Here is a 72,089-nt window from a genome sequence, read left to right on the forward strand (position 1 = left end):
TTACGCTAATTCAAGTACTTTGACCGCACCGATGAGTGATGAGCCGTAATGGTCTACTGATAAGAGATACTTTTCCGAGGCATTTTAGCTTAGTCCTCAGGGGTAGTGGCGCATCTGTGGCCGACTTCAGGTAAGCCAATCTGGTCTTATCTGGGTTGGTTGCAGATGTCGATGGGCGGCAGTAGCTACTTAACATCATGTGGACTGCATGCTCGTCTGCTACTCCTATATACTATAAAAATAGCCTTTTTTGATTAACATCTCAAAATCGTATCATAATCATACATTGAAATTCTGATGTATTAGGACGATCCGTACGAACGCAATCGACTTTTCCTTACATTTGCACAATATAATATGAAGTATACCATTTGATTTTGACACTATTCTTCATATAACTTCAGATAAAACTACATATGTATTTCGATTAAAAAGTATGTATCTCTGTTCCTTCATATATTTCTAGTAAGAACTCTAATATGTATGACATTTGGATATAATCCACTAATTTAATAAATAATATGTATTGGTAATGTTGTCTTTCAATGACTGTCCCTTATTACCTCTTTAAGACACACCTTAATAACATTTGTAATAAGATTAACACGTTTGAGTCTATACTCAACGCTTTTCTGAAAAACTTATCTATATAAGATACATTAGAAAATAAGAAGTAGAGTCAAGTAACACTTTGAGTAAATATTAAAGATTAAAATATCACACATTAGAAAATCAGAAGTAATAATGAATCTATTGATATCGCTCAAATACATCTTGATACTATGAATTACACATGAAACACATTTTTCTGATAGCCTGCACTTGCAGTACAGAAAGATAAAAAAAGCCCAAAAAACCACAAATTATGCTGTATGCATAATGCTTATATTATGTTCTATGGGCTCTTAAAATATTGTTTAATAATAATTTTTCTGAAAATGGTAAACTGGCAATCCTAAAACACTGTAAAATATACGTTTTTATAAGAATGAGGTACTAGACTTTCTCCGCTTCATAGTAAATGGCCTCTGCCACCCATGGACTGTAATCCAATCTATATCGAACGGGGATCATAGATGTGCTGCCACTCATAAACCAGGATCCTCGCCCTCCCACTGAAACACACCTGATTCATGTCAGAAATACTCACAACGAGTCCTATTCAGACTCGATAGGAATAGATAAGTCTTAAATTTACCTTAGAAGCACAATACACAGTACCTACTGTATACCCAGACCTAGACTATAAGTAAAAAATCTTCCTTCCATGACTTCGATATACCCTCCTACGGGCATACAGATTAATTAATAAGCTTAAAGCATTGCTGTCACCAACATTAGGCTAAGTGCACATACACACATAACTGCAATCACATCACAATGCAATTATATGAGCGGGCGGAGATTTGTGAAGACGACATAGTTTTATTCACGAATGGTCCGTGCAGTTTACCTTATATATTAACAGTGGTCAGTGTGCACTACACTGACCACATCGCAAATAGAACACAGCGAGACCACGTATGAGAGGCCGGCGAACTTTATCGCAGACATATATCTGTAGCAAGCACAACAAAAAATTGCATTTCACATGTAGCAGCTTGTTGACATTTTGTCGCTGCAGTACTAATATTATAGTATGGTTGTGGTACTTGTGAATAGATACTTAGAAAAATACACACGCATAAATATACATAGTTGATTAGTAGATTAATAATTTGACGACACGCGTGGCGGAACGGTCACGGTCTGACGCGCAGTGAGTCCCGGGTTCGATCCCAGATCAGACTGATATCTAAATGATTAATTTAGGTGTCTATTACTGGGTCCGGGTGTTGTGCATTTGTCTGTGTGTCCATAACACCCACGACACAGGGAATCCTAGTGTGGGCTGTGAGTGTAGAAAGCTTTTTTAATCCTTTATAGAGTGCTACGGGCCTTCAACGGTAATTTCCACGGGATAGCTGCATTGGAGAGCCTGCAACCACTAATACGTATTTACAAGAAGAAAATTAATTTACATGAGTATAATCTTATCTATATTCTGATCCAATACATGCAGGGTGGAGGGTTAAATAAATGATATATTCAAGCTCATGACAGTTATTGATGTTCTAAATTAAGTAATAGATCATAATAAAAATTCCAATCAGAAATCCTAATTAAGATAGACATCATCCTTTTGTTTGTAGCTCACGAACAAAATTGTTAAGTAGACATATTTTGTAATTACATCAATGAAATACCTGATACAACACTTTGGACACGAATACAATTCTACATTTAATTAAATATACAAAATAAATTAAAACACTACTAAACATTAATTATATTAGCAAATTCTCAATAAGAGTCATTGGAGCTTTCAAAGCAATATTAAATGAACATTCGTGTATCCAGTGCAATTACACCACATAACAGTGTTCTCGAAATCAGGAAATGGGAGAATGTGCTTCAAAATTGTTCGACACGAGCGGAATATAAACACTTAACAGGGTTTGTGGTACGTAATAGCGCATTTGAGACAATTTCAGTGTAATTACGTTACTGTAGACGTGACTGTACAGTCAGCTTCAGAAGTAGATAAGCAGATGAAGACTTCAAAAATACTTTTACACCCAAGCTTTCATAAGTAGCTTAACGCCACTATAACCATAATTAGATGAACACTAACGCGTCAAGAGTAGCCGAACACCGATATGTACAAAATAGTTAATGTAATGACATATCATATTAGTGATATAACGGCACTAATATGATATGTCATTGTTGAGCTACTTTTGACACTGTGGTGTTCATCTACTTCTGAAACTTTATGACGATCATCTTATTATGGTTCTAGTTGTGTTCAGATATTTATGAACGTTTGGATGTATCGATATTTTGAAATATTTTTTTTAAATATATCTTATTTAATTGCACGGTTTGCACGGACGTTCTTGCCACGGACGTGCAAGATGTGGAATAAACTTCCTTCTGAGGTATTCCCGGAGCACTATGACATGGGGCTCTTCAAAAAAGGTGCAAAAAGAGCTCTCCTTCAAAGCCGGCGATGCATTGGCGACTCCTCTGGTGTTGCAAATGTCCATATGCGACGTTAACTACTTTCCATCAGGTAGCACGTCATCTTTATCGTCAGGTTCAAATATAAAAAAAAAATAAAAAACAATAAAAATATTATGTTTATTTACTTTTGGAGCTGGTTGTACGTACGAAATGTAATATTAACGAAACCAAATTCATAATGAAACACCGTTATTGTGAAGTTGTGTCATTTTTTTTATAGATTTTCCTTTTAATAGGCTGTCCCTTTATAATCTAATTTTTTTATGACTCAAACTTTTCCTCAAAGATGTCAATTTCAATGCAGGAAATAATTATTATACAGCAAACCATTTCTAATCCACTACGAACTGAAAAAGGTCCAAAGGCATACCTATACTAGGTATTATTTATTACATTACAATAAATACATTGGCGATTTTATTATTCTCATATATTTGGACATCAGTAAGGAGCTTAAAATAGAACAGGTCTTCCTAACACCAATAACATGCCGCCCCTGGTGAATAAGATGTTCATCATATTTAAGTCAGAATTTCGTAAGTTAAAAGTGGTCGAAATCTTTTATATTTAACACTCATACAACGGATACTGTGTTCATTATTACCTGTAGTATCAGTATTGTGTATGAAATACTCTCCTACCCACGCTTTTCTGAAAAACTACTGTCACAAACAGGAAAGACAAGTGAGTAAATTTATAACGTTACTTTATCCTTTTAGGGAAGGAACTAAAGAAAATAAATACCATCCAGCTGAAACGCTTAGTGAAAATATCAGGACTTGTTGGAATCGTGAGCGCGCGACATCACCCTTATTCGTGAGCTCCGAAGATCCAAACTTAATCCAACCCCGCGCCATCATCAGTTGCAACAACTCTATAGCCACTTGGCGCGATCTTGCCTTATCATCAACTTTGACTTGATTCATTATTACTTTACTTTTAAACAATGAACGGACGTTGCTTTCCCCTCGTTTTGTAAATAAAGGTAACTTGTATCTTGACGAGAAGTGGATTCATTTGAATGAGAATCAAGGAAAAGTTTTGAATAAGTGATCCTTACAGAGGACTTCTTAAATGAAAGAATAAAGGAAAAGTTAGGATAACTTGCTTAATAGGACGTGTTTGTTTTCTTTTGTTTGTAGCTCACGAACAAAATTGTTAAGTAGACATATTCTGTAATTACATCAATGAAATAAATCGTAGGTACTGATATTATACTAAGGTGTTGAGCGCTCCTTCAGTTGCTTGGGGTCGATATATTAAAAATTCAATAATATTGGCTAGAATCAAGTATAGGTATCATCTATATTTTTATAAAGATCGAACCGTCACTGATATCATTATATTATTACTAAAATATATATATATATATATATATATATATATATATATATATATATATATATATATATATATATATTATATATATATAATCCTGTAAGGAATGGCATGCGTTCTCCATGTTGCCGTCTAGGAGCGACTTTGTTGTCTATGGCGGGTTTTCTCCTCTCCCCCCCGAGGCAAAGGGAAAAATATGAGATGCCATAGATTCAAGATGGCGGCCGATTTAAAATTTTTAACTTTTTCATTTATTGACTTTATGCTGATGTTTGTTTCTTTTTCGAATAATATTCAGGTGGGTGTTACGATGAAATTGGAAAAAAATGAAAACCCAAGATGGCCGCCGAGATATTTGAGTTTGAAATTTTTCAATTTTCGAGGTGTTTTTCGGAGGTCGTATCTCTTGGGATTTTTAATATTTTGTTGCCATTTTTTTAAATTTTCTCGGATATATCCTCAATTTTGCCAAATCGGATTTATTTTTTTTTTCAACAAGATGGCGGGTCGTCTGTTAGGTGATTTGTAAAATGTATGAAAAAAACAGATTTTTTGAAGTAAAATATTCGGAGGTTGGCAACGTTTGAGCGATTTGCTTTGTTCGGGGCGGTCGTGGGGCTCGGTCCGAGGTGTTGCCAGGTTTGAGTTTTTTTCTCCCCACTCTTACAATTTTTCAAACTTTTCATTCAAAAATATGAAAAGTAGAAGGAGAAATATTTTTGATGAAAATTTTTCACTGGAATATTTTTTTTGGCTGTCGTAATGACATTTGACCATTTTCGTCGATGTCGACTGGCAACACTGGCCGCAGGAATTTTTTTTCAGTTTTACGAAAAATCGACTTCCTCGACCTGAAGGAGTGGTGGGGGGTGGGTTTGATGTATGAGTGGAATTTTTTATTTGCCTCCGTGTCTATGGGAAAAATCTGAAACTTTCAAAATTCAAGATGGCGGCCGAGCTGGATTGGGCAACTTTTTTTTTATTTTGCACCTATCCAAGATCGGTATCGTTTCCGGCTAACTTGAGGGCGACTGATACGATGAAATTAGAAAAAGTTGAAAAAACAAGATGGCCGCCGAGATACTTGAGTTTGAAATTTTTCATTTTTCGAGGTGTGTTCGCGGGGTGGCACTGATGTGTTTTTTTAAATATTTTTTTTATTTTTTTCGTTTTTTTTCTCGGATATATGCTCAATTTTACCAAATTGGATTTATTTAATTTTTTAACCAGATGGCGGATCGTTCGTCAGGCAATTTGTAAAATGTATGAAAAATCGCATTTTTTGAAGTGAAATATTTTGAGGTTGGCAACATTTTAGCGAATCGCCTTGTATGGGGCGGTTGTGGAGCGTGACTTGAAGTGTTGCCAGGTTTAGGTTTTTTTTTCTTCGTTAATACTTTTTTTGGAACTTTCCATTCAAAAATGTAAAAAGTAGAAGGAGAAACATTTTTAATGAAAATATTTTACATGGGTATTTGTCAGGGGGGTCGTAATGACATTTGACCATTTTCATCCAAATTAACTGGCAACACTGGGAGTTAGATTTTTTTTTTCACTTTTTTGACATTTCGAGTAGCCCAGCCTAAACTATTGGTGGGGGGTAGTAATAATGTATGAGATATTTTTTCGGTATATTATGGTGGTTATAGGAAAAATGGGAAACATGCAAAATTCAAGATGGCGGCCCTCCTGCGATTTTCAACTTTTTTTTTATTCTGCGCGCCTATCTGAGATTGGTGTCATTTTCGACTAATTGTGGGACGACTGTTACGATAAAATTAGAAAAAAATGGAAAAACAAGATGGCCGCCGAGATATTTGACTTTGAAATCTTTCATTTTTCGAGGTGTGTTTGTGGGGTCGTAGCGCGGTGGTTTTATTAATATTTTTTCGATATTTTTGATTTATTGGCCGAATTGTATCCTCAATTTCATCATATGGCAATATATTTTTTTTTAATCAGATGGCGCACCTTGTGTCAGCCATTTTGTAAAATGTACGAAAAAATGCATTTTTCGAAGTGAATTATTTTGAGGTTGGCAACATTTGAGCGAGTCGCTTTGTATTGAGCGGTTATGGAGCTCGGCTCGAAGTGTTGCCAGGTAAAGTTTTTTTTTTCACCTTTCATACATTTTTTGGAACTTTTCATTCAAAAATGTGAAAAGTAGAAGGAGAAATATTTTTAATTGAATTTTTTCACAGGACTATTTTTTATGGGTGCCGTAACGACATTTGACCATTTTCGTCATAATCGACTGGCAACACTGGGATACAGAATTTTTTTTCACGATTTTCACTTTTTGAGTACTTGGGCGGAAACCGTAGACAGAGCATATAAGTAATGTATGGGCGATATTTTTTATTTCAAATGAACCCTATGTAAAAAATCGAAAATCCAATGTTGCCATATACAAAAAAAATGTTTTCATACAAATGCATTTTCTACAGGATTATCGAAGATTTCAGGCTGTTGCCACCATTTGACGTCATTTTTTTGTATGAGGCGCTTAATAACACTTATTGACTGTACCAATGTGTAAAAAAATATTTCAGTGTTGCCATACAAAAAATAATAATTTTCATACATGTGCATTTTTGTATGTCACATTTCAAGCTGTTGTAAATTTTTGACAACGTTATAATGTATGACGCGTTTGTATGTACTAATAGACTGCACATTTTGGTAAAAAAATATTTTAGTGTTGCCATACAAAAAATATTAATTTTCATACATATGTATTTTTGTATGTAATATTTCAAGCTGTTGTCTTGTATTGGTAACATTAGAATGTATGAGGCGTTTGTACGTACTAATATTGCGCACATTTTGATTAAAAAATATTTTAGTGTTGCCATACAAAAAATAATAATTTTCATACATTTGTATTTTTGTATGTGGTGTTTCGGGCTGTTGTCTCCCTTTAAAGACCACCACCACCATGCCCAACATCACTAAACGTCAGTTTTCTGTATGAGGCGTTTAATGGTACTTATAGACTGTGTAAATTGGTGGAAAAATATTTCAGTGTTGCCATATAAAAAATAATAATTTTCATACAAGTGCATTTTTGTATGCCATATTTCAAGCGGTTGTTTCCTTTTGATGTCATTTTAATGTATGAGGCGTTTGTAGGTACTAATATTCTACATATTTTGATAAAAAATATTTCAGTGTTACCATATAAAAAATAATAATTTTCATACATGTTCATTTTTGTATGTCACATTTCAAGCTGGTGTTTCCTTTTGATATCATTCCAATGTATGAGACGTTTGTCGATACTAGCAGTTTTAACATTTGGGTAAAAGAATATTTCAGTGTTCCCATACAAAAAATAATAATTTTCATACATATGCATTTTTGTATGTAATATTTCAAGCTGTTGTATATTTTTGACTGCCTTATAATGTATGACGCGATTGTAGGTACTAATAGACTTCACATTTTCTTGAAAAAATATTTTAGTGCTGCCATACAAAAAATAATAATTTTCATACATTTGTATTTTTGTATGTGGTGTTGCGGGCTGTTGTCTCCTTTTAAAGACCACTACCACCATGCCCAGCATCACTAAATGTCAGTTTTCTGTATGAGGCGTTTAATGGTACTTATAGACTGTACAAATTTGTGAAAAAATATTTCAGTGTTACCATATAAAAAATAATAATTTTCATACATGTTCATTTTTGTATGTCACATTTCAAGCTGGTGTTTCCTTTTGATTGATCCGGGGGGTATTCACTCCCTTGAGAATTTGCCCGGGCAAAGAGGGTACCCTCGAGACCCGAATAATCCCTACCCACCCCCCCTATTGCAAACGCAGACGCGGCATATGAGAGACCGGTGGGTACGAAGTCCCATCTTGTTGTTGTGTTCCTTTTGATGTCATTCCAATATATGAGACGTTTGTCGATACTAGCAGTTTTAACATTTGGGTAAAAGAATATTTCAGTGTTCCCATACAAAAAATAATAATTTTCATACATATGCATTTTTGTATGTAATATTTCAAGCTGCTGTCTCCTTCTGACGTCATTCTAATTAATGAGGTGTTTGTCGATTTTAACAGTTTGAATATTATGGTGAAAAATTATATCAGTGTTGTCATACAAAAGTTCATATGCATGTATTTTTGTATGTAATATTTCAAACTTGTATTCTTTTGATATCATTACAAAGTATGAGGTGTTTGTAGGTATTTATAGTCTGAAAAAAATCATTTTGTTAAAAAAATATATCAAAATTGTCAAACAAAAAAATATTTTTTCATACATATGCATTTTTGTATGCAATGTTTCAGGCTCTTCTCTCACTTTAATGACCACCACCACGATGACCGGCACCATTTTACATTTTTCTTAGTATTTATTGTAAGGTCACATTTATTATTATACCTTACTGCGTTAGTTCAACATTATAAAAATAAATTAAATTAAAATAAGTTTAAAACCTTTCACTCGAAAAATAATGCTGGCCACATATTTAATTGGCTGTAACGCTGTACTCGTGATTTAAAAAAAAAAAAAGGGTATTATGGCGGGAAACGGCAGATGTCAAGGACGATGTTTGTGGAGGTCTTGGAATTAAATAAAAATAACTAGCTTGATTCAAGCCTTTCATTGGAGACACCCCCAACAATTTAGCCAGTGGGATCGCCTGCGTAAAACTGCGTAAGTTTATTTATTGGATATATTTAAATACAACAAATTAAGAATCGATACAAATGTTGGTTGGTACAGATTGTCTTAAGTTTGCTATCTGAGTTTATATGTAGTAGCCTAGCCGGCCGTTTTACAGGAATTTGATTGGGTCAAATATTTATGTTTTCATTTTACCTTATTTTGATAAAAATCACAATTTAATTTTTAAATAATAATCATATTAGAAGTTCTTACTTACACAGTCGAGATATAAAATGGCAGTACCGTTGTTATGAGCAAATGTTATATTTGTTTAGAAGAACTATAATGTTATAAGGGAACTTTTGCAAGCTTCAAATTATTAATATTTTGTCATACATTTAACACTTAACGTTTCGGAGTTTGTGTTAAATATTTATACGTATATTACGAATAATTATAACAGTCCTATATTAGTACTAGGGCTTATTGTGCTGATAATATTCGAAAGTAATATTGATTTTTAAAGTTATCGATGTTATATTGTTTAACATTATATTATCCGTATAATAATAATAAAGGGATTAGGTTATTGAATTTTTGTTCTATTTGCGTTATTCCTAAGTATCCATTACGTTACTAACAATTGGAAAAGTATGGTTACAACTTGTACTTATTTAGTTACATTTTTAAATAGAATTAATTGCAAGTTTTATTTTTGTTTTCATGTTTATATTGGATCAAACAATGGAGAATACCTGTGGTCTTTGGAATGTAATTTGGAATGTAATTGTTTGTGGCTTACGTTACTTATATGAATTTAACTCGTGATTATTCTTTTTGGAGTGTTGCCCTACCATGCACATAGTGGGAAGGGACGTAAGATGTTAGGTTCTCTTCTTACGTAATAATTTATAATTATTTATTAACAGACACAGAGAAACAGATTTTGTGGATGTCGTATGTACTCAAGTAAAGGATATAAAATGTAATAATCTTCTACATTTTTGTGAGTTATTAAAGAGGGTTGAAATATAAAATTTACTAAAGAAGGGCCATAATCTATGATGTATATTTGGACATTTTCATGATGCCGTAATGACATTTGACCATTTTCGTGTTAATCTAGTGGCAACACTGGCATACAGATATTTTTTCATGATTTTCACTTTTTGAATAGTTGAGGGAGAACCGTTGACAGAGGATAAACTTTTTACTCAAAATGATCGTTACGTAAAAATACAATATCCAATGTTGTCATAATCAAAAGAAATGTTTTCATACAAATGCATTTTCAACAGGATTATCGAATGTTTCAGACTGTTGTGTTTATTTTTTTTTACGCGAAAAAAATGCTATAAGTTGTGGCATAAACAAAATTAATATTAAAATAAAAAGACGTATTTAGAGATCTGGTCTAAAACTAAAACACTTTAAAATCCTACTTTATTTTTTATTGCAGGTAATGAAAATGTAATTCTTTAACGTTTTAAACATAATTGAAATGACTTAAGAAAAATATCGTACATTATACGTAATACGTAATTTTAAATCATTTTCACTTAAACGTTATAATTAAACTTTTCTGATTTTTAACGCCTCAACTCAACTCATAAAACCTTTCATCTCATCATTGATTAATTTGTCTCTTACGTTATCACTCTTCTTATACATCAACATCTTCCTTGTCTGTTTCTTCTAAACAATATTTTTACTTTAGTACAAGGCTTTATCAGTCCTCCTGATGGTAAGTGGCTACTGTCTGGACTGTATGTTCGTCTGCTACTCCTATATTACATAAAAAGGTACCTATAATACTTCCCTCAAGATCAACCTTTTTTTTGTTGACAAGAGGGGAAACCTTCAAAAGGTACCCTATGCCGTGGGAGCGACACGGGGTTATGTGGGATTCTTACCGCACTAAAACCCCCCCGGTAGTTATCCTCGGCGCTGCATAGAGGACTTCGGGATCTCCAAAGGAACGCAACCGGAGTCTTCTTAGCGGGTTGCCCCGTCGGGCACTGCCCAGGTGAGCATGACGCTCACCACTCGGTGTGGCGTGCACGACGGTATGCGACCACACATACTGCCGTCCTTCCCTGGGTAGTTGACCGGGTGGTTCCAGCTTTCACTTTTGCCACCCGCAATCCCGGAAGCCCCTTTTAGTCGCCCCTTAAGACAGGCAGAGGATACCCTATTATGGTCCCAGAACTACGGGACCAGATGGGCGTTATCTACGCCCACGGCGACTCCTCCTCCGAGCTGTGCACTCCCTAGCTCGCTCGGCTTCTTCCTTCGTGGACTTGACAATGTGATCAGGTGATCATGCTATATCTTGGAGCTATCCAACAATGGCGCTGGAGACAGGTCCGGTCCCACTTTTGACACGAGGATCCGCCGCTGAGACCCCCACGCTGAGACTCCCAAGAGCCAAACCCGAAAGTTCAGTACGATAGCATTGACCCGTTAGCGTATGTTACGTGGCCCAAATAGCCGATGATACTAGCAACCTCCAGATACACCTATACAAGGTGAATTTTTCAAATAGGCCTTCAGGGCTAAATCCGAAACTATAAGGATTTGCGAAAAATGCTGAAAAGAGTTACGAGGCCGACTTTGATAAAAACTAAAACTGCATCATTCGGTTTTTAAAATATCTTCTTCCTTAGCCGAGAATAGAACGAGTTCATTTTAGAAAATAATAAATTTATATATTATTTCACTATCTGATAGTTTCGCTTATAAGGACCAAATTCTGGGAAGTAATGTTATGTGCCAAATTAAAGGAAAAGGAAAATTTTGAATAATATACATATGTTTTTCGTATATTGGCATACTAATCCTTAAAGATTATACATAACATATGACTTATGTATAATTCTTAGAAGTATACATAAGTCATAACATTGAATAATTTGTTGGTTAATAAACTAATTCTTCGATGTTATGACCGTGACATACGGCTTAGTATGACTAACTAATAGGTTGGCAACTAAGTTTATTTTAGGATTTATATTTTAAATAAAAATAGATAATTTATTAATACGTAATTTTTTATTTTTTATTTATATTACAACTTCGTTTCAACGTTACATATGATTTTCTATATCTTTTTGTTAAGTAATCACTAGGATTTTACTTGAAAAAGTAATTCTCCCAAATTGTCAATTTTACATTTGTATTAAACGAAACTCCGCGCAGAGCAAGTTGAAATTCTATTACAATGGTCCTAAAAATAACCTTAACTAAGTCAAACATAAAAATATAAATTCTAGAAGAACAAAACGTCCGCTTCTGAATGTTTTGAAATATTAGACCAAAAACATTGTTAATACGCGAGATGCTTAAATTAATGAATGACGGGAACTTAACTGCCAAATTAATATGAAAAAATATGTATATTCTTAAAATTTACGCTTTTCCTTTAGATTGTCATTTATCATTACTTCCCAGAATTTGATATTCCAGAATTCCCAGAATAGAATTTGACGTGAAGTTCAAAATACAGTCTAGATTCTTACAGGTTATATAGATTCGATGGTCCGATATAATAACGAAAGTCAAATAGGTAAAGTAAATCCTTTAGTTCATATAAGAAAAACAGCGGTTGTGGATATCCAATAACATTAAAACTGTTAATTTTTAAAACAATATTTTTTGAGGTTTTCAACAGACTTATATGTTAACATCTGGAACCAGCAGCTGAAAGTAAATTCAAAAGCACGAAAACGTTTGAGGAGACAAATAACATTACGTGGCGGTCACCCATCCATGTACTGACCACAAATTTAACCTACTCAACCCTGTTAATATACAATTATTTTCAACTTAATAAAGGTAAATTATTTGTGCTTGCGCATATATTCAATATTAAACTCCTTAATCCTGATAATACAGGGATACCACCTGTCTATTCGGCCATTTAGCGCTCACTTTTTTACACTTCACAATATGGGACTAACAGACGAGCATGCAGTCCACCTGATGGTGGGTGGCTATTACCTATGGACGTCTGTAATCAACCTCAGATAGGATTATATATTCCTACCTGGAATCGGTCACAGATGCGCCGCTACCCCTGAGGACTAAGCTGGAACGTCTTGGAAACATATGTCTCCCTTACCTACACCCTTCAAACCAGAACACAGCAGCGCTTAACACTGCTGTTATGAGGTTGAACCACAAAATGCTCTACCGCCTTCATTCACTATATATATTTGAATCATGATAAAAAATAGTCTTTTACTTTTGTAACATTAGTACAGAAAATTATAGTAGGTATGTAGAATTTGTAAGGTTAGGTTAGGTTAGAACATGAAAGAAAATATAAAACAAGTCATTTATATAAAAAATCAAAAACCCGACTGCACTAAAAAGGCTATTTTATCCTCGTAGTGCTCATTTAGTACGCTATATAAAGAACCTATGAGTAAAATTCACTCTAAAGTTCAGCGGTTTCCTTTGCGTAGAACTCTGGCACAGTAACACTACTCATTTAGTCAGACTGTACTGTCATAATGTACGTGTAATCTCCTTTATATTTCCTTTATTTTGATACACTACTCGAAAGGTTTGGTTAAATTTTATTTGACACGTGTTACTATTTCGCGAAAAAGAATCACCATTTATGCTCTATAAAATATATAACTTCAGTAATTCAAAGTTCCAGACATTATTGTACCTCTTTAGGGGTAGAATTTTTTATTTTTATCCAGCAAGCCAGATACAAAATTTCATAGTGTTCGCTTCAAAATTGACGGTTGTTCAAATGAACTTTCAACCCCTATTTTACCCTCTACAGGGTTGATTTTTAGGGAGGGGATAAATGGGTATGTCCTTGTTCCTATCCAGGAAGTCATATACTAAATTGTATAGTAGTTGCTTCAAAATTAAAGGATTTAAAAAAACTGACATTGCCTATTTTACCCTCTTAGGGGTAGAATTTTCAAAAGGCCTTTCTTAGTACTTATTTACGCTACGTAGAGAACCTATATAGGTGGCGATACCTAAGTAGGTGAAGTCCCTGGCGAAGAATACAGTTACCCGGGGTGAGGATATGTTGGCGGTATTACTTGATATGTCCAACATGTTCCCCTCGGAGAAGATTGTCGGGGACTACTTATTTAGGCGTATGGTCGAATACCCTGGCCAAGACCGGTGGTGTCGGCGGGAAATGTCGTGCGGAGTTCCACAGGTTTTGATGCTGAGTCCTCTCTTGTGGAATATCGGCTAAAACTGAGTGCTGCAAAGAGCTCCCCTTCCCTAATGATTGCCTGTAGCGGAAACCTTGGGGATGCTTTCCTGCGCGTCACCGCCAGTATGGTATTCATAGTGGGCCGTATACGGCGGTTGTGTTTAAAAATCTTGAAAAATCCGAGGCTGTGCTTCATAGCGATCATGGCGATGCTTCATGGCCCTCGAAAGGCTCGCCGCCCCAGGATGCTCATATCGTCGTCTCCGGAGTTCGTATCGACGTGAGGCCGTTGCGGACGTATCTGAGATTCATCCTGTATAGCCGGCGAAATGTCAGACCCCGTTTTGGATTGACCCCTCAGCGCCTACGGTCGGCGGCGACCTTGGGTAGATTTTCATGTGAGGCAGCCTACGTGTTGGCGGGAAGTTTGCCCTGGGATTTGGGAGCGATGACCTTTGCGTCGCTACGTTAGTAGCGCGAGGAAGCACACCGATACTGGCTGCCCGCCAGTGCGACAGGAACTGCAGAGACACAGAGCTGAGCTGCGCCAATGGGTTACCGAGACGTGGAACTCAAGGTTGGTGCGTCCTAGCGCCATCCTGAGGACTATTGAGGCAATTCGTCCGTTATTGAAGTAGTGCTTAGGTAAGCGCGAGGGCGTCCTGTCTTTCCGTCGGACACACGTACTTTAGGTATATGGTTGTTTCTGGAATTATCTGTGCCGGATCGGGCGAGTGTCGATGGCCAGGTGCCATCACTGTGACAATTGCCTCGAAGAGACGGCCCGGCTAACGTTTTCTCGTGACTCGCCTCTGAACGTCCAGAGGAACGCCGCGGAGTTTTAGTTGGTAAGAGTCTGACGTACCCCTTCTGTTCCCCCGATCTTCTGATCTAATATGTAAGAATCCTCATGGATGCTCTTCTGGATTTCCCCGCGTTAAAAAAATGGGTAGAAACAATAATTTTAAGTATACCTAGCGCTTTTTCCCTTTAATCACGTAATTTTTTACAATTTATTTATATTCTAAAAAAAGACTGTAATTATAATATTCAATTTATACCTAAAATACTACTTCTGTAACTGAGCAGGGACTAAAATTCTCGGACCGCGACAACGCTGTAACCCGTGCTGTGTTTAAATGTTCTGATAATGAAATCAGTGTAATAGGCGCAGTACAATAAAACGAAGGATTTTTACAGGGTTACTGCATTTTAAGGTCGAAAAAAAACATTTCCTTAAAATTTTCTACGCTGTAAATGAATTTAAAATGCTCTTAGAGCTACGAGTGTTAGATCATTCAACACAGAAAAAAAAATCTGATTCCAAATATGTATATAACGTATTTCCAGATTTTTTGGAGTAACGACAATAACGCATTCCTGGGTCGATATGAACTATTTTATGTAATATTTCAAGTTGCTGTATATTTTTGAACGCCTTATAATGTATGACGCGTTTGTATGTACTAATAGACTACACATTTTGGTAAAAAAATATTTTAGTGTTGCCATGCAAAAAATAACAAGTTTTATAAATAGGTATTTTTGTATGTAATATTTCAAGCTATTGTCTCCTTATTATGTTTTTAAAATGTATGGCTTATAGACAAAAAAATCAGGACCCAAATTCTTGGTATTTTGCAAATATTTACTCATATCCTTTACAAACGGCCCCGAAAATTAACAAATGTTCAATAAATATAGAGAAACAAAAATTGTAAAAAATCTTGCACGCAAAACTAAACAAGACATTTCCCCGCGAGCTGCTTGCAGCTCGCGCACCCACGCGATACCTAGTATATATATATATATATATATATATATATATATATATATATATATATATATATATAATATATATAATATATATATATATATATATATAGAGGTGCCCGCGGCTTCGCCCGCATTTTAAAGAAATAATATGACATACATAAAACGGAAAATTTGTACCTTCATTGGAATGACAGTGGCGCCATCTGTCGAAAATTGGTCTTATCAACTCACAAACTTTCGTGGGCTCTTGGACAACAACTTTGCTAAAGATCATCACTTGATGAAATGCATAGTTTACGATTCCATAATAAAATATATACAGACAAACATTCATTTTTATACAAATAAGTAGATGATCGACTAACATGAATAAGTAAAGTAACTGTAGGTAAATTTCTTAGCGATTAAACGTTCTCTGAGCGACAGAAATACAAAAAAATATCGGTCAGTAAAAAATTTCTATAACTATAATTGTTAATACATAATCAACTATGAAAATATCGAATTTAGATCTTCTGGGTTGAAAGATCGATCCACTGAATCGATCCATTCCTGGAGATCGATTAAAATAATCGAACTTTTCGCTCAGCTCGCCACCCCTAGTTCCCGTGGGATTTCCGGGATAAAAACTATCCTATGTCCTTCCTCGGGTCTCAGACTAGTATTAGTAGGGAAGTAGGGATTTCTAAATTTGTAAATATTTTCTTCTTTTTGCCTCTCCTAAAAAAGTTATAGTATACACAAACTAGATGGTTTCTTAAATTTATCGATGAAACAATGGTTCTATTAGAATCCTTCGGTTTTAAATTTTTGAGACATTTTGATGTCGATATATCTGAAACAGCTAGTTAACAAGTAATTTAATTAAAAAACCAAAAACCCGACTGCACTAAACAGGCTGAAGTAGAATTTCCAAAAACGGTGAAATAGGCGTTTCATTATTTTTATGCAGAAAGCTAAATACAAAGTTTCATAGTAGGTATCTGCTTCAAAATGAAAAGATGTTCAAACAATATTATCCCATTTTATCCTCGTAGTGCTCATATACGCTGTATAAATAACCTATGAGTAAAATTCCAGCACTCTAAAGTGCAGCGGTTTCCCTTGCGTTGATCTCTGGCACAGCAACACTGCTCATTTAGTCAGACAGTCATCTCGATGTAATATATATCTTTATAGATTGATTTTTTATAGAGTGTAAATGGTGTATTTTTTTGCGAATATATATTTTTATAATCTACGTTTAATTTACTTTCATTTGATACTCCACTCGATTGGTTCGGTTAACTTTTTTTTTTAAATTTGTTACTATTTCGCGCCAAAAATTCGCCCTTTTGATTTTTTTTTCTTACACCTATCTAAGGACACTCGGGTCATTGAGACGAATATAATGACACCTTAACTGTCGAAATTTATCCAGCCGTTTGTAAGATCGGATCAAATAAAAATAGACAAACATACAAGATACGCGCGAAAAACATAACCCTTCCTTGGCAGTCGGGTAAAAAATTAATATTATCAGATATTGATTGACACTTTCGTTGTAAATATCAAGTACTTTTTTGTGACCGTCAGAATGGCCGGTCACTACCCATATTTTACATCGAAATAATTACTAAGAGTTGCTACCTAGTTGCTACTAGTTGCTATTAGTTGCTACTAATTGCTACCTTCGATTAAAAAAAGATAAACTACTTTTTAAGGTGACCGGCCATTCTGACATCAGGATGGCCGGTCACCTATCCAGTGAGTAGAAACTACGCAAATGAATAGAGTTTTTTTGTAATCAATAGTTGCTACCAAATTACTACCTTCATATGCATCGTATTGGACTTCATAGCTTTTAAGGAAAAAAAATTATTACGGATTTAATATAAGAGGACTAAACGCCTAATACGCCTGTATAATTAAAAGAGAAAACCCGAAATTAAACATATTATGCTTATACATTATACAGGCGTTTAGTCCTCTTATATTAAATCCGTAATATTTTTTTATCCTTAAAAGCTATGAAGTCCAATACGATGCATATGAAGGTAGTAATTTGGTAGCAACTATTGATTACAAAAAAACTCTATTCATTTGCGTAGTTTCTACTCACTGGATAGGTGACCGGCCATCCTGATGTCAGAATGGCCGGTCACCTTAAAAAGTAGTTTATCTTTTTTTAATCGAAGGTAGCAATTAGTAGCAACTAATAGCAACTAGTAGCAACTAGGTAGCAACTCTTAGTAATTATTTCGATGTAAAATATGGGTAGTGACCGGCCATTCTGACGGTCACACTTTTTTACTACGCTTTTTTATATTATTTTCTGCGGAACTTTTTAAATGTCATCAGCATCACGTGTCGCTCTACGAAGAAGAGGCACACTTTCCGGTACTGTCACAGTTTTAAGCGAATGGAAAAACGTATTGGATATTTTCCAAACAAACATGAAAATCGTGTAAAATATATGTCCGTTATCTGTATATAAAATAAAAACAATCTATTGTCAGATAGTTAATTGTATCAGGCGTTACTTTACGGAAATCCATGCTATTAAGTTAAGATTAAAACTACTTCGCAACAATCTGCTACAAATAATCCGCTGCATGCGTACTGCATGGTTTAAAATATGCATACATGTATACATACATACTGCATGGTTTAAAATACATACCATCATACATATTTAAATAAATAAATAAATAATTTTATTTTATTTTATTTATTTATATTTGTAGCGAATTGTTGCGAAGTAGTTTTATTCTTAACTCAATCTATTGTCTTTAGAAAAATGAATATTAACTGTAGTTATAGGTAATGTTAAGGTTTATGGCAATTTATTAACGACCAAATCAACCATATACAATTTTCATTTGCACTCATGGTTATTGGTGATGAAAACATCATAAAAAGTACCTTTTTCATACGATTGCAGCAAATGAGCATGCCATGCAGCAGATGGTAAGCACCACAAACCTGTATTTGTTTTAGGTCTGTGGTAACTGACTGCCATATATAACTAAGTCCGATAAATCGATAATCGAGATAAAAGATACCCTATGTCCTTTTCTGAACCCCTGATAACGTGTATACAAAATTTTATAACAATCGGTTATAAAGTTACACAGAAATGTAGCAAACAAATAAATAAATTCACATTCCCATTTATAATTTCATGACAATCGGTTATACAGTTAAGACACAGAAATGTAGCAAAGAGATAAAACAGAAAATCCACATTCCCATTTATAATATTATTTAGGATACTTAGACCAGCGGTTCTACACTAAGCCGATCATAGGCGGCTTGCCACTTCTGCGGACTTCTCAAATAACATCAGTACCCTTACCATGAGTTTTTACGTTTTGACAAATATTACTGTTTTGGTATTTGTTCACGTATTTGCCCACAGACCTGTATTTGTACCCATCTAATCAATAACTATAGTGTCAGTAATGTAACATTAAATGTCTAAATTGACAAAATGGCGATTATGTTTTATCTCTCTTTTTTGCGGACATGTGAGGCAGAGAAAAAGACTTGAGCACTTACTTATTGTTACGCCTACTCAGTCTACTGAAGCAAACGGGACAGAGTAATGGATTGAGTAAACGTAACGTAAAATTGTGGATTGTTTTGAAAACTCATGGTAAGGATACAGGCACATTCTCTAAAAATCTTCAACGAAAAGTGTATTGTATAGTGACAATTACACACCTATCTGTAACATAGATATGTGCATTCATGCGAGCATGAAGTAGTATCTGGGGAGCGTTTATCTCAAATTGTAGTTCCGTTTATCACTCACGGAAACTTGGAGCGAACGTAATAGTTACCACACTTCGTAATCAGTGCGACTTGGCGTGGTATGGAATAACTACGTCAGCACACATCTCCTTTAGATTGATACACGAAGAAAAATAATTATGTATGGATGTATGTTATGTGCGTATGTTTCATTCTTTGGCGCGCCGTGCAGCCCAAAGGACTTGACAGATTTTAACATATACGTCAATATTTTAACATATAGGCAGTGATAGCCTAGTGGTTAAGAAACTCAGCCTCTCGATCGAGGGGTCCGAGGTTCAAATCCCAGGCACGCACGCACGCACGCACCTCTAATTTTTCGAAATTATGTGCGTATTAGAAATTAATTATCACTTGCTAAAACGACGAAGGAACACATCGTGAGAAAGTCTGTAAGAGATTTATAAAAAAAAAATCTCAAAGGTATGTGAAGTCTACCAATACGCACTTGGCCAGCGCGGTGGACTATGGCCTAATCCTTCTCATTCTGAGAGGAGACCCGTTACTAGCAGTGGGACAGTAATGGGTTGATGATGAACACATACGTTATCGTTAGATTTATCTAAATAATTGTGGGAGTGATCTATCTTAAAGCAGTAGATCTTTTTTGTTTTCGTTATACGATATAACCTGAATGACTAAGCTTCGCTTGGATGGTAATGTTTATGAACTAACCTAATCAAGGTATTTTGAGAAATATAAATATAGATTTGAGAAACCAATTACACACAAATATATTATGTGATTGAAGAAATGGCTCCTTTAAAGTGAAGTATAGGATTATATACTAGATAAGATACTTTTCCACATAATCTTATATATATAATTCTCGTGTCACAATGTTAGTGACCGTACTCCTCCGAAACGGCTTTACCGATTTTCACCAAATTTTATACGCATATTCAGTAGGTCTGAGAATCGGCTACTATCTATTTTTCATACCCCTAAGTGATAAGGGTTGTTCTTCCTTAACATTTTTTTATTTATATGGCAACACAACGTTTGCCGGGTCAACTAGTAATACAAAAAATTTAGACAGAGACAACCTGTATCTACGAGACTGATATACAAGTGCAATACACATACGCAATATAAATACATTATTACCTGTTAAATCTCGGGCCCCCTGAATAAGAGACCAAGTTTCCTAGCCTTATTAACCTATCACAGCCTATAACCATTATTATATTTGCATAAAATCACCCCTCAATTCCAATATCTAACCTTTGTCGGATTCTGGTACTAAATAATTCCAATAATGACAAACTTAAATGAAAATTTCATCCACCGATAAGGATCCGTGGAATTGAAATTTCGCCATTCCAACTCTCAGATTGCGATTGGAACCGATTCAATTATTAATATTATATTTCTTTTGGATATGCACAGATTCTAAATGTACTCCTGATATAACTGGAAATAGATATTTATTAGGCAAATGGTTGATGATAATACATGTATCATTAACGCATTAAATTATTCATTATCATTCGATAATACCTTTACATGCAATATTTATAGGGTAACAGAATATAATATTTTTGTAGAAATTGTTTAATAGTTTATTCACAATTTGGTATTTATTGTCTAACACGCATACGTTTAGTTTAACAGTAACATTTTATAAGTAATTAAGTTGTAAATACAATCATGTGACGCGGATTAAATTTGTGTTAAGTAAAACTAAAAAGTCAAAGATGAAAGACTGATAAAAATTCTATCGGTATAGATGATTGTCGCGGAGGCTACTTATGATTTCTGGTTCCCATCGGTCCCCGTTACTGAGCAACTTCTCCTTGTTGTACAGCAGTTCTTCATGGGTCTCTGTACAATACTCGAAGTTGGGGCCTTCGACGATCGCGTCAACTGGGCACGCCTCTTGGCAGTAGCCGCAGAAAATGCACTTAGTTAAATCTAAATCATATCTTGTTGCACGCCTAGAGCCATCGGACCTCTCCTCAGCTTCTATTGTTATGGCCTGGGCGGGACAAACCGCCTCACACAGCTTGCATGCGATGCATCGTTCTTCACCAGAAGGGTATCTCCTCAGAGCATGCTCTCCTCTGAAGCGAGGTGAGAGGGGACCCTTCTCGAACGGATAGTTGATTGTTGCTGGTTCCGTGAAGATATGACCGAGAGTCACTGCGAAGCCTGCAAAGAAATATATATAACATCTGATTTAAATTATTATGACTAAATTTCGTATAACCGTCTATTATGTAAAATATCTACATACAAGTTGTTAAATTTTGATTCGAACATAAATCTAGCCACTCGTTCTGAGAGGAGATCTGTGCCCAGCAGTGGGATAGTAAAGCTTGACGCCATTAATTTATCAACGATAGTCACACAATACTGTTATTGTAACAATGTAATATAATAATTTAATACAGTCTCATCACAAATGTCAAAATTGTACAATGTTATGTACCAATCATCCATTCAAGGTGTAGACAAGGCATTGGGAAAGCTGACAATATGACATGACATGAAATACATATAGGTAAACATATGTGTATTGTGTAAGCTTAATAATAATAAATAGGTATTTAACAGCAGTTTATGATATGACAACGACGTAACATCAGATGAACTGATATCAATTTGCTACCTGTAACACAAAGAAACTATTTATTTAATTCTTCCAAGTTGAGATTTTAGAAGAACCAAAATAATCCTAGATGAACGTGGATTGAGTATAAAGTAGGTATACGTATTTGAATGAAATTAATCTGTATGTGTGATTGTTTGTGGTACAAAAATGGTTATTAAGACAAGGTATGTCATGAGTACCAAATACAAAATACATACATTTGTAAAAAAAATGTGGTTAAAACATTGCTTTTTATGTTAATACTAGCCCATGGAAATGTGTAATGGTTGTGTAAATAAATAAAACTAGATATACCATAGTTTATCTGGTTTTATCAAAGAACTTTAAGAGTGGAGAAGAAAAAGATCGTGAATCCTACAAGCCTGAGCGTTCTCGATTTATTTAAGTTTTCCAATCAAAACTTGTTTAGCATAATAAATTACATGTTAAACCTGTCTCATTATGGAATATTACCTAGATAGTGGAACAGTCCAGGGTTGATGACAGTGAAATACCTACAGCTAGGATGTTATTTGCGAGTAAAACCAGGGATAGCAACTTGTGTCTGTCAAAACCCTATTTCTTTCAAGGTATGCCTCGCTGAGCAAGGGATAAATGTCATTTGCTAACGAAACCTTATTAAGGATAGCTGGAGGGCCAACCCTTTAGTACGTTTTTTTACTTTTATCGTCCTAACCTGCCGGCAACGGTAAACGGGAATTTATAATGAAATCATGTGGTTACCGGTTCCAATTAACTTTTACCTATAGCCTGAGGACTTCATTTGGCTATACCCGAATTTGAATACACAAGCAATTTTTTTTTTTACTTAAACAAAATACTATCGGTGAACTATTTTGAAATGATTAGGCTTTGTTCAGCTAAATATAATTGGCTATTTTACCTGCAACGAAATGGAAAAACTCATTAAATGTTTTATTTAAATGTTCTTCTGCGATTTTGAAATTATGACTAAAATTTGCACTGAACATAGTTCATTCTTCAGGTCTTAGATAGTCTCACTGGACGTAATATAAAACAAAAATTAACCATAGTTTTCGTGTACACACGAATCTGTATCTAATTAATAAAATTGTAGAATGTTAAAACATGTTTAAATCGGGAGCATTTGAATTATTTTAATAAAACAATAAAATATAATAACTGTATAATAACATGATCCAAAACTTTAATGAGAGTCAATAACTAATTTTCAAAGAATCTGCGTAGTAACAGTCTCAATTATTTCTAAGATTTTAAAAACAAATTCATTATCGGTTTCAAAAATCCATATCCTGATCCGTATTTATCCTGATAGGAAGAAGAACCAGTAATGAAAATGCTATTAAAAGAATTTTATAAAAATAAAGAAAATTTAAAAGTTGTCTCAAGTTGCTTCTACGAAAGAGTTCCCGGTGGCCCCTGAACTTTGGCCGGGTCAATGCCGTGACCTCTCATTGAGGTAAATAGACTTATGATAGAATATTTATTATTTGGGCCTCGTACCAATAGTGTAGCGTTACTCAATTATGAAATTACATATAGTCTATAGTCAGTAGTTCTTATATCGGAAGGTTTCTTAATTTTCTACTTCGGGTAACGTTTTTATAATATTTGAATAAAAAACGTGCATGCAGTCCACCTGATGGTAAGTGGCTGCTGTTCATGGACATCTGTAATCAATCCCAGATGAAATTACAGCCCTACATGAGGTCAGCCATAGATGCATTGCCTGAGGGCCAAGTTAAGATGCCTCGGAACAGTATGACTACCTTATCACATTCTTGAAGCCAGACCACAACTAATAACAGCGCTTAATACCGCTGTTATTAAGCAGAAAAAGGTGTGACCGGTAGTCTAGAAGTCGAACCACAAAACTATCTTTTTTTTGTTTACGAGGGGGAAATCTTTAAAAGGTACCCGGGGTCGTGGGAGCGACGCAGGGTTATGTGAGATTCTTACCGCACTAAAACTCCCCTGGTGGCCCTCGGCGCTGCGTAGAGAGCTCCGGGATCTTCAAAGGAACGCAACCGGAGCCCTCTTAGCGCGTTGCCCCGTCGAGCTCCGCCTGTGGCGAGCGCCAAGCTCACCTGGTGCGTACCCGTCCGTCTGGTGCGTACGACGGTATGCGACCACACATACCGCCGTCATTCCCGGGGCCGCTGGCTGGGCGGTTCGAGCTACCACTCTTGCCACCCGCAATCCCGGAAGCCCCCTTTTAGTCGCCTCTTACGACAGGCAGGGAATACCGTAGCCCTATTCTGGTCCCGAAACTACAGGGACACCACAAAACTATCTACCACTGTTGTTACTTTACATATTCATTAACCTGAAAATATCGTATGAAAACATCTGTAAGTTACCGTTTTAAAATTCATAGGTACACAAAAGTGAACAAATAAATTTCGAACGCGATAAAATATTATTTCTACAGCCAACCTATTTCGAATTGACTGGAACATATCATATGCAATCGGTGCTATGTATTATCCGTTTACGCATGGAAGCAGTCGGATATTACTTGCAACTGGTTGCAAAATGCTATGTAAATGCTGGGAAAAATTGAGGGAAACGTAATTCAGTATATTGCTCCGGACACTCTTTTAGTAGAGAGTGAGAAAAAAATTCAGAGACTAGAAGACTTTTTTCGCTCCCTCGCCTACGCCGCTGCCTTTGGACCCTACATACAACATAACTACGCCATGCCTCTCATTGTATTTGGTGTCATCACAGTATAAGTATATAGATACTTGTATCATACTATAAGTATTTATACAGTATTCTATCTTCATACAAACGCACGGAACGCATACCTACGCGCCTCCATATCGGTGTGACGGTTTTTAGGTAGTGTTTTTTTATTTAAACAATTATATAGCGTGTGTACTAGTAGTTACTATGTCCTTTGTAGTCCTTAAATTCATCAGGATGAAACATACATAAGTTCTCAATTTACCGAGATGAAATGAAAATCATAATATTCCCTGGCACGCTTTTGTGCCAAATTAACTTAAGTACCTACTTACACAAAAGTTATCGATGACAAAAATTATTGGTGAGTGGCACATTAAATCTATTTTTATCTGTGCCTCGGGAACGGTACTTTTTCCGGGATAAAAGGTTTATTTCAGTTACTGAGCCCCTGACAACGTGTGTACAATATTTTAAGATAATCGGTTCCGTAGTTAAGGCGTGAAACCGTAGGACAAACAAACAAATTTACATTCGCATTTATAATGTTACTTAAGTTTAGGATGGTACCATTTCTCGTTTTTGTCATTAAATGTGGTGCGATCCTAAGAATGTTGAATGTTTTAGTTAAAGACACCGACATACGTTGTGGGACATAACGGTAACGACGATCTACATGAAGATTTGCAATTTTAAATAAACTTTTAACTCTGGTTCTTAAACAAATTATTGATATGAATCTAGCATGACTAAAAACAAGTTTTTTAAAAACCAATTCAATATTTTTAGATAACAATTTTTCTTAGATAAAAATTCAATAATATTTGTTATATTATCATCTCATCATAGCTTTTGAAGGTCATAGAACCCTTTGTGGTATGGCTCTGGCGGCACCACCGCCACACCTAGGTATTTCTGCTTCATAGCGGCAGTGTTGGGCACTGCTGTTTTGGTTTGAAGGGTGTGGTAAGGGAGACATACTTTTCCGAGGTGCTCCAGTTTAGTCCTCAGGGGTAGCGGCGCATCTATGGCCTACTTCAGGTAGAAAAATATTATCCTATCTGGGATTGATTACAGATGGGCGGCAGTAGCCACTTAACATCAGGTGGATTGCATGCTCTTCCGCTACTCCTATATTATAAATAGCGCTCAAGATAAAATAAATGAAATCCGTAATTTCAACGTTCAAGGCATACATAGGGTTTCTACAATTAGATGACACGGGGACAAGTTTATATTTGAAAATTTATAGCATAAAGTCTGTCAAAAACGTCTGCCTGTCTCGTAGCATAATCTCGAAAACGACAAAAGTTCTCGAAGAAAGTTTAATTAAAGAATATAAAACGTACATTTTTCTATTATATAGAAATTAGTATGACAAAATTTAAAATAGTGTATAGGGAACTGCAGCAAATTTGGAATACTGGTTTGTTTTTTGGGAATAAGTAGAGAAGAAAATGGCTTAGCCCAATAAAAAATACATCAAATGGTTAGAAAATTATTAAACTGTAATAATAAAAAGAATAAAACAAAACGAAAGCTAAGAACATTATCAAAATTTTAGTCAACCTATTAAACTCCAAAAGCTTCATTTGACTTATGGTGCAGATAATTTGGAATATAGTATTCCAAATTATGATCACCTTTTTTTCTTTGACTTTGCTTACAGTTTACCCAACTATTTTTTATTTGCTTACAATTTTATAGTTTTTAGTTCTTTTGGTAATAATTTTTATAACAATATAGCTTACATTAATATAATTATTAAGTAATAATCAGTCACAATTTGGGTATTCCAAATTAACAAACAACATGACATCCTACACCTAACATTTCATATCACATTTTTAATTTCAGAAATATTAACAAAATAAAAGTAAAACCATTAACTAAAAAGGTTGCTTATTAGTTTAAATAATTACAATAAATATTTTATGTATCATAGTAAATAATTATATTATCAATGATTGCATTCTTACCGAAAAAAGTTTGAAATTTAACGCTTAACTTCTACGAGCCTGGTAGCCGGAATGTCAAGATGACGGCCGGTTTTTAAAGCTCATTTGCTTCGTATGACGTGTGACGATAAGTTTACAAGAAGAAAGCACAGATAGCACTTATAATAATTTTTTATCCAAGGTATTCCAACTTACCTGCAGTATTCCAAATTTGCTGCACTTCCCTACAGTACAGCTTGTATTTATAAATGTCCATCTATAACATTGCAATGGACAAATGTTCCTCCTAGATCGTATTGTCTGAGTCACTACCATTAACTGCACGAGTTGGTAACGTACGTCTGTATGTATATCTCATTCTGTGGCACGCCTGTCAGCCCAAAAGGCTTGACCGGTTTTAGTATAATATCAAGGAATTCGCCTACATTGTAGGGGTGACCTAGTCTATATTTTAAGCATTCAAACATTTTTTAATAGTAATTGCTAGTTTCATTAATAAGTTAGTTTATATTATTTATATCAAGTTCGTCGTCGTCAACCTATTTTTGTCCCGCTGCTGGGCACGGTTCTCCAATCAAAATGAAAAGGATTAGGCCATAGTCCACCGCGCTGGCCAAGTGCGTATTGATAGGATTCACAATTTCACATTCCTTTGAGAATTTTCGAGCAATGATAACTACATAAATTCAAAAAATCCGAGTGCTTGCCTGGGAACTGAACCTCAGCCCCCCGATCGATATGCCGAGTTACAATCACTGGGTAATCATGTATTTTTGTACTCAAGAGTTACTTACCTCTAATAAGCTCAGTCCAAAATATAGTTTGCGAGGCTCTGTCAAAGAAGTCTTTCATGGTCGTCGACGGTGGTTTATCGTTGACGTACACGAAGTTGACATCATATTTCGTTCGCGGGCAGCAGTAGAATGGCGGTACGGGGCTACAGTAAGGATATTGTGGATGTGGTAAGTTATCCGGACACGGTTCCTGTGGGCACTCTCCTTGCGTGTACTGATCGCTGTACGTGCGAATACGACCGCATACCTTAACTCCCCTGAAAACGAAACTCGAACATCTATTATAAATTACAGAATACATTTCAATCGTATTGTCATAAGATCTCAAGATGACATTAGTGACGGTAAAAGCCATTTAATTTTATCTTCGGTCCCACTAATGGCCATTAGGTTTTTTCGTCTAAAGAGGTCGGCGTTTGATGTTTATTCGATCGATGGAGTCCGGCGGCTGTGGAATAGGAAGCAATTCTACGAGCGAGTGATTATAATCTAGAAATTTCAGTCAGTTTCTCCCGTTGTATTTTTTTCTCATGGTCAATATTTTTTAAGGTAATAGCGCTGCGGCAATCGTAGAAAATATGTATTAGATAAATATAGGAATTTGATTTTTATTGATTTCCGCTGTATTCAAATGTTAAGATTTTTTATATTGTAAGATTACGTTTACTATTGTACTTTATTGCCTCTGTTCAACATTACGTATAAAAATAAATTAAATTAAAAAAAGTTTAAAACCTTACTCTCGAAAACGAATGCTGATCACATATTTAATTGGCTGCAATGCTGTATTTGTTATTAAAGGGGGAAACGGTAGGTGACAAGGAAGATATATGTGGAGGTCTTGGAATTAATTAAAAATAACTAGCTGGATTCAAGTCATTCACTGGAGATACCCCCAACAGTATGTAAAATAAAGCATGATTCACATACAAAAGAACTTAATCATAATCATCATAATCATAATCTTTATTTGCTAAATAAGGTACAATGGGTGTTAACATAATGTATTATATCCTCTTATTTTGCCTTTAAGGCGTGCAAATATACAGTCAGGTATGACAAAATTATTTCCAAGATTATTTATAATATTAAGTAACAATTGTCAGATTCATACACACATCATAATTATTATTTACATAGAAATGTCAAACATGTCATGCAGTTAATTAATATAATAATAATACATTCATAATTAATATAATAATAATAATTCATGTCAAAAAATTATTTTAGGCTGTAGAAATTATTATGAAGTAGCCATTAATTTAAACGTTTTTTTTTTAATAGTAATAGGCAGATCTTTTAAATGGTCAGGTATTTTATTAAAGATTTGAATAATCGAATGATGTGCATTTCTTTTGAGCGTCTGTAATCGACAGCTAGGTATATATAATTTATGTTTATTTACATTGTGGCGTAATCTCTGAGATTAAATCTCAGAGTCTAAACTAATATATTCTGGATGCTCTCTTAATTAAACATGTTAAGCAAAAACTTTAGTAAAACATGAAATAGTCTTATTATAATTGTACTAATAAACTTATTAATTTTAATATCTTGCGTTATGAGGCATATTTTACTCGTATACTTTATTATTATTCCGGTTCAAGACCGGTCGGAGTGGCTCAGATTAGGAGAGGCCAATATGCCAATAGGCCAGCAATGGGCTTACATGGATTGCCTGGATGGATGATCAGGCACATCACCTAGTTTGTTTGTACAGTAATATATTAAGTTTCGTCTACGACTCTTCGAGAAACGGGCACGTTTTGACAAACGTTTGACTTCATTAATTGTTTAAGGCAGTTTGTCCACTGCACTGGTCGGTGGACAAACAGCTAAATAATTGACCACGGCTTCGTGTGTTGAATGTATTAAGTACTGCTCTCTTTAGATTTGAAGGGTGGTGTAAGGAAGACATACTTATACGCGGCTTTCCAAATTAGTCCTCATAATCTTATATATTAAATTCTCGTGTCACAATATAAGTTACCGTACTCCTCCAAAACTGCTTTACCGATTTTCATCAAATTTAATATGCATATTCAGTAGGTCTGAGAATCGGCTACTATCTATTTTTCACACCCCTAAGTGGTAGTGGATGCTTACCCTTAACATTTTTTTGTTTAAATGGCAACACAACGTTTGCCGGGTCAGCTAGTTTTAATCTAATCTTATCTGGGGAATATAAGATGTCCTTGGGCGGCAGTAGGCCCTTACCATCAGGTGTACTGCCTGATTATTTGCTACTTCTATATTATAAAAAAAATAGAGACGTAGCTAATATACCTTGCCTTCGATAATTCGGTTCTAACCGTTTGTCAATTCGTTGTTTTTGTTATAACGGTAACGTATATCGATATGTTATGGTATAATTTTGTGAATCAAAACAGTTTTTAATTAGAATATTGTAATGAAACCACGCTTACCGCACAGCCAGTATTACGACGGATTAAGCGTTCGCATTTCATACAGCTAATAAGACACTGTTTGTCAAAGGTCAGTGGGGTACAAATATTGATATAGAACTTGCTCGGTCTCACTGTTTATGCTTTTGTCCCGGAAATGAGCGATTTCTATTCCATGTTCGCTGTGCGTCTGCAAATATGAAGTTCTGATAGTTTAGTAGCAGTATGTGTTCCGCTTTCGATGCCCAAGCAGGTCCTGATTATAAGTGTATGAACATTTCGCTAGTAAATCTTTAGCTACTACATAAGAACGTCTACTTACTGATATAACAACAGTAAATAAAAATCTCAAACACGACCGCCATCAGCTTCTATCCCTACTTATTTTAATAAGTGTATTAACGTGTTCATAATATTCAATCTATCGAATGATTTGCGAACCAAAGATCAATATTTGATGATATTTTTGAAGGTGGTTTGTATTTTATTTCTGGTGGCACCACCACCACACTTATTTTTACATAATAACACCAGTGTTACGGTCTGTTGTGTTCAATTTGTTGGATATGGTAAAAGAAGCATTATTTTTCGAGACGTTCCAGCTTAGTCCTCAGGGGTAGCGGTGCATCTGTGGCCGACCTCAAATAATAATTAAGAATCTAATCCTATCTAGGATTGATTACAGATATACGTAAGCGGCAGTAGCTCCTTACCATCAAATGGTCTTCATGCTCGTCTGCAACTCTTATATTATAAAAAAATACTTTTTCGACGCGTTCCATCTTAGTCTTCAGGGGTAGCGGCGCATCTGTGGCCGACCTCAGGTAGGTATCTGGGGTTAATTACAAATGTCCATGGGTGGCAGTAGTCATTTACCATCAGGTGAAGCTACTCGTCTACTACTCCTATATTATTAAAAATATATACCCTTGTTTATTACTATGTATTGGTTGTAACAATACCAATTATCTCCTGCTTGTCCTTGTAACGCGTCATTGCGTAAACATAATCATGTATTGTTTTCTTTGCAATACAAATATAATTCCGATTAGAATCGTTAATTAATCAGTAATGTTAGATATGTTGCCAAGAATATACATAATAATATGTTGATATTTATTTTACTACCAAATACTAACAATCACCAAAAGTTACCAATACCAAAAGTTAAGTATGATCCAGTCTTGAAGGCGGTAGAACACTTTGTGGTTCGACTCCGGCGGCATCACCGCCACACCTATCTTTGCCTAATAACAGCAGTGTTAAACGCTGCTGTGTTCTGGTTTGAAGGGTGTGATAAGGGAGACATACTTTTCCGAGGCGTTCCAGCTCAGTCCTCAGGGGTAGCGGCGCAACTGTGGCCGATCTTAGGTAAGAATATCTAATCCTATCTGGGGTTGATTACAGATGTCTATGGGCGGCAGTGGCCACTTACCATCAGGTGGACTGCATGCTCGTCAGTTACGCCTATATTATAAAAAAGTCTTCCTCCAGTTGTCAGTTGCCCAGCAGTGGGACAGAGAAGGAAATCATTCGTTTAATATGAAGTGGAAGTCTCTCTATCATAATCGTTTCAATTATTATATATACCTACTTATCTGTTTGACGGTAAATATGGAATGAAAATGGACCATGTACCAACGTAATCCTCAAGAGTATTAGTGTATAATACAACTTTTGAACCGATAGGTACCCATATTTAACTCAAATAGAAAAGTGGATTTAAAATAAATACATATGTAAAACATTTTAAAATATAAAAACTTACAGTTGGGAGTGATCCGGATTAGGTAAAATCCTTTTATTTATACGGAGTTTCTTTCAAATGTCCACGGGCAGCTGTGACTACTTAACATTAGGGTTTTTTTATAATACTGAAGCCGCAAACGAACGTGCATACTACTTGATCGAGAGTCACTACTGCCGCCCATGGATATCTGTAATCAACCCTCGATAAAATAAAAGTTCTACCAGTCGACCACAGATAAATTGCTACCCCTAAAGACTAAGCTGAAACGCTTCGAAAAAGTATGTCTCCTTTACACCCTTCAAACCAGAACACAGCAGAGCCTAACACTAATATTATTATGTAGAAATAAAATGTAACATTTTAACGTTAAAAGTATGTTAGCGTAACATTAAAGTATCTTATTAACTTACTTTACTGCTCATATCAGCTTGAAAGTAGAGCAATAAATGGCATAGAACTATAAACTTCAGACTCGTAAACAAATCGTTTGAGTCCGTTTCACTCGTCTCATGTAAACGCACTCGATAAATTACTGAACGTACGTTGAATAGAATATCCAATCATTACACACGGTAAGTAATTAAGTATGCATGTGTAAATTTGATTCAAATGAAATACTCGTTCTACTACAAATTATTTTGGGACTGGTATGTATTGGTATGTATTTCCAATCTGTGCTGAATAAACCTTATATAGGCCACGCCTAGACCACGTTGAAGTGTAAGCTGGGACCAACTCTTTATAGGGTATTACTAGTAACCGCTGTTTATCCGTCTATGCGTGTTACAGGACTCTAGCTCTTGTCCCTGTAGTTCCGGGATCAGAAGGGCTACAGTGTCGTAAGAGGCGACTAAAAAGGGGCTTCCGGGGTTGCGGATGCCAAGAGTGGGAGCTCGAACCGCCCAGCCAGCGACCCAGAGATGGATGGCGGTATGTATGATCGCATACCGTTGTGCACACCAGACGGTGTGGCGAGTGTCACGCTCACCTGGACGGGGTCCGACGGGACAATGCGCTAAGAGGACTCCGGTCGCGTTCCTTTGGAGATCCCAAAGTCCTCTACGCAGCGCCGAGGACGGCCAGGGGGGAGGTCTCATTGCGGTAAGAGTCCCACATAACCCTGTGTCGCTCCTAGGGCATCGGATACCTTTCAGGTAGGCTTCTAGCTCTTGAACTGTAATAGATAAACACTTGATTTTTTACAGAGTATATACGTATAACGATCCCAATACAATAAAGCGCTGTTTTTCGGCGTTTTCCACTTTATCTATTGAACCGAAATATGTAGACAGTTCAACTTTTTACAATCCCTTTACTTATATGGATAAATACTATGAATTAAATATAAAAATAACTAAAAAAATGGTGGTACAGAACTCTTACTGGGTGATTTCGACTCGCACTTGGCCAATTACTCATATCCTGGTATCAAGCAAGTTATTCGCCCCACACAAAGAGTTCCGGAGGCGAAGCGTACTCCACAAATCTGTAATCTTATCAGAGGTAGATTACAGTAGAACATGGGCTATAGTAGCCACTCACCATCAGGTGAACTGCATGCTCGTTTGCTACTTCTGTTTTATCAAAATATATGTATTGTTAGACATGTATAAACATTATTTAATTTTAATATTATTTAATTTATTTTTTGTATTATTTTCATGATGTGTTACTTTTATAATATTAAGTTCTTATTTATATAATCACTGGCTGGTACGATTGATGAGTTAGTATTAAAAAAAACGCTCTTGACGTTGTATTTGTTTTTTGCGCGGGAATAATACAACCAGAAATAATTTTATTGTATTAATAGTTTTATTTTATTAATAATATATAGGTACCAATAGGTTCAAAGCGCAAGACGCCTCAAGACTAAATGACGTGGTTGTCCAATGTGTCTTACGGAGCCGTTTCCTCGGCAAACGTAATGGAGTGGCTTTGCCGACTTAAGCATTGTATGCCCGATCCATCTATGTCAGTTGATGTTGCACAATGAGCGTGCGTCGGTCGGCGTTCAGGGAAATGAACGGTGAGCATGAGAAGACACATCGGATTTGAATGAGTCAACGGCCAAATCCTTATATCTGTAATACCACAATTCATTAGTTAGTTTTAGAGAAAAAGTGACCTCCATTTAATTGACTTTTCAGAAATTTAAAATATCGTTAATAAATAAGTTCGCCTGCTAATCCATTTTATTTATAAGCTTATGTTGGTATATCTATTTAAAAAAAGCTAAAAAACAACCGCTTAAAATATAGGCTAGGACTGTAAAGATTATATGAACTGTATGAATATATGGACAATACCCGCCGCAAACATAAGTTGGCCTACCCACCAAACAAAAAACTAGGCATTGCCGCTAAAGGCACATATTGCATGGCCATAAAACTTTATAATAAACTACCCCACCAAATAAAAGAAATAAATAAAGATCATAAGTATTATAAGGAAATAAAAAACATTTAAATTGAAAAATGCTATTACGATTATAACGAATTCCTAAATGAATGAAAATGTAGACATACAAATATACCTACCTATTGCTCCTATATTAATAAAAAGAAAGTACTTTTTAAAACTTATATGAGAGCCATACATTTAGAACTGCCTTAATCGTCATATTAAATTTTTGGTGCTTTTTTGACTATCTGTACATCCTATATATTGTAACCCAAAAAATTACTAAAAAAAGATTATTTATGAATTATTTTGTGCTTTCATATTTTTCAATTCGGTTGACACATAATTTGGTAACAGCGTTCTATCGGTTTAATTTTTTTTTTGAAATGGCTCCTAAGTCTAAACAAAGGTTGAATAAATTAAAATACCATTTAGCAATTCATAATTTAGATTCTATTTACGACCTAAATCTGAAATAGATATAAATAATTTTATAATACGGTATCAAGATTTGGATCGTAATTATGAAGATTGCACGTCGATGTTTTTGGAACTGGAATCGGAATTGGACAAACGTTCTGATGTGGATTATTCGGACGATTATAAAATATATAATGAATTATATTATGATATCAAGAGGAAGTTTTTAGAAATATCATCTTTGGTTGCGGGCGGCAAGAATGGGACCTCTAACCGCCTAGCCAGCGACCCTGGTAAGAACCACTGTGTGTGAAGCTGCATACCTATACCAAGAGATCGTTATGATTTTTGCATAGTGGTTAGGTACTTTATGGGTCAGAGAATAACATGGACGGTTCCTATGGAATAGTGTAAATAATAATTATTGTATCCTACATGAAACTTACATTTTAAAGAAGTTTCATTACAGTCCACTAATTAGAGTTTTAGTGTATGTTTCTGAAGAAAGCTTGACCAATTTAGGTACACAATGACAAAAAATATGTAAAAAAAAATATTAATTAAATATTAGTGTTAAAATTAATCATATTTTCATATACTTAATCGTATTTTTTACGCGAGCAAAGCTGCGGGTTTTGCTAGTATATACATATATATACTACATCGGGATGACTGTCTGACTAAATGAGTAAGTTGCTGTGCCAGGGATCAACGCAAAGGGAAACCTTTATATAGCGTAAATGAGCACTACGAGGATAAAATATGATAATAATATTGTTTGAACATCTTTTGATTTTGAAGCAGATACCTACTTTGAAGCTTTGCATTTGCCTTTCTGGATAAAAATAATGAAACGCCTATTTCACCGTTTTTGGAAATTCTACTTCAGCCTTTTTAGAGCAGTCGGGTTTTTGATTTTTAAATTAAATTACTTGTTGTAAATACAAACATTTTATACAATAGCAATTACAAATTATAATTATAGTTTTATATATATGCCAGAAATAAAACTTACCCAAAAAATAAAAGTATTTAAGATAATGTAAATATTTAAAGTAAAAAAATAATAATAAAATTATTATTAAATATTACTATTTTTTATTGCATTAATTAATTTATTTTTATTGTTATATACAAAATAATTTATAAAGTACAAAATATTCAAAAGAGAAGAACGAATTCATAAAGAAAAAAAAAAAAACAAAATATTCGAGATAAGACAAATCATGCTCTCGGGTAGAATCGAACCACCGACCTCTCGACTATGCAGTCGAACGCGCTAGCCATTGCGCCACGAGAGCTCTACGCTTGTGGGCTAAATTTTGCTACATTTAGAAATCTGTTAACTGTCTTCACAAATTTTGATTATGAGTGTTTAGCTGTAGACCTTTACATTATATAGCACTAGCAATAACCGCGACTTTATCCGCAGAGTTTATAAATATGAGAATTTTTAGAAGTTTGTAGAACTAGATTCAACGGTGCCGGTACGATCAGTGTTTTGTACATGGGTGTTATGAAGATCTGCCTTACCGATATTTATCAGATCAGATCTTATTTTGCTAAAATTTAGAACCTAATTCTACATAGTATATAAACAAATTCGTATCTTCTGGAAAAACAGTGATTTAGTCGCTAAAATATAAAATTTTTCGTTGGCTTACTTTTTGTCATGAAGTAAAGTATATTTTTTCACCCTTTGGGTAAAGGATGCCTAGATTCGCAGTGAAGACCAAATCAATTGTGATACTTGACTAGACAAGCTACTTAAACAATCACCCCCTCAAAAATACCAGTACATTCTATTAATTAAGAGGTTCTCAAAATTATTTTGTACATCGCTTTTAGAATCAACTAGCAGAACCCGCGGCTTCGCCCGCGTAAAAAATATGATATGACATACAAATAAGTGTAATCGTAAGTTTGTACCTTTAACAATTTTAACGATAAAGTAGCATTAATATTTATTTAATAAAAGCTTTTTTTTTCGTCACTGTGGTCCTAAATTGGTCAAGCTTTCTTCAGAAACATACAGTAAAACTCTAATTAGTGGACTGTAATGAAACTTTCGTTAAAATATAAGTCTCATGTAGGATATAATTATTATTTACACTATTCCATAGGAACCGTCCATATTATATGGGGCCTTACATACAGTGATTCTTTCCAGGGTCTTTGGCTGGGCGGTTAGAGCTCCCATTCTTGCCGTCCGCAACTCCAGATGTTCCCCTTTAGTCTCGTACGACAGGCAGGGGATACTGTAGCCCTGTTCTAGCCCAAAATTATAATCCAAGGTCTATGTTTCTACCACATCACCATCACTAATCCACGCATAACCACAACCATACCCCACGGCAAGACAAAATGTTGGCACGCAGTGTGTTCGAAGTAGTTGCGATATACCTAATCAGTATACCAAAATGTAGTGAAATTTGCACCCGTCCACGTTGTCGTGTATTTGTCTGAATAGACGTTATCTAAAATTTCACGTTTCTAACTTCGAACCTAAAAGATTCCCGTATACATACATATAACAATTCTTTTACCTTCTTAGTAGAATTTCAAAAACATTCCTATGTACATATGCATCAATAAATACTTTATCACCAAATTTCTGAAAGCTAATATTCAACACCAGCGGTCGGCAACCCGACACCCACGGGTGGTGTGTGGTCCGCGACTTTCGCTTGTGGCCCGCGGGTCTGCGCGTTACTAATATAATTGGCCAAGTGCAAGTCAAATCCGCACCTGGACGTACAACCAAAAATTTTTTTTTAAATTTCTAGTATTTAATATTGCAGAAGCCATTAAAGTACACACATTGTGAAATTTATTATTTTTAGTTTTTACACATTATTTTTAGTATTTGTTGTTATAGCGGCCACCGTTATGCATCCTCTGTAAGAATTTCAAATGTCTATCTATTACGGTTCCAGAGATAGAGCCCTGTGACACACGGACAGACGGACAGACAGCGAAGTCTTAGTAATAGGGTTCCGTTTTTTTCCTTTAGGTACGCAACCCTAAAAAACCGCTGTTCTGCACTATAGCACGCGCAATACATTCCCATGTTTAAAATATATTTACGACGGCCCGTGGAATTTCGCCCTACACTGAACTTCTCTGCACTTTGTTCTTTTTCCAGACACGCTAAAGGAAGTTTAACTTCAATAACGTTTTTTAAAGAAACTTTCTTTGCATATAGGACCCTAATGGGGTTGATTTTTGAGTTGCTAAAAATGCTGAAACAGATGTGTAAACAGAGGCATAATGCATACACCCTTTTAAAGCCGTCTTAAGGGTTGATTTAAAAAAAACAGTGACTCAGATTCATTGAGTCCAATGATAATTTTTCATAGTGGTTGCTTCCAAATTAACGGATTATAAAATAAAGTTCCACCCCCTATTTAACGACCTTAAGGGTTGATTTTCAAAAAATGGAAAAATAAGTGATATATTATTTACAACCAGAAAGCAAAATACCAATTTTCATAGACTTTGCTTCAAATACTGCGGACTTCTAAACGAAGTTTCTACCCCTATTATACCCTCTTAAGGGTAGATTTTCCATAAATGGTGTTAAAAAAGTTCTATCATACCCAACCAGAAAGCCAATTACCATTTTTACAATTCTCGCTTCCAAATAAACAGTTTTTAAAATAAAGTTCCATCCCCTATTAAACGTCCTTTAAGGTTAATTTTTCCAAAAACGGTGAAATAGGTGTTCTATTATTTTCAATCAGAAAGCAGAATACTAAATTACATAGACTTTGCTCTTAAAGCTGCGGACTTCTAAACGAAGTTTCCACCCCTATTTTACCTTCTTAAGGGTAGATTTTCCATAAACGGTGTTAAAGAAGCTCTATTATTTCGAACCAGAAAGCTAAATGCTATTTTTACAATCCTTATTTCCAAATTAACGGATTTTAAACTAAAGTTCTATTCCCTATTAATCGAATTTAAGGGTTGATTTTCCAAAAACGGTAAAATAGGTGTTCTATTATTTTCAATCAGAAAGCTGAATACCAATTTTCATAGACTTTGTTTCAAAACTTTCTGCGGACTTCTCAACAAATTTTCAACCCCTATTTTACCCTTTTAAGGGTAGATTTTCCATAAATGGTGTTAAAAAAGTTCTATTATTTCCAACAGGAAAGCCAAATGCAAATTGTTATAGTCCTTGCTTCCGAATTAACGGAAGAAATTTTTGAAATAAAATTCCAACCCCCATTTAACGACCTTAAGGGATGATTTTCCAAAAACAATGAAATAGGTGATTAATTATTTTCTATCGAAAACCCAAATACCGATTTTCGTACAGTTTACATTAAAACTGGGGGACTTTCATACAAACTTACAACCCTTATTTAACCCACATAAGGGTTGATTTTCCATAAACAGTAGAATTAAAGTTCCACTATATCTAGCCAGTAGAGCAATGGCTTACTTTCATAGTGCTAGCTTTCAAATTGGCAAATTTTAAAATAAGCTGTCAACCCTTATTTTACCAACTTAAGGGTTGATTTTCGAAAAATGGTGAAATAGGTATTTAACTATTTTTAATCGAAAACCCAAATACCGATTTTCATAGATTTTTCATCAAAACTGGGGGAATTCCATACAAACTTACAACCCTTATTTAACCCACATAGGGGTTGATTTTCCAAAAACGGTAGAACTAAAGTTCTATTATATCTAACCAGTAAAGCAATGGATAACTTTCATAGTGCTGGCTTTCAAAATGGCAAAATTTAAAATAAGCTGTCTACACCTATTTAACCACCTTTAAGGTTGATTTTGGAAAAACCCTTCGATTAGATTTTTATTACTTAAAATTAGAAAGCTAAATACCAATTTTCATCCAGTTTGCTTTAAAACTGACGGACTTTCATACTAACTTTCAACCCCCATTTAACCGCCTTAACGGTGGAATATCAAAAAATCCGTTCTTAGTGCGCATCTACAACATAAAATGAAGCTGTATTTCAAATTTCATGATTGTAGCTTGAGTAGTTTAGTCAAAACCTTGATTAATACGTTTTGAACGTAAGTATCTTTTCGCTTTTATATATATAGATTATTTTCTAACGACCCCAAAGGTCGGCACAAAATAAATCCTATACCTAACAATAACCTGAAAAGTCAGCTAAAAAGATCCCTTTTCTGCCTGGAAATAAGCGGACTTGCCCACGAGGGCGTGTTATCGCCCACTTTGATACATTTTTTATATTAAACTTTATATCCATATTATATCCAATCCGGATCCTAGTTTCAATCATCCTTCGAGTACAACTGGGCATGATGGACTGAATACTCGTTTGCTTCTTGTATTGCGTAACAACAGAGGTTGTCCCTCGCAACGCTGATCGCATATGCCTGGAGAGTTTCGTCTCAATTACATCTTTTATATGTAATATCATTCCTATGATTAAAATTTATTGTTTTTAAAGTATTGATTGATATTAAAAGATGTGGGATGTATGAAAACCTCTCCTGAGGACTCTGTTTGCGCTCCAATGGGAATCCTGGAATTCTTGGAGTCGTCTACATAGCGCAGAGAACACCTCCCGAGATGGGGTTTTAGTGGTTGAAAGTATCACTTATTCGGTTGTCGCTATCACGACATCGGTTATAGTATCATATGATGACTCAAATGACTCAAAAGTAAGAGTATATTGATGTATAGCATATCCTTCTCGGGTTCAATACTAACATCAAAATCATTTGTGAGTTTTGTGATGGAATTGCATTGTCATTCAAGACAGTTGTCCAAGAGTGAGCAAGATGTTACTGATGGACTACATTACATTATTTAATAAAGGATTAACTGTGTGCATTGGGTTCGGTTAGAAGCACAACTGTACTCTTACACAACTGTAAATCTCGGGGGACCAAAGGAGGAAGTCCGTCGCCTCTACGCAGGTGTCGTGCGCTCTGTCGCGCTCTATGGTGCGCCCGTATGGTCAGATAGACTGTCGGGCTGCCGGCGCCGCGCGGCCACACTGAATGCCGCTCAGCGTTTGATCGCCATCAGAGTTGCACGAGTGTACCGTACCATATCGTACGAGGCGGCTACAGTCCTGGGGCGGTTTCTACCCCTGGACATTCTGGTGGATATGATCGCAGAGATCTTCTTTAAGATCCGCGGTCTCCGTCAGAGGGTTGATCCTGAGACGATCAAAATGCTTCGGATGAGAGCCAGCTGGCGCGCCCTAAGACGCTGGCGTGAACGGCTGCAGTAGCCACGGGTTGCACGCAAACGCGTAGTCTGTGCAGTACTGCCCAACTTCCGAACATGGCTCAAAATAAGGAAATGCGTCACCTACCGGCTGATACAGATACTCACCGGACATGGCTGCTTCGATGAGTATCTGCATAGAATAGGCAGGGAAGCGACAGCACAGTGTCACCACTGCGGGCATGCCCAGGATTCTGCGCAGCACACGCTCGAGCACTGTCCAGCGTGGCAGTCCGAGCGGCGGATCCTGGTGCAATGAATAGGACCAGACCTCTCCCCGGAGGTTATCGTCGCGGCAATGGTCCGTTCTGGCGAGGCGTGGGATAGCGTGGTTGCATTTTGCGAGCGCGTTATGCTAGCCAAGGAGGACGCCGAACGGACCAGGGAGCGCGCTGACCCCGCGCGGAGGAGGCGCCGAAGGCGCAGATAGCGCCCCCCGGCACGGTGTCCCTTTAGTCCCGGGACTAGAATAGGGCTACGGCAAAGGGGGCTTCCGGGGTTGCGGGTGACAAGATTGGGAGGTCGAGCCGTCCGGCAAGCAACTCCGGGAAGGACGGCGGTGTGTGTGGTCGCATACCGCCGTAAATACCAGACGGTGTGGCGAGTCCTGAAGCTCACCTGGGCGGAGCCCGAAGGGGCAACGCGTTCAGAGGACTCCGGTTGCGGTCCGTTGGAGATCCCGGAATCCTCTTGGCAACGCCGAGGTCGGCCACCGGGAGGGTTTTAGTGCGGTAAGAATCCCACATAACCCTGTGTCGCCTGTGTTGAAGGTTTCCCCCTCGATAACAAAAAAAAGGACTGTAAAGCGTCTCAAATAATGAGAACTACACACATACACTCAAAATCATTGCATTAAAACGTTACATGGGAGTGGAGGCGGACAATCATCACCTATTTAACTATTCCTGACTTAAAACAATGTTTTGTGGTGATCTGGCGTGAACGCCACTTTTGCTTCACTTTTTGAAGCAAAAGAATGGAAAATGAAAATAACGCTTCCTGCGACAGTTATCTCTAGGATATATTTATTTTAGATCTGTAGAATATTAGGATTATTTGTGTCGTGACTACCATGACCATTTCGTATCTGACTGGCCGCGGATTAAACCAAAAACCCTCTGTGTGACTGACCCATCGATCCAATATATTCTTATGTAAAACTTTTACAGAACAACATTCATAGGAGCTAAAATATTGAACCATGAAGTTAAAAAAACTAAATTCTACCCTAACAAAGAACGCCAATATGACAGCCCTAAGGATAGTAATCGCTCTAACTCATCAGTCAAAACTAGATGCCATTGCGCTCAAAATTAAGTTAGTACATAATCAAACAAAATATTGTTATAAATTACCATAAGCAAATGTGATAGCCTCCTTAACGTGGGGTTCGAGGATCAAACCCCAGGCCGGGTTTTCAAAATTACGCGTTAATTAAAAAATAATGATCACTAGCTTAAACGAAGTGGATAACATCGTGAATAACTTGCCTGATATTGTATAAACTCTACCAACTCGCACTTGGCCAGCGTGGCGGACTAAAGTCTATCAGACTGAAAAGATACTCGCCCAGTTGTGGGACCATAGATATATTATCCTATTGCTATAAGTGGGACAGAAAAGGGTTGACGACGACTAAAGTACCTTACTATAAAAGAGGCTACATGTAAACTTTAACGCTTGGAAACAACTAACACTTACGTATGTACCTATAGCTAACTACATTCTACTTCGAAATTACTTATTAACAATGTATAGTATGGATATTCCCACAGTATAAGAATGGGTAAAGCTTCATACACTTATGAGACCATTATAGAAAACTTTCTAGCGTATAAGTTTCCTATTCGAGAAGTTTTACTTCATCATTAAATTAAGTAGATTCATTTCTGAACTGCAATAGGTATTTGAACGAACGTGAACTGAGATTTGAATACAATTCTCTTATTAAGTCCAAATGTAAGGGGACGTCAAATTCCTTTTATCAAACCCATTCAAGTTAAGTCGAGTATACATTGAGCAGAAATAAATAAGCTATGAGAACCCAATTTCTCAAAACATTTCATATTCGTATATTTGGAGAATTGATGTGACGCAAGCTAGACGTTGGGTCCTTATGCCGATGATTTGAACGAAAATAATGTAAGGAATTGAATTCGACCAGCATTATGCATTTCTAAATAAACCTTGTATTGGCTTGGAATCTTTAACCGCATAACAATAGTTGAAGCGACCTCCACGTCGTTAGACGACTTCAATTGCAAGAGCAGCATATTATTTTCATATTACGAAGTTTTATTCCTGTTTGTTGACGAGACAATGCGCCCTTCGCCCGCTTTCAAACTTTTATATGGAATCATGTTAGAAAATTTATAGATCTACAAGCAGATGGGCTAGTAATTAATCAAGAACATAGAATTAATGAATACTGAGAATTTCTGGATGGTTAAAAAAATAGATATCGCGTTGCTTGAATTAAAAACTAAAATAATTTAAAGAAATGTGCTCGGAAGGAAAACATGTTGAATGCTGTCTCAATTTTGAAACAGCTACACCCACTGGACCGATTATAGCCAAAATCACTCTAAGGAGGAGAAGTGTTACTAACAGAATTTAATTTATAAGGTTGTTTTTAATATGATATTAGTAGGAAACGAGTATGCCGTCTCCCTAATGGTCAATGGCTACTGCCGCCCATAGTCATCTATAATCAACGCCCGATAAGATTAGATTCCCATCTGCGATTGGTAACAGATGCGTTGCTACCCCTGAGGACTAAGTTGAAAAGCCCCAGATTAGTACGATCACCGTATCTTTCAAACCAGAGTAAAGTACCACCACCGCCACACCATCGCCACACCTATTTCTATCTAATAACAGCAGTGTTAGGCGCTGCTGTGTTCCGTTTTGAAGGGTTTGGTAAGGGAGACAGACTTTTCCGAGGCGATCCAGCTTATTATATTATAAAAAAGTAGCCCTTAATAATGTTGTTATTAAGCACAAATAGGTGTAGTTGTAGTGCCACCGGAGTCAAACCATAGAAGGATCTACCACCTTTAAAAGTATCCATGTGTGAGCCTCTCTAAATCTTTAGTAGTTTCCCAAACAACCTTACTATAATCCGTTATAAGGACATAACAGTTATTTACAGTTCTTACGATAGAGAAACAACTACAGTAACAACAGCATTAACGTAGAGAAGCTTTAGTTTTCAAATTAGTGTGGTTTTTATGGCAAAGTTATGGGGTAATTGGAATTCAAGTTTACGATTTGACTACGAAATAGCCACTTTCGTATGTACTATAGAGAATCGCGTGTATCGTTAAAATAATAAACCCAATAAAAGACTAACTCATTTCGACACAGTGATAAATATTTTTAGTAGGGATGCGCCGAATATTCGTTTGGTATTCGGTATTCGGCGTATTCGGCAACTGTTTTGCTATTCGTATTCGGCCGAATTATTCGGTTTTAGTGCCGAATATATTCGGTTCGAGTATTTCTATTTTCTTGTATACACGACATTGTACAGGACTAAAACACAAAACTTCTTATATAAGATTTACGTTATATTATAAGTCAAACTCAAATACTATGAAGAATTATGTTGAATGAAGCTAAAAAATAAAGTAATTAAACTTCAAATCCACATTTATTTTGAAATCTCAAGTCAACACATTTATTACTTAATCTATACTTAGTATAGTCAACATTTATTTTAAACCTGAAATCAGTAATCATTTTTAAAACTCAAATCAACATTTTAAAGTGTGAATGAACACACATAACTGGCAAATTGACGACCCGCGTGGCGGAGCGGTCACCATGCCGGTCTGACGCGCAGAGGATCCCGGGTTCGATCTCCGGCCAGAGAGATTGCTAAAAATGATGAATTTAGATTTATGTTTCTGGGTGTTTATGTGTTTGTCTTTGTGTGTGTCCATGCCACCCACGATACAGGGAATCCTAGTGTGGGGCTGTGAGTGTAGAAAGCGTTTTTAAAATTGACAATAAAGAAATGGTAAACCGAATAATTCGGCCGAATATTCGGTTCGGTAAAGGCTAAACCGAATATTATTCGGTATTCGGTTATTCGGTGAAACCACTATTCGGCGCATGTCTAATTTTTAGTATATAAATTTTAAGTACTGATTAATTAAATTTACTGATTTTTTACAACATTGGAGTAACAATAGAGCACCCATTCCACCTGATGATAAGTGGCTACTGCCGTTTATTGACATCTGTAATCAAACCAAGATAACATTAGATTCCTACATGTGGTTGGCGTCAGGTGCGTTGCTTCTCCTGAGGACTAGTTACTACGTCTCAGATACACGTCCTTCTAAGCAGCTTGCTTAATACTGCTATAAAAAGGAATTAATCCGTACTATTTGCAATTAAAAATAAATAAACATTTGTAATTATAATGTTCTGTTACAATAAATCATTATAAAGTGTGCGGGACGACGTGAACAGCTGACTCGGACTCGACTCGTAATTATAAGTTTTTGAAATTGTTTACTTATTTTATAGTTAAGAATAGTTTGTAAGTTCTAATAAATAAAGACTTCATTATGCGTAACACACGATCAGCTGATTAATATTGTATAGTTGAACGGACGATGCGAACAGCTGACTCCAACTCGATCAGCTGATCATAGCGGTAGGACTTAGTTACGTAAACAGCTGATAGTTTTTAATGTTTTTATTATGTTTAATTGTGTTTAATTATTAATAGTAATAGAATAATATGTAATAGAATAGGGAAAATTAGATATAGTATAAGTTTTACAAATGTATTTAAATAAAGATTCGTAATAGTTTATAGGGTATAGGTATAAGTATAATTTTCTTCCAATCCAGCGATAGTAATGTGCCCCTGCACATAAAGCTTCTAGCGTAAAAAATGCACTTGTACTTCTTATCAAAAAGAATAAAAACAGCCCAAATTCGATGAGATTACGTATATTCTATGTATTACAGATATCCTATATCCACCGTGATTCTCCATCATCTCCAAATCGTACTAATAGGTATTGAATTATCATCCGAACTGCATACGCATGCAGAATTTTAATCAATCAGACACCGGGAAGTGGATCAAATTTAACTTGCAAGATTTGACCTGAACATACATTACATAGGTACACACACTGCATGTTAAATAAAAGTTCGTGTACCTTCCTTAAATTAATAACCTTCCTTTTTAGTAATCGGCCAAAATCAGAATCGAAAGCAAGTTTAGTTAAGAGAATACGTAATCCTATATTGATAAGTATTGTAGGCGGCATTGTCAGCTTTGTAATTGAATTGAAACTTCGCACTGATAGCTGATAAAGCTAGCATCTCCTGTTCTTGTTCAGTCGGCAATTATCAGCTTCAGCTTGTCTGCTATTGATTTATTGTCAGGCGTACGTGCATTTACGTAAACCGTAGTTTGAAGTTTACGTTTTTAAACTTGTATCGATTTTATAACCGATTCGAATCGAAGTGCGATTTAAAAAAATCGAGACCTTAAAAATCGATTCTACAAAAATCGATCTTCGAACTTTTTCGGTCTATGCGAAGTAAGCTAACCAAAAAAATTTCGTCAGGAACAATCACTCAAACAAGAATCCGACAGCGACACGAAAATGTGTATAACACATTTTCAAACGACTTCGAAAAAAACGATTTTCGATTTTCTAGGGTGAAATATCGATTCACTGAATCGATCCATTACTGGAGATCGATTAAATTAACCGATTTTTTTGGTCCAAAAGATCAATTGGGTACTTGACAGTTATAATAATAAAATATGAAATATGTTCAGTATGATAGCTTATAAGTAAACATAAATTATGCAATATTTAGTTTAATTTTTGATACATTCTAAATAATCTAATTTTTAAAAAGAAATTTTCAATTTTTAATCTGCATCGATTTTTAATCTGGATTTGCAAATATAATGGGTGTCATGGTGTAATTTACACGGAATGGTGCCGACATGCGCAGGTAAGTGATGCAAAAACACGAAAGCGATGAAAAAATGCGGAGAAATATCGTTTCACTCGTAAATGATCTAAAAACTGCATTCTTTTAATATTTTTCAAACACGAAAATAGATGACAGTGACATTTTAATTGTCAAAACTGGTTACATTTTCTTGTTAGGAGTGAGTAATCTTTACTAATATCTATACTATATCTCACGATTCACAAATAATTTCTGGATTATATTTTTTGTTTAAAGTTGTTATTGTTATCAGTGTACAGTTTTAACTGTGATGTGTGCTAAGACAGCATCAAAATGGGGATAAATAAGACTATTCATAGCGAAGAGCGAACAATGATATTGCGAGTTTTACGTTATACATTATTTTTTTGTACTAATTAGTTTTCATAACAGTCGTTAAAATATAAATTATTACACAGAAATTTATTAAAATTTACATTTCATAGGTATAAATCAACATCTCACAACATGTCATTATATTTTTTCCAGCGGTACGCACGGTACGCACATAGCTCAAATGTCAAAAGCGACTTCACGTTTGACATTCGTCTAGTTGGCTTGGTCGAGTATAGTCGTCACAATTGGCTACTTGACACTTTTTGGGAAACTGTTTGAATGAATTCATATACGTATTAAATATGCCTTTCATTGATCATTTTTTCGAAAAAAGGGCTATTTATTAATAAAAAACATATTTTTATTACGGTAAACGGAACGTTACGCCAAAACAGGCGGTCAAATGTCATTTCGTAGCGTGACGTCAACACATTGAAAATATAGAAATAAACTTCGACGCTACACATACTTCAGGGGAAATTTTGGGAATTATTTAACTTTTATTAGTACAATTGCAAGAATGTCAAATTACAAGGCGTGTGCAGTGACGATGTGTACCAGTACGATCGCTAAATAATAATATCCTAACAAATTTGCTTATACAAGTTGCTAAACCCAAATCTCATAAACGTTAAAGAACTTGCAGATTCTTATATGTTTAAATCCTCTGTTTGCAAGCAATGACATTTTATACTATTTATGTAAGAGAAGTATTATTGAGAAAAAGGAATAAATTTAGTAAATCTCGAGTGATACGTCAATTCCAAATCATTGGAACGGGACGTAATCAAAACAAAACAGCAAGTGGAAGTATTCATATATTTAATATAATATATAGATGTCTATGATAAGAATAGAATTATAAGGTCTATGAGAATTCTATTTTAAGGGCCCATTCTGTACTTAATAGGACACAATTAAAATATTTCATGACTGTGGTATTATTGCTTGTGCATGTGCACTGATTAACTTACAGGACTGTATAATTAAAAATACATAATTTGCTAATATTAGTCTTTTATTTGTTTATTTGGTTTATATGGTTCTATTGAGTACACACAGTAGAACTTTTGTATATATTTATCGTCATATGTTACAGTTACAATAATTACTACAGATCACCTCAAAGCATTCTGAAGCTGTTATTTCCTTCGTTTATATTGAAGCTCTTGCTAAACTGAATTTGTGTGCTGCTTGCGTTAATGCTTTTCTTAATTCCTAAAATTATTTTCTGTAACAACTGAATATTTTTTTTTATCACCGTCATTTTCATAATTAAATCTGTAGTCCATTAACAGCAACTGTATGGTAGTTTTCCTTCCTTCATCTTTTTGAGTAGTTTATGCAAGTAAAGAACTACTGTTTATACACTTTCGAAACTTTTGGTTCCTCACTTCTTCTACAACTCCGCATTAAAAATGCTACTGTATGTTTGCAGCATCCTTGGGAGGCAGGACAGTAATCCCATTTAATACTTTCCTTTTCATATACAATCATAGACACTGTGCATGACATTTGATGTACCTTGTGTTCAGGACAACTTTTACTTTTTATGAAACACAAGCTTGCCATCTTCTTAAACTGCACATACCCTATAGCGTCGTCACTATAATGCTGTTGCGAGGATCTGAAATTATAAATATAACCAATAAATAACCTTAAAGCAGTTCACATAACAATATAAGTATAGTTTAAAAAAGCTTGATAATCACTTAAACATAACCTTTTTTCTATCGGAAGTCGGCTAAGAAATGTTTTAACTGTCCTAAATGATTAAATGTAAAGAATATTTTACTTACGTTGTTTATTTGTGATTTCCATAGGTTATTTCGCGGAAGTTTTTGTATTCATTTTTATTTATTGCATTGTATATCTTCTTTAAGCAGATACACGCTTTCAACTTTAATATAGTGTGGATTTATATCGGTTCACTACATAAATTCAACCAACTCTAAGCGCTCGTTCAGACACGGCGGGAACCGCGCGATTTCAGAATCGCATGGAAATCGCGCGAGTCTTATTTGTATGAGTTATTAAGTAATCGTTCTGACATAACCGCGCGGTTAATCAAGCCACGCGGTTACGGCAACCCAACCGCCAGAAAATAGAATCGCGCTGCTCCCGCGCGTTTCTGTTACTGTGGAGTCTTTACTTCGCGTTCAGTTGCGTTGCGGATACCGCGCGGTTAGCACGTCACAGCTCGTGAGTTTATTAATATGCGTTTCAGAGCTTGAAATATCTTGCCTGATCAGTTCAATTAGTTCATCAAAAGATTTTATTGACATTCTCAAATAGTCAAAAAATTTGTTATCATACATTCTTAAATTGGGATATAACGTTACGAACTGACCATGTACTGGTCGGTCACATAATATTGGATGCACCCAATACCGCCTTTTTCTTTTCTTTTTTTTAAGGAGCAACCACAGTAAACACACTTCTTCGTCGACCTCCATTTTGAAACTGACGTTATTCCTGCACGACAATCGCATAATAACCGCTGGTGTCTGAATAGCATCACAATTTTGCGGTTTGAAACCACGCGATTCGTGAACGCGCGGTTCCCGCATGTCTGAACGAGCGCTAACAGCAAACGATATAATTATTATTTGTCTTGTTTATTATGCGTGTGGTGACGTCACATGACATTTCAAGCAGCACCGTCCCCGTTTTGGAATTTACAACCCACAGATAAAAAATCGAAAATTTCTTTTTAGAAATAAAAATACTTATAGTGTATTTAAAATTAAACTAAATATTGCATAATTTATGTTTACTTATAAGCTATCAAATCGATCATATTTCATATTTTATTGTTATTAGTGTCAAGTACCCAATTTAATAGGCCCATTTTGACACATACCATCGCCAGGCTCTAAGCATGTCAAGCATGTGCCATACAAATCGATAACCAAAGAAACCGATTTTTACGACAAATCGATTACAGCCCTACATCGTATTGTATAGATTACTTAATATTTTGTAAACAGAATATATATTTAATATTTTTCTAAATCATCTAATTATTTAATAAAAAGAAGAAAAGAAAATATATTCTAGTGTCATTTAAAAATTTAATCATGTTTAGAAGAATAAATAAAGCATCGCTCGTAAACTGTATTTTTTTTCGTTTTATCATTCACTAAGAAACAAAGTCTTGTTTATTTTATTTTTGTTATGATGAAAAAGGGATAAATAATTAGTTATTGGTAGTTCTAAGCTTCGATTATTTAAAAGTTAATCGATTATAGTTTCTTTCAAATGCTTTGAAGCCGCAAGCTCTAGCCGTCACGTGGTTGTAAGTTCCCTACTAAAAAGTTAGTTTAAGACATTAATGACATTAGGATGGCATGTGTCAAAATGGGCCTATTAAATTGTGACGACTATAGTATGTGCAATGCACTGATGCACATATTCCCTATTCTTCGCTGAATCGATCTCAGATCGCCATCCCTATTTGACAGTTCTCTCACTTCTCTCATTATCGTCATTTAAAATAACGGACGACCGAGTTGTCACTTGTCACTCATTGAATTTTTGACGCGAGTAAAAAGTTTAGTGTTTTAAAATGTTTGCCGCTAGATACTATTTTGCTTGGAGAATGATAGAGGAAGCAGACCGTCTGGATAGGGAGCGGCGATATTTAAAGAAACGGCGCAACCTATCCCGTATGAACCGCGTCTTGGAGGAGAAATTTATCCAGTTGTATCGACTCTCAAAGAGGGGATTTACCTATTTGTGCGCAGTATTAAGGCAAAATACTGATTTAAAGGAATCACAAAGGATGTTGCTGGAGACTAAGGTAAGATTTGGTTTTCTATAGATACCTAATAGTCACTTGTCGTACAATGTACAAGTTGTTCTATTTCCAGGTTCTTAGTGCTTTACAATTCTACGCCAATGGCGACATCCAGCGTGTCGTTGGCGAAACTAATCAACTGTCGCAAGAGGCTATAAGTCGGTACGTGCATGAGGTCACTGAGGCATTGAATCACCCAAATGTGATTAATAAATTTATAAAATTTCCATGTTCGCCTGAAGATAGACAGCGTGTCACACAAAAGTCAGTACTTAATAATGTATTCATAACACCCATAATTTTAGGGATATATGTTATTTTAATTTAAATAACCTTTTACATTACTTTTAGTTTCTACCACACATATGGCTTCCCTGGTGTCATAGGCTGCATCGACGCATCCCATTTTAGGATAAAGAGGCCTAAAAAGGATGAGGAACACCTTTATTATTGCAAAAAACATTATTACTCACTTAATGTGCAAGTAGTAAGTAGAGGCGTTAATATGAAATTTATATAGCAAGTGACTGAATTATAACATTAACAAGCTTTTATTTTGTCAGGTTTCGGATCATGAGGGCAGAATATTATCGGTCAATCCCAAATTTGGTGGAGCGAGTCATGATACCTTCATTTTTAATAATAGTGCCATTAATACATTTATGCAAACTTTACACCAGAATGGTGAATTAGTTTGGCTTTTAGGTAAACCAATTTATGTAAATAAATAGTCAGATTTTGGTCATTTTATCTCATTTATATTGACTATTACTGTAATTTCTACAGGTGACTCGGGATACCCTCAAAGACCGTGGCTCATGACACCCTACATGAACCCAGCACCAGAATCTATACAAGAATCATATAATAAAGTACACAGCAAGACAAGAGTAATTATTGAAACCACAGTTGGACGTCTCAAACACCGATGGAGATGTTTGCACGACGATAAAGTATTACATTACAAGCCTGAGAAATGTGCAAAAATGATTATTGCATGTTCAGTGTTACATAATATTGCACTAGATTTTAAAGATTTTCTTTCTAATGAAGAAATACATGGTAATTAGAAAATTCCTTATAATATAAACATTTTTAGTATGAAATCAACTTTATTACATAATAAAACATTTTGTCTTCAGATACTCCAGCAATTGATGGGTCTTCATCGTCTCCACATTATGCAGAAGATGACAATATATTGTTCGAGGGTTGCCAAATACGCGACAGGCTCGCTACTAAACTATATGAAGCAAACACATAGTTTTCTTTTTTACTTTCAATTATATTGATATTCATTAATTATTCTTATGTAGTTTTTCTTATTTTTAATTAAGATACCTATTGATTGTGAGGATTGCGAGATGTACCGTCATGAGCATAAATATATATCTATGGGCACAATAGCAAAAATATCAGACCCAAGAATGAGTTCAGTTATATCTGCCGGCACGAACACAGCACAAATATCTGACATTAACAGGCAGCAAAAATATGTAATGATAATGTTCATCAAATAATTGTGAGCACCTTATGAATGTAGCACCAGAGACCACATTAACTGAAAATAATATGTGACGTCAACTATGTGGCAAAAATATCCGACATAATTTATAAATATCTTTTATGTATGTATATCGACCCACCGGTAAAAAGGGACAATGTATTTTGCGGGAGAAATAATATGAGCAAAAAAACACGGTATATTTTTTTTGTATTTTGTTTTATTTAAGTAAAAAATAACATATTTATCTACACACGGTGATTTTTCAAATAGTACTTCAGGGCCAAATCCGAATCTATAATATAAGGATTAGCGAAAAATGCTGAAAGGAGTTACGAGGCCGACTTTGAGGCCTGTGCCAGACATAAATAAATATTTGAACAAAGACTGCTCACGTACATTCTAACACTTGTTTAATTTTTTTAACCTGTCACTGTCACTCATGTCATGGTTTCCTAGCAACTGGACTTTGCGCATGTGTAGCAGGCTCCGCACATATTTGAAGTTTGAACGCTTTGATGAAGTCATGAAGCTACGCTTGAGCACAGTACAAATATCTATATCCTTATACTGGTGCTGGAGGCTTTTCCTTTAAGGACAGGATACATATTTTTCATATAACGTTGGCAGCTAAGTTCCCGCCATTCATTAATTTTAACATTTCGCGTATTAACTAATTTTGTGGCCTACTGTTTCAAATCATTCGAAAACGGATGTTTTGTTCTCTGATAATTTATATTTTTATGTTCGAGTTAATTAAGGTTATTTTTCAGATAATTATTTAGAGTATATAATAAAGTAATGTTGCTTATTTTTATTAAGAAAAATCTTAAACAGCGCGAATTTAGTTGCCAACCTCTTTCTAAGGAAATATTAAAAGAGGATAAACTAATATTGTCACATATTTCTGCTCCGTAAGGTGGTCACAATTATTTGATGTACATTATTATCACATCTTTTTGCTGCCTGTTAATGTCAGATATTTTTGCTAATGTGCCCATAGTCATATATTTATGCTTGTGACTGTACGTAATAAAACTTCAAAGAGACCGCAACATTCAGATTTAAATAAATACCTAGTTAAATAGTAAGTAGTTTTAAATGTAAATATACCTTTATGAGTACAAGACATATACTTATGTAAATAAAATATTTTATTTAAAGCTATTTAAGGAGTTTCTTATTTTTTAGATCTCCAAGGTAAAACCCGGCCATCTCAAAGGTTGACAAAGTCAGCTGTGGTGCCGTGCCCGTGGTCTGATGGTGATAAGCAATGAGGTATTTTAAAAGACGAGTCCCTGAGTTTTCTTGCGCCGCTTCTATCTCCTACTTACAGTTAAGACATCTTCCGAAGTGGTGGTAGAATAAAAACATATGAATTGCATCCCTGCACTTTCATTTCCAACCTTATCACCACTTTCTCTAAAAGACATTAGTCTCATACAGTATCATCATGTGGAATAATTACTCATTTTTGAAAAATACATGGTAATGTAGGACGTTAATAAAAAAAAAATGGTTCTCTTATAACTTATATATTTATTAATGAATTTTTATTTGACATACAATAAATCAATATCATTATGTTGAATAAATACTCATCATTGACTTCGTTAACTTCTGGGTTCGCATTCCCATAGAATAGCCAAGCCGTTTTATAAGTAGTATACAAAGAGCCAAAGTTAAATAAAAACACAAAATAACTTACACAAATGAATGCGTTAAAAGTTGCAAAGTTATGAAAATAGGACCAAAAGAAATCTAATCTCTAAAGTATTTTTGTTAGTTATTTGTATATTCTATTGGAATGCATTCCCTAATTTAAATGTATCCTATGAAACGTTTCTACATAATATCACTTCGAATAATTATTTCTATAGTGTTCATTTTGTTTCATTTGTTCATCACAGAGGAACAACACATGTACCCTGTTGGGTACCTTTTATCTCGCGAAGTAGGTAATAACCTAATCCAATTAATAGCTTATCTATATTTAAAAAAATCGTCAAAATCCGTTCAGTAGTAATAGTATGATTGACACACGAACATCCACACTTTCACGTTTATAATAGTAGAACACACACACGACACAAATTAAACTTTAAAAGAAAATGTTATAATAACATAACATAGTAAAACAGTACCCATATATATATAATCCCTTTCTTCTCATCAGAATCGTCAGGAATCAGGATTAACAATTTTCTTAGCGTGATTTTTAGTATTTAAACTATAACTATAATGGACTCTTTGGGCATAATTCTAACCAACTTTGCACATGTATCAAGAACCAATGATAATTTAATAATTTGATAACAGTTTCCCATTATCCTTATTAGATATATAATTCCCCAATCTATGAGTTTGTCACGGACTACAAAATAAAATAAATAATAGTTTAAAAAACTAAAAAACACGCTTTTATTGCTAATCGAACTAAAATCTACAAAAAAATATTTAATGACACAGAGTTTAAGAAGAAAGTTAGTTATAATTTTTTTAGTTTGAAAGTCAATTATTCTTCTTGTTAATCATCTCGACTAATTGCCCAACAAGGGTCTGCCACCGAGCTATTTCAGTTCTCAAAAGTTCTTGCTCTGCCTGTCGTTCTCTTTCTCGCTGTCGTATGTAATCAGTGGCAATTGTCCGCCACTCAATCATCTCCGCTCTGTGTTGTTCTCGGTCTGCCTGCCGTTCCTCCCGCTCCGCACGTCGTTCCTCCAGCTCCCTCTCTCGCAACTGTATGTGCTCGGAGGCGATCTCTCGGGTTAAGATGCGCCAGCGCTCATCCATATCAGCAAATTGAGCTGACATGTCATCTGCTCTAGAAGCTTGCTCTATTTGCGATACGCGGCGGCGTTGAGGGGCGTTGGGCAAAGGGCGCCGCTGCCGTGTGACAGGACCGCGGCTGTACAGGTGACGTCTTCTAGACTCTCGACTTTCTGGCGACTCCATTTTAGGTCTAGGGTTGGGAGTCGGCAGCCTTACGGGTTCAGGGTTGACATTGGGAGGCGTAATGCTGGGAGTTGTCAAATCCGGTATGATCATTTCCACTGAAAATGTGATATACACTATATTATATATTACTAGCTGACCCGGCAAACATTTGTGTTGCCATATAAATAAAACAATGTTAAGGGTGAAAAACCCTTATCGCTTAGGAGTATGAAAAATAGATAGTAGCCAATTCATAGACCTACTGAATATGATATATAATTTGGTGAAAATCAGTAAGGCCGTTCCAGAGGAGTATGGTAACTAACATTGTGACACGAGAAATTTATATATATGATTATTATTAAACCTATAACCTATATATAATACCGGTGATAGGCTTTCAAATAAGACCCCAAACAGGCGGTGCAAAGTTAAATTGCCAAGAACACTCCTCTAATTTTGTAAAGTTATGTGCCTAATATGAATAAATCTTAAGATTTATAAAGGTGAAGAAAAGCATTGTGACTGTGATTGTGATACCTACATGCCTGTTAGTTCTAAATAAAAGTAAATACTGGAAATTGTCAAGTTTACCAATCTGTACTAGGCCAGTGTGGTGACCCTAGCATAACCTCTCCTTATTCTGAGATGAAACCCATGCCTGTCAGAAACACCGAAATAGATAATAGTATTGATAATGAAGAATAATATACAATACAATAAAACAAGTGGACAGTATATACAATTATATTGTAACATAAAAAATATATTTTAAAAAAATATAAAGAATAATAATACTTATAAAATACATTTAAACAAAGTAACTAATTTGTGAGCGGACAGTATTACAATATTTTTTTTTAAATTTAAATAAATAAAGCATATCTATGTTTATTATTAGAATTAATAATGTCAATAATAATTTAAGATATTATAATCATTTGCTTGAAATAACTTACTAGACTGCATGTGACTGCTGCCACTGGCCTCTTGGTGACTGCTAGAAGGTATGGAGAAATCTACATCTGCTTCATATGCTGAAGTTGGGTGCTGTAATATAAAAACACAATTAAGTATTCTTACATACATTTTTGTGTATATAACCACCACCACCACCAATATATTTTTATTTAAATACATTATTGTGTATTTAAATAAAAATATATTGGTTTAAAAAACTTATTTGATAATGTGCTCTGAATACATATGAAACTAAAATGTTAACAATCACAACCAAACAATTCTGTGCTCACTCCCTCGTTAACACTTTAAACTCAAATCTCTTCATGTTAATTTCATAGTAGGTAAAAATTATTAATATAAACCAGGACATGTTAAATCGACCCCTCTAATATCGTAACCCACAAAAGTACCTTTTCATTTTTATTGCATTAATTGCTTTATTTTAAAATGTTTTATGGACATATTAACATTTTAAAGCATTTTCATAGAGATAATTGAAGAAATGCAGACTATTCACATTTTAGCATATTCGAAACTTTGAAACACTCTCCCGTAAAGTTGTCTTTTTGCATTTACGATATATGTAGGAGGGGTCAGAATATTGAAAATCTAATGATAAGATTGATTAGGTTATTATATCTACCTCTATCCCAACTTCTCTAATGTTTAAGAGACCTGTTGCAGCTTGATGTCCTATAATTAGAAGGACCCGCTGCTCCAGGTCTGAAAGCACCAGCCTACAAGGTGGTCCAGTCCCCCTGGCCGCCCGGTGTATCTTGGCAGCCTTTCTTTTTACATTTGCCTTAAAATCGCTCCACACCTATATATGTAAAGCAAAGCTGTTATTATATGTTTACTACATGCGCTTTGTTTTTAGGATTATTATTAAACATTCACAAAAACCAGGTATAAATGTGGTGCAATGTTAAGAAACAAGGATTATAAATAAGTAAGTCCTTACCCTTTTCCAGCGTTCCCGGTCCCTCGCTTCACCAGTCGCATCCAGATTTAACATGCTTGTCAGTGTGTCCCACTGCTGCACCAGCCGTACTCTGCCCTCGGGCCCATCGGCTAGTTTATTTAAATCGCCGTGTCTAAAAAAATAGCAAATTATACGATTTACTGTAAAGTCCGTCGAAAATCGCCATGAACCTGGGAACTAATCACACAAAAATAGTTATTTATGACAAAAAGTAGAATTGTACTCTTTACTAACCGTTCCATAAACCCCACCATGGCTTCAAATTGTGAGGTGCTTGTCTTCATTTTAATTATTCTACTTTAGCTTTCTTCTCTTGGCTCTTGTGATTGTTATACACAGAACACCTAAACTCTAAAATGTTAGACGCGTTTGAATTTTTTGACAGTTAGAAACTTTGCAGTAAAACTATGTATTTGACATTTATTTAAAGCCGTGGATATAAACCTTTTAGTCCAAATATTTAAAGCGTAATATTGGTTTTTATTAAAAATATTTTTATTTTTAAATTATGTAATGTTGCGAATATGTCTGTTTGTAAATATATATTATAATATAATTATTATTTTTTTTGCGCGGTATAAAGAAAAATACTCAAATCGTAACATGAGATATCTAAATTGACAAAATATCGTTTTATGCTTTACTTCACTTTTTTGCGAATATGTAAGGGAGAAAAAAATCCACGTCACTTGAGCAGAGTTTAACCGCGTAAGTGTCGATCCGCGCCGGGCCCCCGGTATTTGGCACCAAACACAGTTGTTAACCCTTCGGAAGTAAACAGCAATAGTTTATGACACGTTTGTAAAATTACATCGACTTTTTAAACTGGGCGGGCGTCCATTCAACTTTCCCGGCCCTCCGACTATGTTAGTCCGCCTCTGATGTTACGTTTGTTTGTTGGTGAGCTTTTAACAACTCATACTACCGAAGCAAAAGGAACCGACAAATGTATTGAGCAAATGGAACGTACGTACGTCTGGTGTTTCGATAACTCATACTAACGGTAAAACGCAATTATATATATTTTTGATCGACAGTAGACTTGGTCGGTGCAAACCATACACAATTATTAAACATAGTTATCAATGCAATACCGAGAACACGCTATTGACAGTTGTAATAACTACGTATTTTGGGAAACTGGGTATTGAGAGTATTGGCTAAAATGTGGACAACTTGTAATGAGCTGTACCAAGGACCAATCACGGCACGATATTCACGACGCGGATTGGCCGAAATTGTGTGAACATATCGGACGCGACGCTTAGTGCTGTTTCAGTACTAAAATTTTCACCTTTAATTTGTTAGCAATAAGGTATATCTTACCGTCGAGCTGCGATCGCTTCGCGGAAACGTAATGCGTGGTAATAAAATAATATTTTGACTCTTATCTACATTAGAATAAATTCGTTTCTTGATTGAAATATCCTACGTTTGTAACTAAAATTTTATAGTCATAATAATATTTTTTGTTGTAGAAGTTCCTCATTTTCACTGCTTGCGCATGAATATAATTTGATTCGTCAGATTAGGTACTTAATGTTTGTAGTTAAGTTTGTAAATTTGATTAGAAATTTAGATAAAATCAATGAACATACCTATTATCTATGAATATAATATTTAAGTTGTATCGCAACAACCAAACAGTTTACTTTTATAAAACGTTATTTTAATATCAACAAACCACAAACATGGGTTATTTAAAATTTCAAATATCGACCAATACGAAGGTACCTATTAAAAATTTATTTTTAGTAGTAGTAGTTAGAACACGTTTTCTGGTATCTAACCTAACCAGTAGCAGAGTAAAGTCGTCGGAGGCCCGGGGCGGAAGTTGAATGGAGGCCCCCAGTGTAAAAAAAAATATTGATTTTACAAAATTACAAAAATGTCATAGACTTATTCACCGAAAAATACATATGACTCAGGTGAATTTTTTTTTTCGCTGATTTATACACACACTGTTTCGTTCTGACGACCTTTTATAGCAACTGTGTTTGGGGGTCCCCCAGGATCGGGGGCCAGGGACGGACCGCCCCTTGCGCTCCCCCCTTAGTCCGCTAGAGAACCTAATCAGACTTTTTTTTTTGTAATAAACGAGTAGCAGACGAGCATGCAGTCCCTGATGGTAAGTGGTTACTGCCGCCCATGGACATCTGTAATCAACCCCAGATAGGATTAGATATTCTTACCTGAGGTCGGTCACAGATGCGCCGCTACCCTTGAGGTCTAAGCTGGAACGCCTCGGAAAAGTATGTCTCCCTTACCACACCCTTCGAAACGGAACACAGCAGCGACTAGCACTGTTATTATTAGGCAGAAATAGGTGTGGCGGTGGTGCCGCCGGAGTCTAACCACAAAGGGTTCTACCACCTTCATACTTCTAATTTCCCTAAAATGTTCCTTTGGTGGTAATATATCAGTGGTGAATTCTAGTTTTGACTAGGTATTTCTAGTTTTAACAAATGCATTTATTAAAAACTAGTTGTATCTAGGAAGAATAGCGTAGCGAAAAAATTCTAAGTCTATATATATAGGCCTCTTTTTGGCACACCTACTCAAACTCTAACGGCTTGAATCTCAAACATTAACGAATGAAATATTGTTGGATTTTCCATACGGGAGTGGACATAGGCTTAATTACCTGCATTTTTAGTACATTACTTACGCAGTAGTTATCTGTTTTTATAATAATTAGCGATTGTACTATTTTAACAGTAGTACGTTGATTTTAGACATGTTAAAGTCAATGATATAATTATAACAATGGTTAAAGGTAGCAAAAGATTCATTTGCCGTGAATCTGTGAGACAAATGTCGATATACATAAGTACAGAAAGCACCATAAATAGGTGGTTTTTGACCGAGCTTCCGAAGACCAAGATAATTGAATTTGGGAATACGCATTGACAGTTGGCGATGCGTCACTAGTCCTTCCCATTGTCAGTTTCTAGCTGAATAACAATGACATTTTAAGATTATACATCTATGCTGCATAATAATAAAGCTCGTCTAGTATCGACTTTTCGTTGAGACGACGTTTTTCATTTGAAAATCCATTTTCTGTTCAGTGTAGCGAGTAATTTAATTACGATCATGGTTTCATTTTAAAAAAACGAGTAACGTGAACTCGATTTTCCTGGTACCCTACCTGTACTACCTTTTTGTTGTTTTGTATCGGTGTCTGTCCGCTGTTTTTACTTTGTTAATTTATGCATATCGTAAACCAGCATACTTACATTAGTTAATTGGCCAAGTGCGAATCGAACTCGCACACGGAGGGTACCGTACCACCAAATTTTCATGATTTAATTTTTAGCATTAAATTTTTAGTAGTCATAGAAGTAAATGTTTTGTAAAAATTTGAATTTACATACAAGGCACCAGTATATTTCGGCGTTTTTTTGTTTTATCTGTTGAACCGTAATAGGCAGACTGTCCAAATTTTCACAATGCATGTACAATTGTACATTTATGACTGCTACAATAAGAAATACTAATACTGAACTAAAAATGAAAATTTACTGGTGTAGAACCCTCCTTGCACGAGTTCAGCTCGCACCTGTCCAATTATTTGATAGTACTTAAAAGAAACAGCGCAGTCGGTATTTTAAAGAAAATAGATGTATTTTTTTCAAGCTTCAAATTAATTAACTGAGACCAGATCGATGACAACCGAATTTTAGTTTGATCAGTTTAGCTTAGCATCCAAGGATACATTTTAAAATCTTTCCACTAAAAGTTTCAATTTGTTAACTTTAAAAATGTTCCATAAATTCGAAGAGGCAGACAAGCAATTTTTCGCATAAAGGCTTTGTCTCACATCTTTAAGTACTGGGAGACGTTCCACGGACATAAATTTGATTTTACAACTGTGAAATCTTAAATTTTATCGAGTTTGGAACATTTTAACCTGTATTTTCTCATTTAATTTCCGGCGTTCGGTGCCTAAAGGGTAAAAATGGAACACAATTACAAAGCCGCCACTGTCTGCCCGTCCATGTCAGGGCTCTATTTCTTAAACAGTAATTAGATAGACTATTAATTTTCTTACAGAGTATGTATAACGGTGGTCACTATATAATACTATAAATAAAAAATACGTGTGGCACTCGGAGACTGCCGCGGTAAAGCTATTGCATAGCATTTTTTATGCTATGAAAACGCTCAGAAGGAATTCCAGAAATACAATATATTCTTCCATAATCATCAACATTTACATTAATACATCTTTATCCACTATTTTATCATATCTCCATTATATAAGACATTGCAAATATCAGCTGACATTTCATAACTCCAAGCAAGACTGAACATTCTAAAATATAAAATAGAAAAGTATTTAATAAGTGACGTAAAGTATTAACAACCAGCAATATAAATGGATCAATGCGATGTGCCTGTAACATTTGGCCGAATGTTACAGGTACATCGCATTTTTCATTAATAAATGCACTTTGTTTATTCATATTTAAAACACTTTGTACACAAGTTATTTGTACCATAAATCATAATGGCGTTTTGATTTTGTGCTGTCAAGTCTGTCAGTTGTAATTGTCCGTTTAAAAATTACAAACACTCTTTTACGTTATTTTATCAATCCAGAATTCAACATAGCTTATGTTGATAAAACATATTATTTGGATAATATGGTAATATTATTTTGAATTTTATAATGGGAATATAAAATATACGTCACGCAATTTTAAGATTTCCGCACGGATTATAAAAAAATGTGTATTACTGCCATCTGTGTTCAAGTTGACGAATTAAGGTTATCAAATAAAATAATAAGGAATGTAAAATAATACTTTATTCAATTATATCCATATTTTTCTATTGACAGTCAACAACTCGGTTGCCTGGAGACTTGATATCCAACAAAGATGTTATTAATTTTCGTTACGGAATTTCTCGATTCGGTCGCCGCGCTCAAAGCCCGCGATAAAAGCTATGCAATAGCTTAAAAATAACTCAAGACATATTGGGCCGTCATAAGAGAAACCGATATTTTTCGGCCATTTTTGTTGTATATGTAGACAGTTCAAATATTCGCAATGCATTTATTTCCATGGTTGCTATGGTGCGGAACCCCGTGTGCGAGCACGACTCGCACTTGACCAATTATTTCTTATGACTTTTCATATAAAAATTTTTGCTAATATTTGGTCTGTTTGGTACCTGTATCAATTCATTTTCCGATGCATTTACTCTAATAAACCAAGCACGACTGAGTATTTGAGCAGATACTTTTGACCTCTTTCTCCCTTGATACATTCCAGTCGTATTGGCAAACATACCACTATTTCAAGCGAGGACAACTTTAGCTACCACATACGACGGATAAAGGGGAGGTAACACTGACTATAATTTTAAAACTTATTCAAGTTTAACATACACCAATGAAGAATATTTAATATATTTATTGATAAATTTATCTAGGCGCCAAACTGTGGCGCGGAGTATCCGCGCCAAACTGTTAGTCCGCTCTGAAGTTGTTGTGAGCAGGTGTAGTCATATAATTTGCTATGGCGACGCGATTCATTTCTATATTCCGAGCGGACTAGCAATTTTACGCGGATTATACCAGCATTTACCCGCGGCCATGTGCTTTTCTACAAAAGTACATTTTTTTGTGCATTTTCAAAGCGTCACTAAGCTGTCCTCTCATTGGAATCATCAGTCTTTGGAATGGAAGCTTCGTCTGGGGCCACTTAATATCCCCTCTGAATGTCTAATGCGGTGGAGTAATTTTTTTCTCCATTTTTAACTCTCTCTTATGGCTGTCCCCCGACGCAAACCGGCAGATTAACATATTTCTGGTATCAGACATACCTATGTGGACTATATACTCTATCAATAATCTGCCGCGCTCGAGTATGTCCACCTGACTCATTTTTTTACATCTTTGGAACCCTCTAGAAGCTGAACCCCCCGCTGAATCGAAAAATGTCATATAACCTTTTCTTCATTCTAACGTCTAATCTACACAATCTCCCAATGACGCTCGAGTTTGTACACATTTAGCATCGTGGGCTCCCCTTCTAAGAAGGAGTAAGATAACACATCTTATTCTACTATCGATCGATGATGTCGATTGATGGGTGGCACTTTAAAAGTTGTTCTTATGTTTCCCTCGGAAACAGTACTTTTGGGATAAAATGTGCCCTATTTTCTTTTCTTGACCCCTGATAACGTGTGTACACAATTTTATAAAAATCGATTATGTATGAGTACAGTGATCATAATTTCGTCCCTTACATCTTTTTTGTTTTCAGCTTTGATTCTAAGGCCGCAAATGCTCGTGGTATTAATGGAATGTGTGAAGAAGGTATCATAGCTGAACGAACCGCTTGTGTTTGCAATGCCAAGTCCTGATTTGGCACCAACGAATCTAATCTCTTTAGATCCCTTTCAAATACTTTGCGTGGATTTTCATTCAGTACAGAATTGATGGCTTGGTTGCATACATTTCTGCAAACTGTGTATTAAAATATGTACAAACCGTTTTAAAATCTTAAAAAGTTGTGGCATTATAGATGGCATTACTAAATAATAATAGCTCATATCATATAGCTGTAATATTACGCAGATACAAACCTGGCCAAAACAAGACGCAGAAAATGGCGCTTGGTAGCAAAATAGTGATGTCATGCATAAAATATACAACAACTGGCCTCAAAGCTTGCAAATGAAGTCACGTCCGCGACACACAACACTCGGTCGAAATGTAAACGAATGAATTGTGCATATTCACTGACACTTCTCATAATTATTAGTACTTGTTGATGTATGTATGATGTTTCAAACTAATTTAAGTAAGCCGAATTAAAACAATAATACCTCTGTGCAACGGTAACGAAGTTATGATAGGGCAAAAAACATGCAGGAATACTGCGTAGTATATACGTTTCATGTAGAATTTTGATCAATGTGTAACCGGCACTCAAAATACATGAATCCTAATTTCTTTGTTGACGATATTTCGACCCACTTGCACCTAAGCGTCGCGGTGACGGGGAAACTCATTATGTACCAGTGCCGTACTAAGACTACTTGATGCCATAAGCAATGCACGCTTGTGGAAAGTGTTATCATCGGTAATCTTAAAGAAAATCGTGGAAAATATGATAAAACGGCCGCAAATGTGTGTCAACGCTGGTGGCAGTCACTTGATAGAGGTCATCATTTCCATTTAGCAAAAAAAAAATACAGGTCCAAGTAAAGATGACCATGTCGCAAAATCACTTTTTTAACACGCTTTTATTAGCTTGGGTTGTACGTTTGTATGTATGTATGTAACAGTAACGGAATCTTTGAGCCCGATTTTATCCACTTTGAACGTTCAGTTTAATTCAAAATTTTAAAGAATTATCAAAAACCGATGACAATACACGATTTTAATAATTTTGTACCATTGTCCTTCAATCAACATCCTCAGGATTAACGATTTTCGAGGGGAGAGAAAGCGCCTTATGGAGCGTACAGGCAAAGTTACTAGATTGTTTTTTAGCTATGAGAAATAATAATGTTATTTCCCTATAACTCAAATGTATTGAAACATATCTATAATGCCATCTTTTAGAATGATTTTTAGGATTCCGTACTAAAAGGATAAAACGAAACCCTCCGCTGTCTGTTCGTGAGTCACAGGGCTTTATCTCTTAAACCGTAATAGATAGAGACTTGATTTTTTACAGGCGAGAGAAAGCGCCTTATGGGGCGTACAGGCAAAGTTACTATATTGATTTTTAGCTATGAAAAATAATAATGTTATTTCCCTATAACTCAAATGTATTGAAACATATCTATAATGCGATCTTTTAGAATGATTTTTAGGATTCCGTACTCAAAGGATAAAACGAAACCCTCCGCTGTCTGTTCGTGAGTCACAGGGCTTTATCTCTTAAACCGTAATAGATAGACACTTGATTTTTTTTACAGACGATGCATAATGATGGTCGCTATAACAACAAATACTAAATATTAATAAAATAAATATAGTTCAAAAAACTAAAAAACACGCTTTTATGATAAAATCAACTAAAAAGTAGAAAATAAATTTCAATCAAGGAATCAATTAAGGAACAGTAAATTGTATAATTGTGGAAAAAGTGTGGGGTGCTTTTCGAAAATTAATAAGTGGAGCACTGTTTTTTTAGTTTTTTGAACTATATTTATTATATAGTACAAAAGTTACTTAAAAACAAAATTGGATGATTAATTTTACGCCACCTTGTACGAGTAATATACCTATTCCTGACGCTTTATTTGAATTATTTCCGATTGAACTATATAAGTTTGAAGTATCTCTAAATATAGGATGAAAATGTGGTTAATATACAATTACATAGTTTTAAAGTATTTGTTAACAGTAGAATAAATCGAATATAAACCAATATTATTGAAGGTAATAAAATGAGTGTTTGTTAGAGCCCTACATCAGGATTGCTGTCATTAGTTAAATTCCTAGAACGCTGACAATACTACCTCACTGATTTGAATTCATTTCACCGAAATAACCGCGAGCTCTTTGGTCCGTCGACATGATGTGTCATCGTGTTATTTAAACGAACATATCATTATATCATTTCATAAATTTACAATCATATCAAAATAGAATGATAGGAATATAGAGTGACGACCGTTCGTTATAATTAATGTAGCCAAATTTTGCCTACCAAATATGTTAATGTATAATAGCGCCCATTAGCAATAATCAATCTACTTATCCAATATCGTACCTACCCAAGCTAACTATATAGTAATTGTCAAATTTCGATCTGTGGTAGGCAAAATTTGGATAGATTGAGTATTAAGAACGGGCGTAGAAAGTTGGCAAATTTTGATCTTTACGCAAAACTATAGTCTATTTCAATAAACATGCGTTAAAGGAGTTCTTAGGTCGACTTGCCTCAATCGCTCGCCTGTAAATGATGTCATGTATGTGACTCTTATAATGCGATGAAAGTAAAGAAGTGCTGCGCGTATTGTCATCACAGTTCTGTGTCACTATCGCATATGCATCTATTGGATTATTGTTGATAATCTTTCATGAAATATTGTTTTTTCATGTTACAATTTTGAAGTTATTTAGCACACTAGGAAAATGTTGATAGTGTTTTTTTTCATGCGCGGACGCAATTTAAGACAATGTACCCTTTTCTACAAATCATTCAACATTTTCTACCTAACTTTGTGATCGATTTTAGATGTCGGTGTTGTAAAAAATTACTGTCGTTATTCCACAGGGCCAAAAGAAGGACAACTTTTTTTTACAAAAGATGCTTGTGGTCAGCGGGACACTAACTGGTTGATGAGGAATTGATGACAGTCGTGCATAGACAGAGCCGCCTAAGAGCGTTGGTCCACCGCCGCGTCACCGAGAACGAGATGACGGCGCCGAAGTAGATCGGCGTGACCGCTAGATGCGCACTCGAGATTTTGACGGGCCGATATGCTGGCAATATATAATACATTTGAACTTGTCCATACGTCATACACTGCCGGCAAAGCTGGAACAAACTAAACCGGCGATTTCGGTCGCGGTGGAGAAACTGTCGCCGTCACGTCATATTATAGTCGGCCCGTTAGGCCGAAATAATCTAGTTTTCAGTGACGGTTCGTTGACGGTGACGGTGGATAAACGGCCTAACGTGTGCAAATTAACTCACGTCGGATAGCTCGGGCGACAGACTATTGGAATCTCAACGCATTGTATTATGCGTACGCATTGTATTATGTAAATCAAAATCCAATCAAAATATTATACTTATGTAAAGAAAAAGTTTCTTTTCTCTCTTTATTATAAAGAAAAAAGATTGGATATTTCGTTTGTTTACATTGTGAATAGACTCCGAAACTACTGGTTCGATTTGAATAAATCTTTTAAAATATGTAAGATTCTTTATCCTGGAGTAACATGGACTATACATTATTAAAATAAGTTTTTTTTAAACGACTGAAGTAATCCACCAATATTTTTTTTATAATATAGGAGTAGCAGACGAGCATACAGTCCACTTGATGGTAAGTGGCTACTGCCGCCCATGGACATCTGTAATCAACCCCAGATAGGATTAGATATTCCCACCTGAGATCGGCCACAGATGCGCCGCTACCCCTGAGGACTAAGCTGGAACGCCTCGGAAAATTCTCCCTTACCTTCAAACCGGAACATAGCAGCGCCTATCACTGCTGTTATTGGGTAGAAATAATATAACTTCCAGATTGATCTCTCTAAACCAGCGAGCCTCATACATAAAGGAGGTCTTTTAAAGTGGTTATTAGGGCTAGGGTAGTGTATAATAAAGTAACTAAATTAAGAATCGAATAATGTAACAAATTAAGATGATGTAGGGATGTGTAAATAAAGGGATGTTTTTTTTTCCTTCTACAAAAATTTGAGCATTTTAAAATAACTTTTACCTATTGACTGAAACGGACCTTTGAGAAAACTATAAACAATGATTCATTACCAGGATTATTGAAAAAATAAAAATATAAGAACAGGTGGTAAATTTTAAGAAATTAAAATTCAAAGAGATTTACTTGCAAGTGTGCTGGGTATACTATAGAGGGGAAATTATAGAGATATACATAACTATTTATATTATAATAATTTATACTATAATAACGATTTCAAATGGTCAGCCATTATTTTCAGGTTCTTCTGAAGTTGTTTTTTTGAGTGAGCTTTTTCAAAATTGTACAAATACTGGTATAGTCAGCAAAATTATCGTAATTGGTCAATTTTACAAGGTGGTAAACTGCTACTCGTAGCATCAAAATTTAATCAAAAAGAAGGATTAGGCCATAGTCCATGGGTTTGCTGGGTTTGATCCAACGCCTTCAGACACCAGTGTCCGACGCTCTGCCATTGAGCTACCGAGGCTACATTAAAACGGTAAATAGGTAAATGTTGAAATTTACCAACAGTAGTAACCGAACGTTTTGCAATAAATCGTCATTACATAAAATGTTAAATCAATTTTAACCCTAAGATTCAATACCTACTTGGAAGCATTCTGACTATTGTTAAAACATGGTTATTTTTTTACTTCGGCGACAATAAGTTAAGTAATGTTAGTTATGACGTTATGTTAACCGTAACTAAAATGGTGCAACCCATGAATCGCTTAACCGTAACATTGATGTCTATTTCAATATTTTCTTTTTATTATGGTCTATTATTTGTTTAAATGTGACATGAATGTGAAGACAATTCTGTGGAAAAGAAAACTAATGTCGTTTCTCTAATTTCTGATATGTTTTTTTCCAATTTATGTTATTTAGTATGTTTTGTTTAGTCTTTTTATTTTTATTGTATGTTAGAATACTTCTATTAACAGAATAAAATCTCTAATTTCAGAACAACAACATTCTGTCTTTCTACTAAATCATAACGGTTAATATTATTATGTATATTTATAAAGAAAACACAGTTTTTTGTCTAGTCGACCGCATCGATCTATACTTAAGCCAATTCAATACGTAAACAAATACCAAAACAGTCGTATTTGTCAAAACGTAAAAACTCCTGGTAAGGGTACAGACTAGAAAGTTACAAATGTCTCATAGACTTACACGAATTTCAGTGATGGTGATGAGTCCGGCGATCTTTTTTTAGCTAATTAATAGCAACTGTGATTACAGCCTCTCCAGGACCGGAGGCCCGGAGCGGACTGACCCTTCCCCCGTTAGTCTGCTAGAGCACTGTATTAAAATTCCCTTTGTATTTTTAAGTTACATTAATATTATGATATTTTTGCGTAATAAAAATAATTTGTAGATGTATCAAACGTCAAGTTTCGAGTTTCGAATTCTAGACCTCTTATTTTCCAAGTTAACATCTTAAAATCTGTGAATGAGTTACAGTACTTATGATATAAATTAACACACATTAATAATAATCTTTCGTTAGCGGCCGACCCGTGCGCTTCCAGTGCACGATGCACAAAGTACTTGTTGTTGGGTCTTACTGGAGCTTCAGGAATGTCTACAAAAATTAAAATCTCTGTCTAGACATCGGGTTTTGCTAAACACCATCTGGTATATATATATTCAGCATTAGATGTTGCTATAAGTATCACATTGACCTATGTAATTTTAATTAATGTATGACATTCTATGATTGTGAATTTGTTTACAATTAAATTAATTTACCTGGTATAATTTATAAAATTTATTTGACTCGTACTATGGAATTGCGACATCCTGTAATTTTAGAAGTAGTTTGAATATTCTATGTATACTTATTGTAAAGTTTCTCTCTCTGTGTCTGAACGCGATAAATTCGGAAACTACTGAACCAATTTTCATGTGGTTTCCACGATAGACGGAGTGTTTCGCCGAGGAGGTTTTGAAGCATAACTATCTTTGTTGTGGGCTCCAGTATAGTGATACTGAAACCAGTGGGTTTCACGGTTTAAAAGTAAGAAGACAAGTTCATATTTAGGTACGAGTCGGTATGTTTAATTGATACCAAATATTAATTGTTTTGATAAATAAATTTTTCGACATGAGAGCTCTCTCTCCACTCTTTGTCCTTTGACAATTAGACAAGTGGGGTGAGGGTGAATGGGAGTAACGAAAAAGTGAGGAATGTGAGTTTTTTTCACAAATATTTTATAACTCTATTTGTTATAAAAACGGCGGGCGACTCATAATGAAACAAAGTCCCGCCGCACCTGTTTTCTGTCTGACTGTCTATTCGATAAAGTCAAAAAATACCGAACAGATCTACATGCTTCCTCGCCAATAGTGATTCATGACACACATATTATAATCTACAAGCTTCATACAGCAGCTTGATAAATTCAGTCCGCTGCGAGTAAACAAATAAAGTAACAATACATTTACAACTTTTCAGGTATAAACTAGGTATTAGATGGATCAAATATCAAATAGAGTCATTCGAATTTTTTTTATTTAACTCCTAGTTTTTGTGCACTGCTTCCTATGGATATTCGACCTACGTTCTTATGAACTATCTTCGATTTACCACTAGTGTGATAGTAGTAGATTGATTATAATATCTAAGGATATAAACCTCTTCTAGACCTGTGATACCATAGTAACCATATTATATACAGTGACAATATTATCACCCAGATAACGTAACAAATATAACCCGTAATAAAGGAAATTAGTTAAAGATAAATTCCAGGAAGTGAAATACATAAAATATGAATGAAATCTGTGCGACATCACCAGCATGGCAACATACTTTCATTTAGGCGTCTATCACACTAGTGATTAAAACACGATACGAAATAATAATATTAAAGATTTCGGAGTCATTAAGTAATTTAAGTTATAAAACTAGGCAAGGGTCTCCTCTCAAAGCTATATGTTTTAGGCAATAGTCCAAGACCAACTAATTGTTCCACAATTCATGTGCATACAAGGTAAGATAAACCTTTGGGAATCTTGGTTGTTTTACAGATCTTTAAGGTACATAGTTTTCTACACTAATTAATTTCTATTATCGCAAGTATATATGAGTATTTATATGCACATAACTTATCATAAAGATCATTTTAATACCAATGCAGGGGCACATTTTCATGCAAAAGCTCATGATTAAGGACCTGTCATGACCTTGGAGGAAACCTCAAACGTTTTGCAACTCTTGCTAGTCTACAGATACCTCCAAGTAGATTTCTCTAGTGCATTTGTACGAATGGGTAAAGTCATCATTTAAATAAACAGCGATATACTACTGTATCAAAGGTGACATTTAACGTGAAAGGATTTTTTGCAAATTGGATTTGATTTCGCATTCACCATTTCAGGAACCAAAAAGTGGCATAATTTTGTTCCAACAACCGAAGGCCAGCTTATAAAAATAACTAGTTCTAGTATATATTCCCATTGTAAAGTAGTTAACATTATAAAATAACATCTATTATACTATTACGAGTATTATTTAATTATTCTGCTGACAACAAACCAATACGTTACCTCACGCTCTGTGCGACATGCATGTACATTAGTTTACCTATCTCCCTAACTACTGGAGATCCCACAATAAAACTTCTAGCGTAGTTTTAATATACTTTTGGCTATATTTTAGGATAAAAAAAAATAAAAATAAAATTTTGAAAATTTCACTTCCGGTTTTGGACGTGTATTTTTATTTATTTTTCAAAATAGATTTTTGTATTCAAAAGTTCATTTAATTTTCTATACAAACCGCTAAATTAAATACTTTATTTAGTTATTTTAATGTACGAATGAAATCTTTTAAAAAATCATGATTTCAATTTTCACCATTCTTTAGAAGCTCTAATCTCGACAAATAATCACTATATAAAAATAATATTGTACGTTCACATTCCTATCCACTAAGACTATAATTGACCCCAATATGAACAAAATTCAGAACCTCACTTTTTTTTTCCTGTCCGCTTGGCGTGAAATGCCCCAGTAGAGGAAACATATTATAATAAGCATCTGAAGTTTAACAATATCTATTTTAATTCAAACCGTTTTTGCAAAAAAAAACTTTCCTTCTCAACAGAAAG

At 35.2% G+C, this 72,089-nt stretch overlaps 3 protein-coding genes and 2 long non-coding RNA genes across 9 annotated transcripts; 2 read left to right on the forward strand and 3 right to left on the reverse strand.

The window, feature by feature from the left end:
* Positions 1-21,331: 21,331 nt before the first annotated feature.
* On the reverse strand, positions 21,332-28,179 carry LOC140743088 (NADH-ubiquinone oxidoreductase subunit 8). Its single transcript, XM_073074154.1, has 2 exons — positions 27,825-28,179; positions 21,332-21,939 (listed from the first exon to the last, which is right to left on the reverse strand). The coding sequence occupies exons 1-2, from the start codon at positions 28,177-28,179 to the stop codon at positions 21,506-21,508; spliced, it is 789 nt and encodes a 262-aa protein (XP_072930255.1). The 3' UTR covers positions 21,332-21,505.
* A 5,795-nt stretch (positions 28,180-33,974) lies between these two features.
* Positions 33,975-41,047, forward strand: LOC140743225 (uncharacterized). The gene is made up of 2 exons (XM_073074345.1): positions 33,975-34,011; positions 40,656-41,047. The coding sequence occupies exons 1-2, from the start codon at positions 33,975-33,977 to the stop codon at positions 41,045-41,047; spliced, it is 429 nt and encodes a 142-aa protein (XP_072930446.1).
* Positions 41,048-48,376: 7,329 nt separating this feature from the next.
* LOC140743089 (uncharacterized) lies at positions 48,377-49,323 on the reverse strand. Its single transcript, XR_012102372.1, has 2 exons — positions 49,176-49,323; positions 48,377-49,003 (listed from the first exon to the last, which is right to left on the reverse strand). It is a non-coding gene; the product is annotated as an uncharacterized LOC140743089 (long non-coding RNA).
* A 3,888-nt stretch (positions 49,324-53,211) lies between these two features.
* On the forward strand, positions 53,212-54,063 carry LOC140743261 (uncharacterized). The gene is made up of 2 exons (XR_012102426.1): positions 53,212-53,766; positions 53,871-54,063. It is a non-coding gene; the product is annotated as an uncharacterized LOC140743261 (long non-coding RNA).
* Positions 54,064-54,198: 135 nt separating this feature from the next.
* On the reverse strand, positions 54,199-58,705 carry LOC140743260 (uncharacterized). Of its 5 annotated transcripts, none has more exons than XM_073074406.1 (7): positions 58,532-58,705; positions 58,206-58,326; positions 57,796-57,912; positions 57,541-57,673; positions 57,223-57,399; positions 56,576-56,666; positions 54,199-55,732 (listed from the first exon to the last, which is right to left on the reverse strand). In XM_073074406.1, the coding sequence occupies exons 3-7, from the start codon at positions 57,843-57,845 to the stop codon at positions 55,191-55,193; spliced, it is 993 nt and encodes a 330-aa protein (XP_072930507.1). In that variant the 5' UTR covers positions 57,846-57,912; positions 58,206-58,326; positions 58,532-58,705; the 3' UTR covers positions 54,199-55,190. The 5 variants fall into 5 exon arrangements, with proteins under 5 accessions (XP_072930507.1, XP_072930508.1, XP_072930509.1 ...); XM_073074407.1 differs by having other exon boundaries at positions 58,564-58,696; XM_073074408.1 differs by lacking the exon at positions 58,206-58,326.
* Positions 58,706-72,089: the final 13,384 nt, after the last annotated feature.

The sequence above is a fragment of the Epargyreus clarus genome, unplaced genomic scaffold (genome assembly GCF_041222505.1).
Source record: "Epargyreus clarus isolate Ecla_fem2 unplaced genomic scaffold, WU_Ecla_fem_2.2 ptg000007l, whole genome shotgun sequence".
Classification (NCBI taxonomy): domain Eukaryota; kingdom Metazoa; phylum Arthropoda; class Insecta; order Lepidoptera; family Hesperiidae; genus Epargyreus; species Epargyreus clarus.

Coding starts and splice junctions, on each gene's coding strand:
- LOC140743088 (XM_073074154.1), bottom strand. CDS start 28,179: ATGGCTTTTACCGTCACTAATGTCATCTTGAGATCTTATGACAATACG. Junction 21,940..27,824: donor TTGGACTGAGCTTATTAGAG/GTAAGTAACTCT, acceptor ATTTCTTTGCAG/GCTTCGCAGTGACTCTCGGT.
- LOC140743225 (XM_073074345.1), top strand. CDS start 33,975: ATGAGCGTGCGTCGGTCGGCGTTCAGGGAAATGAACG. Junction 34,012..40,655: donor GGCGTTCAGGGAAATGAACG/GTGAGCATGAGA, acceptor GGGTTCGGTTAG/AAGCACAACTGTACTCTTAC.
- LOC140743260 (XM_073074408.1), bottom strand. CDS start 57,845: ATGAAGACAAGCACCTCACAATTTGAAGCCATGGTGGGGTTTATGGAA. Junction 57,674..57,795: donor ATGGTGGGGTTTATGGAACG/GTTAGTAAAGAG, acceptor CTATTTTTTTAG/ACACGGCGATTTAAATAAAC. Junction 56,667..57,222: donor TTAGAGAAGTTGGGATAGAG/GTAGATATAATA, acceptor TTTATATTACAG/CACCCAACTTCAGCATATGA.